This window comes from Mytilus edulis, chromosome 8, assembly GCF_963676685.1.
Source record: "Mytilus edulis chromosome 8, xbMytEdul2.2, whole genome shotgun sequence".
Lineage (NCBI taxonomy): Eukaryota > Metazoa > Mollusca > Bivalvia > Mytilida > Mytilidae > Mytilus > Mytilus edulis.
This window is the reverse complement of record NC_092351.1, coordinates 78921648-78993736: the sequence shown is the minus strand read 5'-3', so window position 1 is coordinate 78993736 and position 72089 is coordinate 78921648. Positions and strand designations below refer to the sequence as shown.

At 32.7% G+C, this 72089-nt stretch overlaps 1 protein-coding gene and 1 long non-coding RNA gene across 2 annotated transcripts; both read right to left on the bottom strand.

Annotated features, from left to right (window-relative positions):
• Nucleotides 1-27532: 27532 nt before the first annotated feature.
• LOC139486343 (uncharacterized) lies at nt 27533-31099 on the bottom strand. The gene is made up of 3 exons (XR_011655556.1): nt 30996-31099; nt 28573-28700; nt 27533-27622 (listed from the first exon to the last, which is right to left on the bottom strand). It is a non-coding gene; the product is annotated as an uncharacterized lncRNA (long non-coding RNA).
• Nucleotides 31100-32066: 967 nt separating this feature from the next.
• On the bottom strand, nt 32067-38412 carry LOC139484391 (uncharacterized). The gene is made up of 5 exons (XM_071268127.1): nt 37421-38412; nt 35947-36046; nt 35409-35582; nt 32826-32965; nt 32067-32174 (listed from the first exon to the last, which is right to left on the bottom strand). Exons 1-5 carry the CDS (start codon nt 37544-37546, stop codon nt 32067-32069), a joined length of 648 nt encoding a protein of 215 aa, XP_071124228.1. The 5' UTR covers nt 37547-38412.
• Between the last annotated feature and the right edge of the window lie 33677 nt (nt 38413-72089).

The window sequence follows — 72089 nt, the reverse complement described above, 5'->3', positions numbered from 1 at the left end:
AAAGGTACGGTGATAATGGGTCCCCCTGTCTACAGCCTCGTCCAATACCAAAGAACTCTGATAAATTTCCACCCTGAATGACTGAAGAGCTAATATTATTGTAAAGTACTTTTATCCAGTTGATTATGGAATTCCCAAAGTTGAAAAAAGTCAGAACTGCTAAAAGAAAATCCCAGGATACTGTATCAAAAGCTTTTTCAAAGTCTATCAACAGTAATAAACCAGGTATATCTTTTTCCTCGGTATACTGCAAAATATCATATATAAGTCGGATATTATCTCCCATATAACGCCCACTTATAAAGCCAGTTTGATCTAAATTGATAAGTTTATCTAAAACTTTTTTAAATCTATTTGCGATCACCCCTGACCCAATTTTATAAACTGTATTTAATAATGAAATTGGGCGCCAGTTCTTCAGAAAATGGCGTGGCTTGTTATCCTTTGGCAAACATGTGATAATACCTTGTTTTTGAGTGACTGATAATGATCCAATGTGAAATCCATAATTTAGAGATTCTACAATAAAATATTTTAAATCTTTCCAAAAAAATTTAAAAAACTCAGTCGAAAAACCATCAGATCCAGGAGATTTATTATTTTTCATTTTATGTAATGTTAAACCTGCCTCAGCTATAGTTATTTCCCCTTCTAAATTATTTTTTTCATCCTCTGTCAATTTTTCAAAATTTAAATTTTTTAAATCATTTTCTAATTGTTCTAATTTACAGCCATTTAAACTACAGTCCCTATTTTTATATAATGTTTCATAAAATACTTTTGTTTCTTTTAAAATATCACATTGCTTTGTTATAATCCTTCCATCTTCTGTTTCGACTTTTGGTATAATTTTACTAGTAAAATTTTTTGACTCAAGACCACAAAAATATTTAGTTGGCTTTTCTCCTTCCTCAATCCATTTTACCCTTGAACGTATTAATTTACCCTTCATCTTTTCTTTCCTTATATCCTCCAGTTCTTGTTTTTTTATCTTTTAATTGATTTATTAATTCTTCCTTAAAATTTGCTTCTAATAAATCAATTTCCCTTTGTAAATCTAGAACCTTTTTATCCTTTTCTTTTTTCTTATAACTTGCATATGAAATAGTCTTTCCTCTGATTTCCATCAATAAAGTCTCAAGAAATAATTGCTTGTTTATAGTAAGTTGTAAATTTTCATCATAAATTTCATCAATATGTTCCAAATCATAAACATGTGCACAATATTGTTTCTTGACATCAAATATTTTATCTTTAACAATATTTACATATTCTTGATCATATAATAAGGAATTATTGAATTTCCACAGTCCTTCTTGCCATCCACCCACCTCGGAGAGCCTACAAGGGCGATGCTGTGTTTCCGTGGCGAACCGGGATCGAGTGCTAATGCTGAAAACGAGCTCCAAATATAATGTAGCTGGTCCTCAAAATCAGCACCCAAGATCCACTGCGGAAAGCACCAGATGTTCCAAGAATAGTATACTCAAGCAGAGCGTATCCATCAAGCGAAAAAGAAAGCGTACCACTTGATTGACCCATGAGCCATCGCCTTCTTCAGTTATCCAAAATATAAATAGCTTAATTTAAAATACATGTGTATATTATGAAAATTGTTACAAGAAAGCTTATTGTTGATGATTAACTGAAGGGCTCGACATGACCAGCCGATTGATCGAACCGGGTCCATCCGACCTCCCGTTTAGATGATTTCGAAGCCAAAGCAGCTTATTGAACTATAGTCTCGTCCGTCCGGGTATTTTCTGACCGTAAGGAGTCTGGCTATAGCCCTCATCCACAAGGATCTCGTCAACCAGCGACACGGGTAGCAACCCACGGCAAACGGGTTGGAGAGCCTATTTTATTTAAAACATCGGGCATCTCACGATGTTCGGATCACTTTAGTCTGGTCTCTACCCTTCGACCTGTCCAGCATGGGTAACCCTACCAGGAGACGAAGCTCCAGCTGGCATAGCTCTTGTGGTCACTGAGACACACAAGCCCTCCGACCACGGCAAGGATAGCGATCCTAACCCTAATGATGTCTGTAATACTAACCCTAATGATATTAGTATGGCGTTCATTATCACTGGACTAGTATATATTTGTTTAGGGGCCAGCTGAAGGACGCCTCCGGTTGCGGGAATTTCTCTGTAATCCTAACCCTAATGATGTCTGTAATACTAACCCTAATGATATGTCTAACCCTTACCTTAGTGGATCATAATTTCCAAATAAGAACAAACTCTGGGTTTCTGGTCTTCTTTTTTGTACAACTATACATCAGCAGCTGTTCTATTGTTAATTTCGACTGAAAATATGAACAATCCCGAATGTTGGATCCAGACTGAATCAAGCTGACAAAAGACAACAATGAATGGGGTACAGATGCTTTTTATGGATTAAATAAGATGCCTTTATTTTAGAAAATGTTCATTATCAATATAACTAACACTATGCAAAGTTTCATGCTTTTACTATAGAGTGGTCAATCGACAAATATATTGAACTTAGCCTCTTGACTATTGGTGGCCATTTTGAATTTGGTGACCATTATGGAATTGTTCTTGTTCAAAGGTGTTTAAAAAACTCATTACTAACACTGTATAATGTTTCTGGTTGTTACATTAAAGAGATTAATTACACCAACATTGGGTTTACCTTCTTTTAAAATTATTTGTGGCCATTTTGAATTTTGTGGCCTCACGGGATTTTTTTTGTAATGGCTCCATAACCATACCCCTTTGTTAGCGTCATAACTATCACTTTGCAAAATGCATGCTGTTATTATAAAGTTATTAAGTTCACTATTATATTGGACCTGACATATTGCCTATTGGGGGCTATTTTCAATTTGGCGGCAAGTTTGGGACTATTTTCGAGAAAAGAGGGGCAAAAGAAACCAGATAGTCAAATGCATAGATACAAAAAAACTGACAACTCCATGGCTTACAAAGACAAACAGACAAACACTAGTACACATTACAATGAAAGCTCCATATCCAAAAATATGTGTTAGCGTCACAATTAGCACTGTGAAAAGTTTTTTTTATGTTTATTTTTGAGTGGTTAGGGTTCGGAAAGGTCGGGTTTTCTCGTTGCTCGAATTTGTATGCGTCTAAAAGTGTATGATAACACCTTTATAAATATTTTGATATGAGCGTCACTGATGAGTCTTATGTAGACGAAACACGCGTCTGGCGTACTAAATTATAATCCTGGTTACTTTGATAACTTGATATATTCTTTCTGGTATTTTTTTTTATAGAAAACAAAAATCTGCTTCAATGTTTTAATTACACCAGGCAGCAACAATAAAGTTTCCAGGACGTACTAAGATTGCAGCAAACTCTCTATGGACAAACTCTCTCAAAAATACAACACTATAAAGTAAGAGACGCATACAAATAACTAAATTTAAGTCAAAAATTAAGATCACAAGGTATATATAAAAAAGAAGATGTGGTATGATTGTCAATGAGACAACTCTCCACAAGAGACCAAAATGACACAGCAATTAACAACTATACGTCACCGTACGATCTTCAACAATGAGCAAAGCCCGTACCGCATAGTCAGCTATAAAAGGCCCCGAAATGACAACACAAAACAATTCAAACGAAAAAACTAACGGCCTCATTTATGTAAATATGTATAGATTAGAAAATATTTGTTAACTATAAAAAAACATATACTAGTCTTTTTTCTCTGGCACCCTTGTCGGCTGAATTTTTGACCACATAAAACTGGTATTTTTCTTACTTTCTGCTCTTTAAGTTTTCGTTTTTAAATTTGTCCTTGGTAAAGAGTTAAATTGAACAGTTTTACTGCTTCAAAATTCTCTCAAATTAGAATAGACAATTGCTGGTCCATTGTTAGTTAAAGAGAGTCCACACTGACGATTTGCCTAAATTGCATAATTTTATAATTAATATTAATCAAAATGTTAATTTGTTAAAATGTTATGAAACTAATTATTTTATTTTATTTAATGCACATTGTGGATGAAATAATCAATTATATTAGCATATATCTGTAAATCTAACCTTACCACGAACTTTTGTGACTTGACGTTGACAATTTACATTATATTTGAGAGAAGTCCAGAGCTTAAATTTAAATACAAATACTTCTTTATCAATAATTTTTTTTATGAAAATGATATCCTAAAGCAACACAAGATAAGATAGACATTCTTCAAATTGACACATAATTCACAATGAGTGATCTAAAGGAGCAATGACATTTTCGTAGACAGCTGTAAATAATCTACAAAACTCGACATTGACTATTTTAAATGTAATCGGATTAATTAAAACAGAGTATTCACAATAAGTGTTAAAATACTACTCCCCATAGAACACAGTGTTAATGTTAAGACATGTATCTTTCATTGCATGTTTTGTCTTGTGATTGTCCTACCGAAGACTTGTACTAAAATTTTCAGGATGTGTTAATTGTAGTTATATATTAATGTTTTTTTTTACGGAAATAGATTATTTCCACACATAAGCTAAATGAAGGATCATACTTACTCGTGGATACTCGCATATGTAGCGACGAGGATTTGTACATCCCTGGTTAGACCATGTTCATGCCATGCCGTCGAACTGTATTGCCACACAGTCATTAACCGTTGGATCATTAAGTGTACCTGAAATCATTTACCGTCTATTTAATTCGCATTATGTCTTTTAAATTACCACAAAAGGAAGCAAACCAATATAAAAGATAGTCTTGTTCAACCCTCCTACTAAAGTAATGAGCCAACTTCAAAATAAACGTTGCCTCGTCTTGTTGAATATATCACAAATAACTTGTTCTTAACTATTATCCCAGAGGCGCTGTTGTATTCGATTATTTTTTCAAAAAAGATGGAATAATATTCCTCTAGGCTAGTAAATATACTAAAAGTTTACAGTCCATATATATATTTGGAAAATAAAATTGAAAAAAATGCTCTGCCGCTTTCCAATTAAGCATCTTGATCCAGGCAGAAAAATACTTATACTAGTCAAACAAAATAATGTTATGGATATCCTAAACCGAAATTGCAATGTTTCCATAAAAGAAAAACCCACTCCTGTTCACAGTTTCAGTGCTGTTTTAACGTTTATGTATAATAGATAACGGTTCTGTCCCCAATAGTCATCGATATGTGTTCAAGTGTCATAAACCCGAAATGAATGACACATGCGTGTGTTTGTCGTTTGTTTGTTGTCTCATTCCAGTCATATCTATTTATGTCAATTTTCCCGATAGTATGATTTTGCTCCTCTTGAAGAATAAATTGTGTCAAAAAAAAATCGAAGGTTTATAACACTAACAAAAATTGACGTAAAAACTAAATTGCTTATCTGTATGATGTGTACATATGCTTTTCCTGAAGTATCATAAAAAAGTAAAATTTACCTGTTCCAAATGGGGGAGTAGCTACATTTAATGGACTATTTTCTATGGCAAATGTGAAGGTCCCATCCAAGGCTAAATCATTTGCACCGGTCCATACATCTGCATTTGCTGTAAAAATAAAGGAAATTTGAATGAGTTTCATCGAAAATCAGAAGATTTATTATACATGTTATAAATATGTTCCTGAAATCGTCTTCGTAGTTCATAAATAATAGACAACACTAGATTCACTCGTGAAATAAAGACTAAAGTAACAAGATTTCTGACTAAATGTCAATATAATCAGAGGTTATCTTTACATTATGGAATTAATTGGAACTTATTTCTTTCTTGAGTGAGAATTTATCAGAGCTACATGTAGAAAGTGGAAAATGCTGTTTTGTTCGCTACTGTCTATTTGTCAATATTTCTTTACTGAATGGCTCTGTGCAATATTGGTATGGATTTTCTTTAAACATAAATGTGTCATTCAAAACGGGAAAGATCTTTTATTCTGACCCGTTGTAAGTGTTACAAATGTTTAATATTTAATGTATACTGTTCTATTCAACAAGATATATCAAGTAATTGGTAGATTATGTAGAGATAATTTTATTTGAGGATGTTCGCTACTCTGTTTCAAAATAACAAGCTTTAATAACAATTGTTATAAATAAAGGAAGTAAAAAAGCAGAAAAAAATCAGTGTCCGTGTGCTTGTTTTTTGATATATAAGCCATTGAAAATTTGGCGGGATATGATTCTCTCTACATTTTTCATGTGTTTAACATTGACACCTTTTTTTTCTTTCAAAACCAAGAAAAAATAACAAGGATTTTATAAAAAAAAAAATCAAATATTACCTTTAAAACTATAAGTAATAAAATTATGAAAAGAAAAGTAAGGGTAAATGGACATTTTTTTTAATGCACTACATGGATAAAACCAGAGGATTCTGAATATATGGCAAAAATTAAAAAACGCATCATAGCGTTAGCAAAATGTCTTAAGATCTGTGATGAATTGAACTTTTATAGTTGTTAACAGCTGTTTTGTAGTGAAATGCAAAAAATTTAAAATTATTCCAAGAAAAAAGCAATGAATGAAAAATGTGTGCAAAGGAATATGCATTTTATGTAATCAATTAAAGAACTTACTATGGTTTATTTTTTCAATATGAGAAATTTTGTACGAAATGAAATACATATAGATAATCCATGAGCTACGATATGTTTATCGTTGGAAATGTTTAGGGCAAGATGTGGTTTGTGTTAGCGTGCAAACAGGGAAACACTATGATTCGGGTACTATAATTCCAGAACTTACACTGATACACAGATACATTCATTTAACAATATTAAACTCAATTTAAATTAATTTAGTTGGCTTATCTTTTGCACGTTCTATTATAATGTCAGTTCTTGTTTAAATGAAGACTGTTTGTACTGTACACCACATTTTGAGGAACATGTGATACAATGATTTGAAACAATATGACTGCAAAAATAATAAAAACTGTTGAAATGATGTTAAAATAGATGTTCCTGTATTATTTGGTTGCGACAATAACAATCTACTGCCTTATGAAATGACTGCCTAATGGTTGAGAAATGTTAGTCAGCTGTAGTGGAACTATCCCCCTTATTTGTCTATGTAATTAGATGACACAAATTCAGCATTAAGAAAATGATCAATTCAGACAAATGCTTTGAACGCAACACATGACCTTATAGAATGATTGCGTTAGGGTTTAGATAAGGGACAGTTAAGGTGGATCGAGTCGCTGTCGAGGGACTATGTTTACCTTTTGTGTTACAAAATTTGCATTGCGCTAATTGAACAATTAAATACAGAACTAATTTTGATCTTTAAATGACTGTCTTGCACATTTGTTCTTTTATTTAGAATTTTTTTTTAATGCATCCATCTTCCCCAAGCAGCTACATAACCTGTGAACTGTCTTTAGTGTTCGAACGTATTTGGGAAGAGATGACTGAATACATGAATAACTTTATTTTAATAGAAAATACAATAACATTCTCAACTTACGAAGGTTATATTTATTTCTAACAGCAGCGGCTTCTTGTTCAGTGTTTGGTCTCCACAGGTAGACACCCGGTGTGCTGGCACAATCCAACTGAAATTGAGTAAGATGATATTCGTACATTGATGTCACAAAATCTGTATGTGAATACATAGATAGTTGTTTTAAAAAAAAAAGTGTTCTTGAATTGTCAAAACTAGTTATCGTTTATCATGTTTATTCCCAGCCATTTTTTTTCAAGTTTCAGCAGTTTTTGTTTTTCATAATAAACTCCTTATTCATCTTCATATGTCTCCCATATAATGCATCTCGTGCCTTCAATTATGTCCCAGTAGACCATTCAGGTATGTGTTTCTACTATTATACTCTATTATAAAACTATTATTGTGTTGGAAAGATCTCGACTGCGTTCAACATCACAAAAAGCGTCAAATGCTCTTCAAACATAAAACAAATTATCTCTTTCGATTACCGTAATTTAACCAGATTTTCAACAAATGAACTTTATAGGTCAAATATAGGAACAACTTCAGTGACATGATCAAGAACATTGCACATACATTTTACAAAAGGGTTTGAAAGTTGTCATTCGTCGTATATACAAGCAGATAATACAGTCATTCATAACACTTCTTATGTAATGATAACGTAGGAAATTACTTAAGTCAGGTATTAAGAATTTTATAATGTCACTTGTTTAATAAAAACTTCAAATATATCTGTATTGTAATCTTATATTCTGCCTACATAATATATAATATATTAAACGGTTTTTAGTTCTTGATTGTGTTCGAAGTAACAACCTCGTCTTCCAAATAGTGAATAATTAACACACTCACCAGAGCTGCATTCCACGTTCGAGTAGTAGCACCACTATAAGAATAACAGCTTGTACTACTTGCTTGGTTTGGTAAGACCATGAATCCTGCTCGGCAAGTTTCCGGAACACATTGAGCTATTTAAATGAAGAAAAAAAAAAACATATGGGTTAATTTTTTTTCAACAAACATAATTTAAAAAAAAAATATAAAGCAATACCGTAATTTCAGAAACGTTACAAATTAATGACAATGACTAAATGAATCGGAAATACAGAAGCTACATGCATTGTTTTTGACAACGAAATGTAGTTTGATTGTCAATGATACAAGTTTCCAAAACAGACCAAATTGCTGTGCAATAAACGCATTGACATTTTTATTATACACATCAGTTGATGTTTCTACATTTTAATGTATTTGTTGACCAGCTATTGATTCAATCTTTTATTTTGTTCAGTTGATCGGATGGATGGAACTTTAAAGGTAAATAAAACCATAAGCTTCCAGAAGATTTTATAAAACTTTATCCTCATCAGCATACACAAAAAGACTGTGAACTCATGGCACGGCGTCTCTTAGAAAAATGCTGTATTTTTCAGATTTGGATTACGAGCTGTTTTTCCATTGAACATATTTGTTATGCTGTTGGGCGATGTATAATAGGATTGTCAAACTATACTTACTAGTACTTACAGCAGGGACTAAAACTGTTACGGTTTGTGGTGGCGCTACAGGTACAACCATAACCGGTACTGCAGCCGGAGCTGCCTGAGCTGCCTGAGCTGCTGTAGCAGTGGGTGTTGCTGCCGCCAATAGTAAGGGTCCAAGAAGTAACAGCGGTAAAAGAGCCGAAACTAGGGAAAAATCAGTCCCTGTACCATCTCCAAAAATATATTTCGTAAAAATCAATTAAAATCGTCATTGGGTGTTTTATCATGAGTGAGAGTAATATTTTAAATAAACTTAACAAAAATAAATCCAATCAGAAATAGCTAATGTAAATGAATGAAGTCATGTGTGTTTCTTTGAAGAAAAATACACACATAACCAATGTATCAAATTACAATTAAAATCTTCTTATCACAAACAATATATTTATTCCGACAATAAAACAGGTGAGGAAGTCTTTGATCGGACGTCCATCTGTTATCATCATCAAAGGTGTGTATAAAACATCATACTATTACAACTTTGATATGTAATGGATACGCAAATCTGTAATATTCGCTGTTCATAAGCATGTAAAAGTTTATCATTTAATTACCTCCATCCTCGAAAAATCCTTGTGCATAGCACGTATTACTTGATAGAAATATGACAATCAACAAAACAAAATATATCTGTAAATAATAAAATTACGTAAAACAGTCGTTCGCATAATTATTACTGACATATCTATTGTTATGATAAGCAAGAATCCGATGATCATGTCAACTCAACACTTAACTTTTGATATTTTTGTCTGTTTATTTTATTCACATATAGTTGTCAATATAATCGAATTTTATGTTACTGTCAAACATGTGAGAGGTTTTTCTAGCTATAAAACCAGATTCCTCCAACTATTTTCTTTATAAGAAAAATGTCTGTACCAAGTCAGAAATATGACAATCGATGTCCATTCGTTTGCCGTGTTTTAGCTTTTGATTTTGCCATTTGATTAGGGACTTTCCGCTTTGAATTTTCCATAGAATTCTGTATGATTGTAATTTTATGTAACACTTTATGTTAAAACAGGTTTGTGTCGTAGAATTAAATTAATGTTAAAAATTGTAAAAATATACTGTTATCAATTTCAATGCATTATACTTTTCATACAATTATTTGAATTATCATCATAACACTTTCATTTGATTTTTATTTCAAAACACAACGTTCACGAATTTGTAATTAATTTGCTGTTATTGTTAAGCCAAACATTAATATGTTTGTGAATAAGCATGCGCTTGAAATCATTATAGATTTACGTTTTTTAATTAAATTTGGATCTATTGTTGTTCCAATATTTTTTTCTTGTACAATGATTGAATCTACATTTACACACGTTATATGGAAAGGAAAACTAAATGCATATTCAAACTAATTTAAACATGTTAAAGTAATTTTGAAGAAAAGAACATGCAATTTTCTTAAACACTTGGTGGGGTTCGTGTTGTTTATTCTTTAGTTTTCTATGTTGTGTCGTGTGTACTATTGTTTTTCTGTTTGTCTTTTTTATTTTTAGCCATGGCGTTGTCAGTTTGTTTTAGATTTATAAGTTTGACTGTCCCTTTGGTATCTTTCGTCCCTCTTTTAATGTATAATCAAACATCCACATATTATTTCGTCTATGTTAAGATGGGAGGACTGTTTTCGAAACCATTTAACATGGAGATTTTAAACATTTTCAAATGATTTGAGATTTCAAGTTTTCAGACTGTATGCACAAGCATATGATTAGTTACTAGTAAGTTATTGTGGTGTAGATGTATGATTCTATCAAAATTCGTTTTAAGTATACAATATTTATTCCATTCAAAGTTTCTAACATTATAAGTTTGGAAATAATTACAATAATGAAATTAATAATGTATTCAAGAAATCAAAATCATTTGAAAATGTAGGGTTTGCATTAATATACGTATTTTAGCAAGCCATATTTTGTTTTCTTAAAATCGAATTAGTTTAATATGTAAACAAATTTGCATAAGGATTAAAGCTAAAATGGTTTGAATAAATTTAAAGGACATATTAAACAGAAGTTCCATGACAATGGTTATGTACTATCATCATTATTCAAAGACATGTAAAACATGCACAAAAGCAAAGGAAAAAACTACATACTACTGAATACTTTGAAATCTTACCTTGTAATGCTGAGCCATCATGCAGACTATGCCACGGTCTTTGACAACTTTGATATTTATATGTAGTATTTGAATGGTTGCACGAATATTCAAATAAGCGCCATAGGCTGTATTAGCCAATCGCATGTTGTTACAACTCTACACAAATACATCCTGTTATTGATTGATGCATTTCATTTTTTGGTAGAAATGTATCAAGGCCATTTTGGTTAGGAAAAGCGCGTGTATTAGCTATTCCGGTTTTAAGGCGAAACTTGTACATGTTGTAAATGCTATGCATGCTCTGTATTTTGAGAAACATTTTCTGCTGGATTTCTATTACTGTCACATAAAATCATTATGTTTGATTAAGTTGCTCATGTCAATATACCAGAATTGTTTACAACTGTCAATCAAGAAAGCGGTTAAGCTAGCTGTGAAACAGGGTTAATTTATCATTTATTGGATGATGCTTGCACCGAATAATTTTTTTTTTATACAGTTGTATTAGTTCTGTTGATTGATGAAATGTAATCTGTGAACTTACTTAGACGCACCGTATTTTTTGTAATACTTTTTTTTCAAGTGTCTGTAATTGAAAACGTATCTATCTGGTTTTGAAACTTTTGTAAACACTATTCTTACAACACAGCATAGGGTCCGTAGGTGGCCTGTTGCAAGGCGAAATTTCTGTCCATATCCATTGTACCCTCATTTCTAGTGCAAATTTCCCAGACCCCAGATGGCCTCTTTTGTGACAAGACCTACCTATTGTATTTATTGTGAACTTGTTCTCGTCCAGAATATGCATGAAATATTAACACTGGACGTTAAGTAACCAACAATCAATCAATCAATACAAAAAAAGTAAAATCACAAAAAAACTGAACTCAGAGGAAAATCAATTCGGAAAGTCCATAATCACATGGCAAAATCAAATAACAAAACGCATCAAAAACGAATGGACAAGAACTGTCATATTCCTGACTTGGTACAGGCATTTTAAAAAAAAGGATACTCTCACGGCTCGGGGCTCTATTTATAAATGTTTGCATATATACCTTTTTTTTAGCAAGAATGGTACTAATAGGAATGCTCGTCAAAAACTAATTTGGAAAATTCATGAACTAAAAAAACAATGCCCAATTTTTTGTTTAATATAGATAAAACGGCAGTTATGATTTTGAAAGGAGTAGAGGTTATTTCAGTTGAACAAGACATTTTAAGAGACTTAAACGTTTTTGGAAAGGACTGATCAACTGCTCAACCACAATGTCTATTTTATAAATAAAAAGATTCATCAATACCAATTAATATGTTATACTGCTTTCTTCATGTAATAATAATAAATCGAAATTGTTAATCAAAGTTTACCGAAAGTTTAAATCGAATGACATGTGTAAGCTATACAGAGTTATAAAAGTATGTTTAGTAACAAAACAAAAAATACTCAAAATATCAAGAAGATAATAACTAAAAATATGTAAAAATATGAGAAAAAAAATATGAATAACCAAACAAAACAACAATAAAGATATCATTTTAACAAAATACGTTATTGCAAATAATCGAAATTATATTATGATATATATTTTTATATACTATTTCTGAGTGTTGATTATAATTTGACAAAAGTGAATGATCACTGTCACATTATGTCATATTTGATACTTAGAGGACAGAACTGTTCGAACGTCCTTGAGTTCAATCTTTTAACAAATCGTGATCAGACAAAGGCTGACGATATCTCGCGGGTAGACATAGGAAGAAAATATATCATAAATATTACAAGTGTTTACCAGACAAACTGTCCGAGATTCAATTTCGGGTAGTTCATAAACAAGACAAATTAATACTCCACGATATCAATTAAAGAGGGGAGAACGATACCAGAGGAACATTCAAACTCATTTTGTTAAATTTTATGTTACAGTAACATAATTTTACTTCAGTGAACATTTGCTGTCGAATTAAAAATGTAAAATTGTGTGTAAATTTCCGTGGTTTATTTAGCTACCAGGAGCTTTAGAATTATTCCAAAAATACCAAAGGGACATACAAACTGATGCATCAAAAATAAACTGAAAACGCCGTGGTTAAATAAGAAAAAAAAACACAACCAGACAGATAACAGTACATAAAACACAACATAGAACACTGAAGCAACACGAACCCCATCAAATTTGTGGGGTAAAAGCAAGTGCTCGGAAACATTCAATGAACTATATCCACCAGTATCTGGTAAATCGGGTTTAAAGTCTTTCTCATATTTCCATAACTGGATCTTTTTAGGAATATAACGGTTCAATTTAAAAAAGAAATAAAGATCAAAGACCGGCAGACAAAACTATTAAGAAAAGGGAGGGAAGTATTGAAAAAGTGCATTAATTTCCATCATTATAAAAGAGGACACAAATGAAACTTGTTAGTTTTGTAATTGATCAAGTGGTTAAAAGAAATAATTATTTATATTTCCGAAACAATGCAAGATTTGGCCGTTTTTTATGAAAAAGACGATGGCCGACTTTCATTAACAAGACTCCGTTGGATATAGGTCCATGATAGTTATGAGAAAATTAATCAATCATATGGTGTCATGTTAATTTTTCTATATACATGATGCAGTGACCATAATTACATCTATGACAGTGTATTTATCCGTTTTTATGGGAAAGACTATCTGCTGTGCGGTTATTTAAGTGGCATCTGATTTTGTTCTCTTCCTACATAGTTTTTACATGTCGTCCCGGACGATGTCGACAACCTTCTTCAGATCACGATTTGAAAATACATTGAACTCGGGGAAGTTTGAACAGTGTCGTCTTGTACCATATAGTGTACTCCCCTACATATGTACCAAATACAACATAATTGTGAGTGTTTATTTCCGTCTGGTAATTTTCAATCTACTTTCAAACATAAAGTCTGATAAATAAATATCATAATATAATTTTCTGATGATTATGCTTACCCTAACCCTAACCCTAACCCATATATATATATATATATATACAACTCGTCTAAACATCAACCCAACAATGTTAGATCTGTAAATTTGCTTTCGCAAATTTTTGGTTCTTCCGTCGCCGGGATTCGAACCCATGCTACTGTGATATCGTGACACCAAATCGCCTGCACTGCAGCCGTCCCGCTAGACCACACGACCACCTGGGCTCTCAAAAAAAGAGCTTTCGGTGGGCATGTGTTACCTTTCCACGTCAGTTTTAATCTAGCGGCGTACTACAGTACATGATATATAAGGCATGAAAATGTTATTGTTACAGATCAGCTAAATTATCTATAGTAAAGGATCCTACAAATTAATGTAATATACAGTCACAGAAAATAATTATATTCATAAGTACGTCTGAGTCAGTGACAACTCTACAACAGATGTATCCATCGGATCGCCATCAATGATGATGATACATGGCTGTGTACATAATGTATATACAACTCGTCTAAACATCAACCCAACAATGTTAGATCTGTAAATTTGCTTTCGCAAATTTTTGGTTCTTCCCTCGCCGGGATTCGAACCCATGCTACTGTGATATCGTGACACCAAATCGCCTGCACTGCAGCCGTCCCGCTAGACCACACGACCACCTGGGCTCTCAAAAAAAGAGCTTTCGGTGGGCATGTGTTACCTTTCCACGTCAGTTTTAATCTAGCGGCGTACTACAGTACATGATATATAAGGCATGAAGATGTTATTGTTACAGATCAGCTAAATTATCTATAGTAAAGGATTATACAAATTAATGTAATATACAGTCACAGAAAATAATTATATTCATAAGTACGTCTGAGTCAGTGACAACTCTACAACAGATGTATCCATCGGATCGCCATCAATGATGATGATACATGGCTGTGTACATAATGTATATACAACTCGTCTAAACATCAACCCAACAATGTTAGATCTGTAAATTTGCTTTCGCACATTTTTGGTTCTTCCCTCGCCGGGATTCGAACCCATGCTACTGTGATATCGTGACACCAAATCGCCTGCACTGCAGCCGTCCCGCTAGACCACACGACCACCTGGGCTCTCAAAAAAGAGCTTTCGGTGGGCATGTGTTACCTTTCCACGTCAGTTTTAATCTAGCGGCGTACTACAGTACATGATATATAAGGCATGAAGATGTTATTGTTACAGATCAGCTAAAGATAATTTAGTTACTATAGATACTGTAGTTACTATAGATAATTTAGCTGATCTATTTTGGCCACGAGCATCACTGAAGAGACATATAATGTCGAAATGTGCATCTGGTGCAAGAAAATTGATATTTTATTATAGGCGGTCAAATCTCTCATAGAATTTCAGTAACATTTTACTTAGTTTCCTCATGATCAATACTTTTTATATATGCTATGTTTTTGTATTTTCTAATTCTACAAATTATTCTGTTGATTTTTTTCTATAGAAGTGTATAAACGGTATAAAATCATATTAAGTATTCAGTGGGTAGTGTGTGACTAACATGAAATGTCGATTGGTGTGCGATGCCTATAAATCTCCCAATGTTAGTGTACTTGTTTCTTTCAAAAATGTCGGTTAAAGAAGCTATTCTCACTAGTTCAGTGGAAAGTACTTCTGTGTTGACACCCACTAGTAACCCGAATTTAGCTTAAACGGACAAAAACGTGTTAACGCTATTTAAATGAGATTAATCGTCATTTGATAAAGATTGACAAAAATTAAAAATAATTTTAAGTTCATTTCAATTCATATCGATTCATTTTAACGCCAGTCAAATAGATTTCTTTGCGGTCAATCAATTGAAATCAAGTTGGTGGTAATATACGTTAAACTAATAGGCCACGCCCCCGTTAAACTATTTCAAACTGGCATCAATTTGTTTTAAACATCGTTGAGACACGAGCATTGTATAGGTAAATCACTCAAGCAAAAAAACCTTGATTTATGTATCGTTTATTTTTTCAAATTTTATCGAATTAAGTTAAATGCGTGTATTCTTAGTAAAGTCACATGCTTTACAATTTAAGGAATTTAAATAAAAAACATTAAAATATTGATGCACGGTTTAAAGAATGTGAATCTGTTGAAAATAAAATAGTAAGATGTATAAATGCATAACATAATTTGAATTTGCCAGATTACAGTTGATATTATCTCACATATTCGTTTCAAAAATTGCTAAGTGCTATGAAAACTCGTGGATGTAAGTAACGTGTGGTCCCTTGCAATTACTTACGAAACTTTAGGTGTTCCTGTGTATTAACGTTTATCTTTTTCTGTTTTACTATATTGTACTCGTAAATTAAATATGTCACGGAAATAAAAGTAGTTTTACAGAAATTATTCATTGCGTATATAACATGTATAATTTATAATTTTATATTTTCGGTAGACAACAAATATGCACTAGCTGTATATTAATATATGAAATAGCTTGTAATGAAAAACAATCTTTTGTTAAATAATGAAATTGGTGAAGATAATGTTGACATTTGTTGAATTTAATAAACAGTTTAGTCTTGCTCAAAATTGTAAATGAAGTAACAGATCAATGAACTTTCAAAACTGTTAAATTGTAATACCGGTCACTGGAGCAAAACAGGCGTAAATTGTGGAAGAGCAGCAAAATCAAACGAGCATATTGAAGCGTTATTACGATTCTGGAAAAGGTATATTATCGTGCTATCATGCACCGTGACGTACACAAATTCTTGTAATAAAAGAACATGTATCCTGTATATATGAGATAAATTTTAGTCTGCGAAAACGACGGGTAGGTTTAAGTTAAACGATCTTGACTGGCTATTAGTCGGCATTCTCTTACGCCTTTTTTAATGCATTTCAAAAAACTGATATTAACGTTTGGAGCATCTAATTCTACCTTATAAATTAAAATGACCATGCACATTGTAAAAAAACAAAAATGGAAAAAAAAACAATTCTGCGATGTGGCTCTCATATTATTTTATTAGCTATATTTTAGCGGTCATTTCTTAATACAAATTAATATTTCATCTAGGTGCTCTCGTTGAAGTTCGCGTTACATATTAAAATGAATTTCATTGGTCGGAAAGATTGCAAACTTTCAATCCAGGTGTCCTCATCGAGGTCCGCGTTCATGTTTCAATTCGATACACAATATGAAGTCCAATATTCATCATTCTAAATCATGTTAATTACCACATGATAAAAAATAAATTGCTTAATACCCAAAAATGCGTAAGACAGGGCCGACTGTGCAAGAACTGTATAGCCAGTCAAGGTCGTTAAAATCTTCCATTTGTTGTTGTCCAATATGGTTAACATGTTTAGACTCTACGATGTCCGAGTTAACAAATAGAATTTAGAAAAATAACACTTTTACGATTCTTCCAACACAACAAATTAAAGTAACTATCTTTTTCAGTAATGAAAATGATTACTAATTATATCCGAACAAGCTAAGAATTATATTCCTCGAGAAAATTAATTCTATTTATTCACTTAAATCAATAATTGATTAACATAAACTTTGAAACAGTTACATTAATATATTTTTTCGCACCCTTTAATATAAGGTCATTAAATCTAAATAACTTGCGTTTTGCTCTTTGTTTAATGCTGTATGGTGATCTTATTATATAAATGTCTAAGAATACAATTAAAGACGATAAATAATACATTATAAAAGTTCTAATAGATTTTAAATAGAAATACGCATTATTTCGCTAAACAAATAAGCTTCATCAGGCGTGTGCATCACTCAAGGTGAAATCATATATATATGCAATTATTTATAACTTATCTTTTTATATATCTGTTCTAAGACAGACAAGATTTTACGACTTAATGTAACATATATATATATAAGTCCACATTACATATGCTATAGATGTAATAGTATTACGTCTATGCACATTTAAATGTCTCTCAAACGACAAAAGATTATCGTTAATTATGTCGTATACGTATTTATATTTAAAAAAAAAACTTTTTAAGGGTTTTTTTGTGTATGTAAAACAAACTATGAATATCTACCACCAATGTTGCCAGCTTTAGAGATCGGCTAACACCGACTGTTCTCTCGAGCTTTGAATAAACAAATTCAAACCAAAACTAATATACATAAAATGCATATTTTTTTTTATCACAATCTGTATATACCAACACTTAAATTATTATTACATATTTTTATGGATTTGATCAAGGATTTGTAAAGTTAACTATACAAAATCTTTATTTGATTAAATCTTTGTCAATCACACATGCGAAGCAACATGTATTCTTCTATAGTGTGACCTTATTTGACCTTAAAGAAAAAAGAAGAAGAAGTCTGAGATCCTGGCTAACTGTATGACGGTCTAAAGATTATAGTGTGTTTTCTTTCGAGGTGTTCTCGTTGAGGTCCGCGTTCAAAATTCAAAGCATTTCATTGGTCGGTAGATTTGCAATCTTTCAATCCTGGTGTTCTCAAAGGGGTCCGCGTTCATATTTCAATATGATGAACTATATTGTAAAAGTATTCTATCCGAGTCAACTAAATAAAATTTGAGCTGTTTTATATTTATGTAATAGCTTGGACTTGTATAATAGTCCAAGATAATAATGTCTCATAAGTTTTTATAAGGCTGGGTGCTGAATTTTTTTTCAGCGATTGTAACTTTAATACGGGAGAAAGGAAGAAAGACCAATCACAATTTGTCCTATATTTGTTTTTCTCTTTTTTAATTACATAAAAAAATAACCGTTTCAAATATAGAGTTTATAAGATACAAATATTCCCTGTGGACCCCCCCCCCCCCCTTTATTTGTGCTCTCTATTTTCAACCCTCGAATTAAGCTTTCGAATCTAATTAAAATTAAAATCTTGCTTTCTAACCAATCTATTCATGTACCGGACCGGCAACTTTATTTATTTAATACGAAAATCTACAGTGCCGTTATACACATGCATGTTGTTTGCTTGGAGTCTCCGCCCGAAAAGAAAGAAATAGTATAACTCCAAGATATTATATTCTTGCATCACGTGATTTTTACCATGTGGAGCTTACATTTGAATAAATATCGAATATGGAAAGTGAAACTACAATTCAAAACATAAAGTCGGAAGGCACACATAAGAAAAAGAAAGGTTTTTTTGGGCAAAAGATGCAGGTAAATTATCTCCGTGTTCAAATATACATGACATATTTGCCACTGCCCCTTTTCTGTTCTATGAATTCTAACCCTGAGTTTTCTATCTGTTACCCCATGCCAAGAAATCCTCGCTAAAAATTCCGGTCGACCCTCTACGGCAGCCATTAGTAGCTAAAGATTTGATTTCATTGAAAGAATTAATTTATGACCTTCATGTACGTGTCGCTAAGAACACAGCCATATGCCAAATGGTCAATATTAATCATCCATGTAATTTGCTCTATAGGGTGTTTGCAGAATTTCAACGGAGGCAATTTCTTGGCATGATAAATTTATTTATGTATCAATATACATTTTTTGTTAAAATACACTATTTCACTTTTTTTGTCTTCTGGAAAATGTACTTTCTATATATATTGATATTTTGGGAGGCGACTTTCCTGATATGGAACTTGCGCCCTATTTACACTTATCGTGATTGTTTTTTATAAAAACAAAAAAATCAAAAAAATCTTAGTGTTTCATGTCTTGTTTACTACACGTGAGTTCTTAAGTTGTGAGTTTTTTTTCCAAAGTCTTTAATGTGTTGTGGTTTTACTTTTGTAAAAAAAAGTGTTTATTTTCTCGTTCTTGCTTTTGTTTCGTTGCATTACTAATTACATAGATGATTGCTTTGATGTGTAAGATAGTAGTAGCTAAGAAATATACACAAGTGTATAAATTAATCTTAATGTCCATCGCTGAAGATAGAGATTAGATACTGCTTCCCGATAGCCCGGTTTTAATTATTTAATGAAAAATTGCCAAAAATTATGTATGCGCCAGAAAAAAAGACTGTCACATACTTCTGTAACCTACATTGGGATTATTAAAAGAAACAAAATATTATATATGAAATTCCCACAGATACCAAGAGACCAGTTTGAGTCATGGTCATGTGTATTGACCCCGACTGCCCTCACTGACCATGAGACCACCGAAAAATCAATCTGGTAATCAAATTCTTAACTGTATCCCATTATTGACACCGTGACTTCGGGAACTACTTATACCATACGTTTTGGACCCAGAGATTGGCGTCCTGAAGCAAATGAGGCATATTATGTTTAACTTTGTAGTATAATGAAAGAAACATGTGCAACCAGCAGTATTATTTTCATTTATCTTGCTGCATTTTATTTTTTAAAATCTAAAATAAGTTTAACAAACATTTTATCTTAAACTGTCAAATAAAATAGATCGGTCTGCGTTATATAATTTGCAGTGTAGTAAGAAATGTTCTACTGTTTCTTCAACACGACACTCCTCACACAATTGAGTGTCAGATATGCCTATTTTATGCAGATGTTTGTTCAATGATAAATAACCAGTTCTTAATTTAAAAATCAGTCTTTCTTTGTATCTGGACATTTTTGGTATTTTTATGTCAAAATTAATTTTTGGACTTATTTGATACAATGCTCTATCTTTCTCTTTATCCCATTCTTCTTGCCACATATTTTTCATTAAATTTTTACACAATGTTTTAAAATCATCTTTGAACAACGGTACAAAGATATTAATATTTTGAAAACTTAATGCCTGTTTAGCATGAAAATCAGCCAACTCATTGCCTTATATTCCTACATGACTCGGTATCCATTCAAAAGTTATATTTGTACCTGACTGATACAATGATCTTAGTAAAAAATGAATGTATAGTAAGAATTGGTTTCTTATCTTGTTTAAAGGTATCTTCAGTGCTTGAAGCGCTGATAGAGAGTCTACAAAAATCACAACGTTAAAAGGTAAAAAGTCTTGTAACCATGATATACATAAATAAATTGCTGTCAATTCACACATAAAAATAGAAAGGTGATTGTACAACTTAAATCCCTTATTGATTTGTAACTCTGGAATGACAAAGGCACAACTAGCATTGCTATTTGGATCTTTTGACCCGTCAGTGAATACTTTTAAATGGTGTTTATATTGAGTTTCTATCATAATATTGGCTTCACTTTTAATTAGATGTGGTAAATCCTTTTTATAAATGTAATCTTTTAAATACATGTTTACTATAGGTACTGTAAAATGCCATGGGGGATTTGACTTTCTCTATATATAACTACGTTATTTTCTGAGAAATTATTTCCTTTTAAAGTCTCTTTTGCAATTAATGTAAATGGTTTACGTTTAATATCTTTACTATAAAATTCAAAAGTAGCTGTATCTTGAATTGATTTTTTAGCTGGATGGTTGTTTTCGAATGTAGAAATATTTAAATATGATTTTGCGATTAACGCTTTTCTTCTGATTTCGTAAGGAGGGTCTCCCATTTCCACCTGAAGGGCTTTTAACGATGCTGACTTTATGGAGCCTGTACATAAACGTAAAGATTGTGTTTGTATCTTATCTAGTATTTTTTTAATAGATGCAGAGGCTGTATTGTATACCTCACAACCATAGTCTATTTTTGATCTGATTAAAGCAATATAAATTTTTCTTAGAGTATAACTTGTTGCTCCCCATTTCGTTCCCGTTTCATACAGTTTAAAATTTTTGTACATCTTGTATTAATATACTGAACATGACTATTCCAAGTAAGATATCTATCAAAAATAATTCCAAGAAATTTAACTTCTTTAACAACTTCTAAAATGTGATTTCCTATTTTTAATACAATATTATTACAATTAGATTTCCTAGCAAAAATAACTGTAACTGTTTTTTAAGGTGAAAGTAAAAAGCCCCAATTTGAGCACCATTTGCTTATATTATTCAAGTCTTCTTCGAATTTTATTCTGTAAGAATTTCAATGATGATCCTGATTTCCAAATTGCCCCATCATCTGCAAATTGTGACATTTCACAATTTTTTAAACAATCTGATATGTCATTAACCATAATATTAAAAGGCGTCGGACTAATACAACTTCCCTGGGGGGTACCATTTTCTAAAACAAAAATATCTGAAAAAGTGTTGTTTATCTTAACCTGTAGTACTCTATCTGAGAGAAAATTATTAACATAAGCAAGCATGTTGCCTTTAAGACTCATTTTTTTTCATTTTTTTAATAAACCATGTTTCCATAGCATGTCAAAAGCTTTTTGGAAATCAAATAATATTCCAACTGGTATGTGTTTTTTAGCAAAAGATTTCTGTATTGCATTTTCTAGACGTATACATTGCTGTATCGTACTTTTATTTTTTCTATAACCGTTTTGATTCGGGTTAAATATATTATTTTTCCCAGAAACCACGTTAATCTCTTGTTAACCATTTTTCCATTATCTTATTAAAATTAGAAGTTAATGCAATAGGTCTATATGATAATGGATCACTGGAATCTTTACCATGTTTAAAACTAGGAATAATTGTTGAATGTTTCGATTCCTTTGGAAGCTCTTGCAACATCCAAATTTTATTAATAAATAGTAAAAATGTGCTTAAGGTTTTATAAGATAAATGGCGAAACATACTATAAGTTGTTCTATCTTTTCCCGGAGAGCTATCATTAGTATCAGCTATTGCATCTTTAAATTCTTGTAATGTAAATTTTTCATTAAAACAATCTTAATTGATTTGTAATATTCAATAAAATCATTTATCTCTTCTTTTTCTGTTTTAGTCTTAAATTCTTTGAAGTCGTTATTGTAATTTGATGTACTACTGACTTTGCAGTAATTTTCTGCAAATACGTTTGCTTTTTCTTTCGTATCTGTAACAAATCTATTAAAATATTTCAATATAGGAATGTTTGTCCTAGTACTTATCTGAAATGTTATTATTACAATTAAGACTAGTACTAACAGTAATGTGACCAATGGTTGTCCTGTATATCTTTTAATACTTTTTTTACAAAATCTTTCTTTATCTTTATAAATTTTAATCCTCAACTATTACTCTTCTATTTCAGATGGGAGGCATTTGAAAAAAATGTCTAACTTCCGGTAAAATCCAAAATGGCGGACTTCATACTTAAATCAGCCCAACATAGAAGGCTAGTATTTGAAAAGGTGTTATTATCATGCTACTATTTTAGTATTTGGTACAAACCTATGTTTTTTACTACTTTTAGATATATTATATAGATAATATGTCTTCAAAAACCCTTATTCCGGTAAAATCCAACATGGCGGACATTGTACTAAAATAAGCTTATTTTTTAGGGAGGGTAATTGAAATGTGTTTTAACGTATTGCTACTATCATTACATTGTGCAGTAACATTTCTTTGGTGCTTCTCATGGAAACAATGTATAAGAAATCTGTTTTTAAAACCCCTACTTCCGGTAATATCCAAAATGGCGGACATAGAAATATCAATTCATTATTTAAATATTCAACTTTTTTTCAAAATGTAAAGAAAATGTTGTTTTTTGTGCCGGTCATTAAACTTTTGGCTTTACGTTATCCTCGAAACCTTAATTCTATTCTGTTGTAAATGTTTAAATACAAAATTGACACTTCCGGTAAAAAATCTGGCGTAAATTTCAAAGATGAGTCCTCAATCCATATCTTCGATGTAGAGTTTTGGATAGATTGATTAAAACAATATAAAATCACTATAGTACTAAAACATTTTTAAAATCACTACTTTTTGGCCAAAAATACATGTTTATTCACAGTCACCACCACATGTACACAAAGCAGTGCACGGGTGACCCGATTTTCCGCATTAACAACGACCACGACATCCTTTCTTACATCCACAATGTACACGCTTCTGACAAAATGATGAGGAATCAGAAAGAGTTTTTAAAAAGGATCCTCTTTGTCCAATCGCCATCCATTAGCGCCTGGACTGGGTAGCATAAGAGTCAATTCAAGCTCGTTCCCCTAAACACCTGCCCTAGTATATTGCACGTTTTACATGCGAGAAAAATACTAGACCAAGTTGAGGAAATAGCCTAAATAAGCCTTCCCTTTTGTGCAAATATTTATTTTCTTGCTTCGTTCGTTAACTATGTTAGCCCCATCTGATAAGTTTGTGCGATCTTACAGTAAAATCCAGATGATGTGATTTCGGTTGATCAAACATCATTCTTTATGTTAAAGTCACATCTTCAAATGCAATCAATGTCTCCTACGCAGTCTTGTTTTCTTTTCAAGCAAAGAGAGAACCGTATCACAACCGGTAAAGGCATTGATCACAATTAGTGTGTGTGATCACTCATTGTCTAGTACATTTGAAAGGCCATTGATAGATATTAATCCAAACACAATCCAAAGTTCGTCTATCCCTATGTCACGGAATAGCGAAACAGTAATGACAGCATCATCAGTAACGACTGTTCGAATCATGACTCGTTTAAGTTCGTGTTTTACTGCACCAGACACATGCACCATAATTCTAGTGTCAGCCTCTTAATGTGAACTTAGTGCTAAACTTGAAATACATCACGTGGTGGATAAGATAGAATATCCTGAGCATTTGTTGCTACAACTACCATACGCATCCGATGATTCATTCAATCGTGCTACAGTTTCAAGGTATTTTATTGAGGTAAGGACATAATACCCAATCAGCATACTCGTTAAGCCGCATATACAGGTTTATTCACAATCGGAGAGACGGGTGATTTGCTCAACTCTCCGGTTTAAAAGTATTACAAAATAGTTTCAGATTGGTCAAATGTTTGAAAAGAAAACCCTCGAACATCCTATGAAAAATGTTGGATAAACAATATGCAGGTTCCATGAAATGAATCTTTTGATCTACTGAATTATCTACAGCAGACAAAGTGAAAACATTATGCGATAGTTTGGTAGTGCATACAATGCCTTCTTGGATATAACGACAACAGGCACTATTGGCCATCGAAGTAGACATGAATAACACTCTGTCATAAAAAACAAGTACAAGAAGTCAATGAGAAAGTGTCTACTAGATCTTGTTTTATAGTTTTACAGTGGATCATATTATTTCCAAATAAGAACAAACTATGGGTTTCTGGTCTTCGTCGTTGTACAACTATACATCAGCAGCTGTTCTATTGTTAATTTCGACTGAAAATATGAACAATCCCGAATGTTGGATCCAGACTGAATCAAGCTGACAAAAGACAACAATGAATGGGGTACAGATGCTTTTTATTGATTCAATAAGATGCCTTTATTTTAGAAGATGTTCATTATCAATATAACTAACACTATGCAAAGTTTCATGCTTTTACTATAGAGTGGTCAATCGACACATATATTGAACTTAGCCTCTTGACTATTGGTGGCCATTTTGAATTTGGTGGCCATATTTGAATTGTTCATGTTCAAAAGTGTTTAAAAAACTCATTTCTAACACTGTATAATGTTTCTGGTTGTTACATTAAAGAGATTAATTACACCAACATTGGGTTTACCTTCTTTTAAAATCATTTGTGGCCATTTTGAATTTGGTGGCCTCACGGGATTTATTTTGTAATGGCTCCATAACCATACCCCTTTGTTAGCGTTATAACTATCACTTTGCAAAATGCATGCTGTTACTATAAAGTTATTAAGTTCACCATTATATTGGACCTGACATATTGCCTATAGGGGGCTATTTTCAATTTGGCGGCAAGTTTGGGATTATTTTCGAGAAAAGAGGGGCAAAAGAAACCAGATAGTCAAATGCATAGATAAAGAAGAGGCTTTCAAGAGCCTGAATCGCTCACCTTAATTCTTTTGGTTAAATCTCTCATCAATGATTATTTTGGCTTTTCAATTTATTTAAATGTTTTTTGGATCGTCCTATTTTCTTCAAAAGCCAAAAAAAAATAATCATTTTCTCCTATGTTCTATTTTAGCCATAGGAGCTATGTTTCTTGACATACAAGGAAATAAAATATAAAATGTATACTAGATACTCTGAAACTCATTTAGCCTAAGTTTGGCTGAAATTGATACAGCAGTTTCAAAGGAGAAGATTTTTTAAAGTAAGTCAACATGATGAACAAATTGTGAAAAAAGCCTTTAAAGGGCAATAACTCCTTAAGGGGTCAATTGACAATTTTGGTCAAATTGACTAATTGAAGATCTTACTTTGCTGAACATTATTGCTGTTTACAGTTTATTTCTATCTATAATTATATTCAAGATAATAAACAAAAACAGCAAAATTTCCTTAAAATTATCAATTCAGGGGCAGCAACCCAACAACAGGTTGTCTGATTCATCTGAAAATTTCAGGGCAGATAGAAATTGACCTGATAAACAATATTACACAACGTCAGATTTGCTCTAAATGCTTTGGTTTTTGAGTTATAAGCCAAAAACTGCATTTGACCCCTATGTTCTATTTTTAGCAATGGCGACCATGTTTGTTGATAGATCATAACTTCGGATACACTTTACAAACTAGATACCCTAAGGAACATTCAGTTAAAGTTTGGAAGTATTTGGCGCAGTAGTTTCAGAGGAGAAGATTTTTGTAAAAGATTACTAAGATTTACGAAAAATGGTTAAAAATTGACTATAAAGGGCAATAACTCCTAAAGGGGTCAACTGACCATTTCCGTCATGTTGACTTATTTGTAAATCTTACTTTGCTGAACATTATTCCTGTTTACAGTTTATCTCTATCTATAATAATATTCAAGATAATAACCAAAAACAGCAAAATTTCCTTAAAATTACCAATTCAGGGGCAGCAACCCAACAACGGGTTGTCTGATTCATCTGAAAATTTCAGGGCAGATAGATCTTGACCTGATAAACAATATTACCCCGTGTCAGATTTGCTCTAAATGCTTTGGTTTTTGAGTTATAAGCCAAAAACTGCATTTGACCCCGATGTTCTATTTTTAGCAATGGCGACCATGTTTGTTGATAGATCAAAACGTCGGACACAATTTATAAATTAGATACCCTAAGGAACATTCAGTTAAAGTTTGAAAGTATTTGGCCCAGTAGTTTCAGAGGAGAAGATTCTTGAAATAGTTTACGACGACAGACGACGACAGACGACGGACGACGACGGACGCCAAGTGATGGCATAAGCTCACTTGTCCCTTCGGGTCAGGTGAGCTAAAAAAACTAACAACTCCATGGCTTACAAAGACAAACAGACAAACACTAGTACACATTAAAATGAAAGCTCTATATCCAAAAATATGTGTTAGCGTCACAATTAGCACTGTGAAAAGTTTTTTTTTATGTTGGCCTTTTAGAGTGGTTAGGGTTCGGAAAGGTCGGGTTTTCTCGTTGCTCGAATTTTTCTGCGTCTAAAAGTGTATGATAACACCTTTATAAATATTTTGATATGAGCGTCACTGATGAGTCTTACGTAGACGAAACGCGCGTCTGGCGTACTAAATTATAATCCTGGTTACTTTGATAACTTGATATATTCTTTCTGTTTTTTTTTTTTAAAGAAAACTAAAATCTGCTTCAATGTTTTTATTACACCAGGCAGCAACAATAAAGTTTCCAGGACGTACTACGATTGCAGCAAACTCTCTATGGACAAACTCTCTGAAAAATAAAACACTATAAAGTCAGCTATAAAAGGCCCCCAAATGACAACACAAAACAATTCAAACGAAAAAACTAACGGCCTCATTTATGTAAATATGTATAGATTAGAAAATATTTGTTAACTATAAAGAACATATACTAGTTTTTTTCTCTGGCACCCTTGTCGGCTGAATTTGTGACCACATAAAACTGGTATTTTTCTTACTTTCTGCTCTTTAAGTTTTCGTTTTTAAATTCGCCTAGGTAAAGAGTTAAATTGAACAGTTTAACTGCTTCAAAATTCTCTCAAATTAGAAAAGACAATTGCTGGTCCATTGTTAGTTTAAGAGAGTCCACACTGACGATTTGCCTAAATTGCATAATTTTATAATTAATATTAATCAAAATGTTAATTTGTTAAAATGTTATGATACTAATTATTCTATTTCATCTAATGCACATTGTGGATAAAATAATCAGTTATATAAGCATATATCTGTAAATCTAACTTTACCACGAACTTTTGTGACTTGACATTAATAATTTACATTATATTGGACAGAAGTACATAGCTTAGATTTAAATCAAAATACTCCTTATCAATATTTTTTTAGGAAACTGATATCCTACAGCAACACAAGATAAGAAAGATATTCTTCAAATTGGCACACGATTCACGATGAGTGACCCAAAGCAGCAAGACACCTATAAAATCTACAAAACTCGACATTGACTATTTTAAATGTAAATGGATTATTTAAAACAGAGTTATCACAAAACGTGTTAAAATACTAGTCATAATAAAACACGGTGTTTTTTTAAGACATGTATCTTTTATTGCATGCTTTGTCTTGTGATTGCCCTACATGAGACATGTACAGAAATCTTCGTGATGTGTTAATTGTAGTTCTATATTAATGTTTTTACGTAAATAGATTGTTTCCACACAATTGAATGATTATACTTACTCGTGGATACTCGCATATGTAGCGACGAGCAGTGTTACACACATGGTCTTTCCATTCCCCCTCGCCGCCATCGAACCTTAGTCCCACACAGTCAGTATCTGGTGCAATATCAGGTGCGCCTGACGCGACTGAAATAATTAATCGTCCATTTATTTCGCATTACGTCTTAAATACCACAAAAGGGGCAAAACCAATATAAAAGACAGTCTTGTTCAACCGTCCTACTAAATTAATGAACTTCAAAGTATACTTTGCCTCGTCTTGTTGAAGATATATACGATATTAATTTCATATTATCACAAATAACTTGTTCTTAACAGTTATCCCAGAGGCACTGTTGTGTTCGAATATTTGTTTTTTGAAATAGATGGAATGGTATACCTTTAGTAAATCTACTCAATAGTCCATATTTACATGATTTAGAAAATAAAATTGAAAACATTGCTCAGCTTCTATCTAATTTAGCATCTTGTTTTAGGCAGAAACATACTTATTCTAGTCATAACAAAATGATGTTATGAATATCCTAAACTGAAATTGTAATGTTCCCTCAAAAGAAAAAAAACACCTCCTGTTCAAAGTTTCAGTGTTTTTAATAGATATAGGAAGATGTGGTATAAGTGCAATGAGACAACTGTCCATCCAAGTGACAATTTATAAAAGTAAACCATTATAGGTTCGACCTACAACACGAAGCCTTGGCTCACGCCTAACAGCAAGCTAAAAATGGCCCCCAAAAAATACTAGTGTAAAACCATTCAAACGGGAAACCCGACGATCTAATTCATATAAAAATGAGAAACACTTATGAACTACATAGACAGACGACAACTACTGTATTTCAGATTCCTTATATAACTAGATACCGGTTATGCCCTCAATAGTCATCGATATGTGTTCAAGTGGCATAAACCCCATTGTCTGCTCTGATAACAATCTCCAGATTTGTAAAAACAATCTAATGATTTTTTTAAATGGTAGTTCATACCAGTGACAATTTAATTTGCGTCTGGGGTATTAAATTATAATCCTGGTGCCTCTGACAACCAAAGTCAGTCTAAATCGATATGTCAAATTCAAAACAAAAGTATTTCTTATTCATTTTTACAACGCTCCGTTTGCCATCTGGTGCATCCATCTTTACTGCTGAAGCAGAAGCAATAATTTTGGCTTTGAAATTTATTGCTTCTTCAGATAAGTCCAAATTTATTATATGTTCTTATTCACTTTCATTCTTACAAGCAATATAAAATATTAAAATTTAAAACCCAACAATTCTCAAAATTTTATGTGTAATAAGGAATTTAAAAATTTTTCTGAAAGAAATCATATTTCTATGGGTGCCGAGTCATGTTGGAATCTTTGGAAACACAGCTGTAGACCTTGAGGCAAAGAATGCCCTGGTTGACCCTTTATCTAACTGTGATATACCATATACTTATTTTAAATCTAATATTAGAGAATATGTTTTTAATATATTGAAAAATGAATGGAGTAAAAAAGATGATAATAAATTACATAAAATTAAACCTAATTTAGGTAAACTTTTCAATAATTTTATGTGCAGAAAAGATGAATGTGTTATTTCTAGATGTCGTATTGGTCATACTAGAATAACACACGAGTATCTTTTAAGAAATGAAGATGAACCACAATGTGTACCTTGCAACTGCAAGTACACTATTAAACATGTTTTAATTAATTGTATTGACTTTGCTGATATTCGTAAGAAGCATTTCAATGTCAATAATATGTATGATCTATTTACTAATGTTCCATTTACAAATATTGTTACATTTTTAAAAGAAATTGGAATTTATTATAGAATATAAAAATGTTATTATATTTAAATCGTTTTTAATTTTTATCACGTTTTCTTACTGTTGATTTTTATTGGTAAATAATCAATTTGCTTTAGTCTACAGTTTTAGTATATTGAAAGTCTTTTTGTCTTATTTTAAAAATATGCTTTAAATTGTAAAAATATTCGAATTAGTTCTCGCCGCGATTTAGCCTTTCTGTGCTAATGCGCCAAGCAAACAACAATCAATCAATATTTATTTTTAAGCCTTTTGTTGACCGGATGAAAAATTATTGATGGCTAATCCTGGTTATTTTATAAAATTGTTAACGACCTTTTTCATGCATATGTATCTATTGTTCAATACAATGTGATGTCATATGAATGATACTTGTGTGTGTTTGTCGTGTATCTGTTGTCGTATTTACATACATCAATCATAACTACTTATGTCTATTTTTCCGAAAGTATGACTTTGCATCTCTTTAAAAATAAATTGTGTCAAAATAAAGTCGAAGGTTAATAACACCAACAGAAATTGATGTAAAAACTAAATTGCTTTTCTGAATGGTGTGTTCATATTACATAAACGGCTGCTTTTATCATAAAAAAGTAAATTTACCTGCTCCAAATGGGAGGTCTGTAAAATCTAATAGACCATTTTCTATGGCAAATCTGAAGGTCCCATCCGCGTTTAAATTTACACCGGTCCACACAAATTCATCATCGGCTGTAAAAACAAGAAAATTTAAATGAGCTTCATCAAAAGTCAGAAGATTTATTACATATATGTTCTTCGTAGTTCATAAATAATAGACAACACTATATACACTCGTGAAATAAAGATTTAAGTTTTCAAGATTTCTGACTTAATGTCAATATAATCAGAGGTTATCTTTACATTATGGAATTAATTGGAACATTTCTTTTTTGAGTGATAATTTATCAGAGCTACATGTAGAACGTGGTATATAAGCCATTGAAATTTTGGCGGGAAATGATTCTCTCTACATTTTTCATGCATTTAACATTGACAACTTTTTTTCTTTCAAAATAATAAAAACTGTTGAAATGATGTTAAAATAGATGTTCCTGTATTATTTGGTTGCGACAATAACAATCTACTGCCTTATGAAATGACTGCCTAATGGTTGAGAAATGATACAGTTAGCTGTAGTGGAACTATCCCCCTTATTTGTCTATGTAATTAGATGACACAAATTCAACATTAAGGAAATGATCAATTCAGAAAAATGCTTTGAACGCAGCACATGACCTTATACAATGATTGCGTTAGGGTTTAAATAAGGGACAGTTAAATTAGATCGAGCCGCTGTCGAGGGACTATGTTTACCTTTATGTTTTACAAAATTTGCATTGCGCTAATTGAACAATTAAATACAGAACTAATTTTGATCTTTAAATGACTGTCTTACACATTTGTTCTTTTATTTAGAAAAAATAAATAATGCACCCATCTTCCCCCAGCAGCTACATAACCTGTGAACTGTCTTTAGTGTTCGAACGTCTTTGGGAAGAGATAATTGTATCGTAATACAGATTAATGTATTAGTTCAAACATCTTGCTAACGGATTAGATTTGCTATCACATGTTTTGTTATCTTTGTTATCACATTTATTTCGTAATTCGAGATGACTGAATACATGAATAACTTTATTTTAATAGAAAATACTATAAAATTCTCAACTTACGCAAGGTATATTTATTTCTAACAGCATCGGCTTCTTGTTCAGTGTTTGGTCTCCACAGGTAGGCACCCGGTGTCATGGTACAATCCGTCTGAAATTTAGTAAGATGATATTCGTACATTGATGTCTTTTTGTTTTTGTTTTTTATAATAAACTCCTTATTCATCTTCATATGTCTCCCATATAATGCATCTCGTGACTCCAATTATGTCCCAGTATTACGTCGAAGACCATTCAGGTATTTGTTTCTACTATCATACTCTATTATCAAACTATTATTGTGTTGAAAAGCGACTGCGATCAACATCATACAGAGCGTCAAATGCACTTCAAACATAAAACAAATGAACACTTTCTATAACCATAAATTAACCAGACTTTCAACAAATGAACTTTAGTCAGGTATTAAGAATTTTATATGTAATGAGGAATTTAAAAATTCTTCTGAAATAATATTTCTATGGGTTCCGAGTCATGTTGGAATCCTTTTTTAATTTTTATCACATTATTTTACTCATATTGATTTTTATTTGTAAATAATCAATTTGCTTTATTCTATAATTTTAGTATATTGAAGGACTTTTTGTCTTATTTTAAATTGTAAAAATATTCAAATTAGCTCTCGCCGCGATACAGCCTTTTTGTGCTAACGCGGCGTAAAGCAACCAACAATCAATCAATCAATGATTGTGTTTGAAGTAACAACCTCGTCTTCCAAATAGTGAATAATTAACACACTCACCAGAGCTGCATTCCACGATCTATCATTAGCATCAGCAACGGCTGCACCAGTATCAGAATCAGAATAACAGCTTGTACTAATTCCTTGGTTTGGTAAGAGCATGAATCCAGGTGGGCAAGTTTCCGAAACACATGGCGGCGCTATTTAAATGAAAAAAAAAAACATATGGGTTAATTTTTTTTCAACAGACATGATTTATAATAAAAAAATATAAAGCAATACCGTAATTTCAGAAACGTTACAAATTAATGACAATAACTAAATGAATCGGAAATACAGAAGCTACATGCATTGCTTTTGACAACGAAATGTAGTTTGATTGTCAATGATACAAGTTTCCACAACAGACCAAATTGCTGTTAACCAGACTTTCAACAAATGAACTTTATAGGTCAAATATAGGAACAACTTCAGTGACATGATCAAGAACATTGCACATACACTGTTACAAAAGGATTAGAAACATCAACTATATCTGTATTGTAATCTTATATTCTGCCTACAGAATAATATAATATAATATATATATATATATATATATATATTAAACTGTTTTTGGTTCTTGATTGTGTTTGAAGTAACAACCTCGTCTTCCAAATAGTAAATAATTAACACACACACCAGAGCTGCATTCCACGATCTATCATTGTTTTTATCTGCACCACTATCAGAATAACTCCATTGAACATATTTGTTATGCTGTTGGGCGATGTATAATAGGATTGTCAAACTATACTTACTAGGCGCTACAGGGACAGATACAACCATAACCGGTACTGCAGGCGGAGCTGCCTGAGCTGCCTGAGCTGCCTGAGCTGCCTGAGCTGCCTGAGCTGCTGTAGCAGTGGGTGTTGTTGCCGCTAATAGTCCAAGAAGTAACAGCGGTAAAAGAGCCGAAACTAGGGAAAAACCAGTCCCTGAACCACCTCCAAAAATATATTTAGTAAAAATCAATTAAAATCGTCATTTGGTGTTTTATCATGAGTGAGAGTAATATTTTAAATAAACTTAACAAAAATAATTCCAATCAGAAATATCTAATGTAGATGAATGAAGTCATGTGTGTTTGTTTGAAGAAAAATACACACATAACCAATGTATCAAATTACAATTAAAATCTTCTTATCACAAACAATATATTTATTCCGACAATAAAACAGGTGAGGAAGCCTTTGATCGGACGTCCATCTGTTATCATCATCAAAGGTGTGTATAAAACATCATACTATTACAACTTTGATATGTAATGGATATGCAAATCTTTAATATTCGATGTTCATATAAACCAGGCAAATATTTATCATTTAATTACCTCCATCCTCGAACAATCCTTGTGCATAGCACGTATTACTTGATAGAAATATGACAATCAACAAAACAAAATATATCTGTAAATAATAAAATTACGTAAAACATATTATGTGAATTCAATTATATTCCAGTCGTTCGCATATTTATTACTGACATATCTATTGTTATATACAATCGATGTCCATACGTTTACCGTGTTTTAGCTTTTGATTTTGCCATTTGATTAGGGACTTTCCGCTTTGAATTTTCCATAGAATTCTGTATGATTGTAATTTTATGTAACACTTTATGTTAAAACAGGTTTGTGTCGTAGAATTAAATTAATGTTAAAAAATTGTAAAAATATACTGTTATCAATTTCAATGAAAGTTGCCATTCGTCGTATATACAAGCAGATAATACAGTCATTCATAACACGTACTTAAGTCAGGTATTAAGAATTTTGTAATGTCACTTGTTTAATAAAAACATCAAATATATCTATATCGTAATCTTATATTCTGCCTACAGAATATATAATATATTAAACTGTTTTTGGTTCTTGATTGTGTTTGAAGTAACAACCTCGTCTTCCAAATAGTGAATAATTAACACACTCACCAGAGCTGCATTCCACGATCTATCATTAGTATTGGCTGAACCACTATTAGAATAAGAGGTTGTACTAATTCCTTGGTTTGGTAAGAGCATGAATCCATTTGGGCAATTTTCCGAAACACATGGCGGCGCTATTTAAATGGGAAAAAAACATATGGGTTAATTTTTTTTTAACAAACATGATTTATAATAAAAAATATAAAGCAATACCGTAATTTCAGAAACGTTACAAATTAATGACAATGACTAAATGAATCGGAAATACAGAAGCTACATGCATTGTTTTGACAACGAAATGTAGTTTGATTGTCAATGATACAAGTTTCCACAACAGACCAAATTGGTGTGCAATAAACAAATTGACATTTTTATTATACACATCAATTGACGTTCCTACGTTTACATGTATTTGTTTACCAGCTATTGATTAAATCTTTTATTTTGTGCAGTTGATGGGATGGATGGAACTTTAAAGGTAAATAAAACCATAAGCTTCCAGAAGATTTTATAAAACTTTATCCTCATCAGCATACAAAAAAAGACTGTGAACTCATGCCATGGCTTCTCTTAGAACAATGCTGTATTTTTCAGATTTGGATTACGAGCTGTTTTTCCATTGAACATATTTGTTATGCTGTTGGGCGATGTATAATAGGATTGTCAAACTATACTTACTAGGCGCTACAGGAACAGATACAACCATAACCGGTACTGCAGCCGGAGCTGCCGGAGCTGCCGGAGCTGCCTGAGCTGCTGTAGCAGTGGGTGTTGCTGCCGCCAATAGTAAGGGTCCAAGAAGTAACAGCGGTAAAAGAGCCGAAACTAGGGAAAAACCAGTCCCTGTACCACCTCAAAAAATATATTTAGAAAAAATCAATTAAAATCGTCATTTGGTGGTTTATCATGAGTGAGAGTAATATTTTAAATAAACTTAACAAAAATAAATCCAATCAGAAATAGCTAATGTACATGAATGAAGTCATGTGTGTTTTTTTAAGAATGTATCAGATTACAATTAAAATCTTCTTATCACAAACAATATATTTATTCCGACAATAAAACAGGTGAGCAAGTCTTTGATCGGACGTCCATCTGTTATCATCATCAAAGGTGTGTATAAAACATCATACTATTACAACTTTGATATGTAATGGATATGCAAATCTGTAATATTCGATGTTCATAACCATGTAAAAATTTATCATTTAATTACCTCCATCCTCGAAAAGTGCTTGTGTGTCGCCCTCTAATATGGCCTGTGCATAGCACGTATTACTTGATAGAAATATGACAATCAACAAAACAAAATATATCTGTAAATAATAAAATTACGTAAAACATATTATGTGAATACAATTATATTCCAGTCGTTCGCATAATTATTACTGACATATCTATTGTTATGATAAGTAAGAATCAGATGATCATGTCAACTCAACACTTAACTTTTGATAGTATTGTCTGTTTATTTTATTCACATATAGTTGTCAATATAATCGAATTTTATGTTATTGTCAAACATGCGAGAGGTTTATCTAGCTATAAAACCAGATTCATTCAACTATTTTCTACATAAGAAAAATGTCTGTACCAAGTCAGGAATATGACAATCGATGTCCATTCGTTTGCCGTGTTTTAGCTTTTTATTTTGCCATTTGATTAGGGACTTTCCGCTTTGAATTTTCCATAGAATTCTGTATGATTGTAATTTTAACACTTGATGTTAAAACAGGTTTGTGTCGTAGAGTTAAATTAATGTTCAAAAATTGTAAAAATATACTGTTATTAATTTCAATGCATTATACTTTTCATACAATTATTTGAATTATCATCATACCACTTTCTTTGATTTTTATTTCAAAACACAACCTTCACGAATTTGTTATTAATTTGCTATTATTGTTAAGCCAAACATTAATATGTTTGTGAATAAGCATGCGCTTGAAATCATTATAGATTTACGTTTTTTAATTAAATTTGGATCTATTGTTGTTCCAATATTTGTATTCTTGTACAATGATTGAATCTACATCTACACACGTTATATGGAAAGGAAAACTATATGCATATTCAAACTAATTTAAACATGTTAAAGTAATTTTGAACAAAAAAACATGCAATTTTCTTAAATACTTAATGTATAATCAAACATCCACATATTATTTCGTCTATATTAAGATGGGAGGACTGTTTTCGAAACCATATAACATGGAGATTTTAAACATTTTCAAATGATTTGAAATTTCAAGTTTTCAGACTGTATGCACAAGCATATGATTAGTTACTAGTAAGTTATTGTGGTGTAGATGTATGATTCTATCAAAATTCGTATTAAGTATACAATATTTATTCCATTCAAAGTTTCTAACATTATAAGTTTGGAAATAATTACAATAATGAAATCAATAATGTATTCAAGAAATCAAAATCATTTGAAAATGTAGGGTTTGCATTAATATACGTATTTTAGCAAGCCATATTTTGTTTTCTTAAAATCGAATTAGTTTAACATGTAAATAAATTTGCATAAGGATTAAAGCTAAAATGGTTTGAATAAATTTAAAGGACATATTGAACAGAAGTTCCATGACAATGGTTAGGTACTATCATCATTATTCAAAGACATGTAAAACATGCACAAAAGCAAAGGAAAAAACTACATACTACTGAATACTTTGAAATCTTACCTTGTAATGCTGAGCCATCATGCAGACTATGCCACGGTCTTGGAGAACTTTGATATTTATATGTAGTATTTGAATGGTTGAACGAATATTCAAATAAGCGCCATAGGCTGTATTAACCAATCGCATGTTGTTACAACTCTACACAAATACATCCTGTTATTGATTGATGCATTCATTTTTTGGTAGAAATGTATCAAGGCCATTTTGGTTAGGTAAAGCGCTTGTATTAGCTATTCCGGTTTTAAGGCGAAACTTGTACATGTTGTAAATGCTATGCATGCTCTGTATTGCAAGAAACATTTTCTGCTGGATTTCTATTACTGTCACATAAAATCAGTATGTTTGATTAAGTTGCTCATGTCAATATACCAGAATTGTTTACAACTGTCAATCAAGAAGGCGGTTAAGCTAGCTGTGAAACAGGGTTAATTTATCATTAATTGGGTGATGCTTGGACCGAATAAAAAAAAATTATACAGTTGTATTAGTTCTGTTGATTGATGAAATGTAGTCTGTGAACTTACTTAGACGTACCGTATTTTTTGTAATACTTTTTTTTTTAAATTTCGTGTCTGTAATTGAAAACTTATCTATCTGGTTTTGAAACTTTTGTTAACACTATTCTTACAACACAGCATAGGGTTCGTAGGTGGCATGTTGCAAGGCAAAATTTCTGTCCATATCAATTATACCCTCATTTCTAGTGCAAATTTCCACGACCCCAGATGGCCTCTTTTGTGACAAGACCTACCTATTGTATTTATTGTGAACTTGTTCTCGTCCTGAAATTGCATGAAATATTAACACTGGACGTTAAGCAACCAACAATCAATCAATCAATACAACACAGCATATACGAAAAAGGACAAAAAGGATACTCTCACGGCTCGGGGCTCTATTTATAAATGTTTGCATATATACTTTTTTTTTAGCAAGAATGGAACTAATAGGAATGCTCGTCAAAAACTAATTTTGAAAATTCATGAACTAAAAAAGCAATGCCCAATTATTTGTTTAATATAGATAAAACGGCAGTTATGATTTTGAAAGGAGTAGAGGTTATTTCAGTTAAACAAGACATTTTAAGAGACTTAAACGTTTTTGGAAAGGACTGATCAACTGCTCAACCACAATGTCTGTTTTATAAATAAAAAGATTCATCAATACCAATTAATATGTTATACTGCTTTCTTCATGTAATAATAATAAATCGAAATTGTTAATCAAAGTTTACCGAAAGTTTAAGTCGAATGACATGTGTAAGCTATACAGAATTATAAAAGTATGTTTAGTAACAAAAACAAAAAATACTCAAAATATCAAAAAGATAATAACTAAAAATATGTAAAAATACGAGAAAAAAAATATGAATAACCAAACAAAACAACAATAAAGATATCATTTTAACAAAATACGTTATTGCAAATAATCGAAATTATATTATGATATATATTTTTATTTACTATTTCTGAGTGTTGATTATAATTTGACAAAATTGAATGATCACTGTCACATTGTGTCATATTTAATACTTAGAGAACAGAACTGTTCAAACGTCCTTGAGTTCAATCTCTTAACAAATCGTGATCAGACGAAGGCTGACGATATCTCGCGGGTAGACATAGGAAGAAAATATATCATAAATATTACAAGTGTTTACCAGACAAACTGTCCGAGATTCAATTTTGGGTAGTTCATAAACAAAACAAATTAATACTCCACGATATCAATTAAAGAGGGGAGAACGATACCAGAGGAACATTCAAACTCATTTTGTTAAATGTTAAGTTACAGTAACAGATTTTTACTTCAGTGAACATTTGCTGTCGAATTAAAAATGTAAAATTGTGTATAAATTTCTTTGGTTTATTTAGCTACCAGGAGCTTTAGAATTCAAAAATAAACTGAAAACGCCGAGGTTAAATAAGAAAAAAAACACAACCAGAAAGATAACAGTACATAAAACACAACATAGAACACTGAAGCAACACGAACCCCATCAAAGTTGTGGGGTGAAAGCAAGTGCTCGGAAACATTCAATAAACTATATCCACCAGTATCTGGTAAATCGAGTTTAAAGTCTTTCTCATATTTCCATAACTGGATCTTTTTAGGAATATAACGGTTCAATTTAAAAAAAAATAAAGATCAAAGACCAGCAGACAAAACTATTAAGAAAAGGGAGGGAGGTCAGCCAAACTACAAAGTATAGAAAAAGTGCATTAATTTCCATCATTATAAAAGAGGACACAAATGAAACTTGTTAGTTTTGTAATTGATCAAGTGGTTAAAAGAAATAATTATTTATATTTCCGAAACAATGCAAGATTTGGCCGTTTTTTTATGAAAAAGACGATGGCCGACTTTCATTAACAAGACTCCGTTGGATATAGGTCCATGATAGTTATGAGAAAATTAATCAATCATATGGTGTCATGTTAATTTTTCTATATACATGATGCAGTGACCATAATTACATCTATGACAGTGTATTTGTCCGTTTTTATGGGAAAGACTATCTGCTGTGCGGTTATTTAAGTGGCATCTGATCTTGTTCTCTTCCTACATAGTTTTTACATGTCTTCCCGGACGATGTCGACAACCTTCACGATTTGGAAATACATTGAACTCGGGGAAGTTTGAACAGTGTCGTCTTGTACCATATAGTGTACTCCCCTACACATGTACCAAATACAACATAATTGTGAGTGTTTATTTCCGTCTGGTAATTTTCAATCTACTTTCAAACATAACGTCTGATAAATAAATATCATAATATAATTTTCTGATGATTATGCTTACCCTAACCCTAATCCTAACCCATATATATATATATAACTCGTCTAAACATCAACCCAACAATGTTAGATCTTTAAATCTTCTTTCGCAAATGTTTTGTTCTTCCCTCGCCGGAACTCGAACTCATGCAGTCGGGGCACTTAGCGAACTCCATAATATTATGGAATTGGCTAAATTTGACTGCTTTATGAAAATCCATAATATTATGAGATTGAATAATATTTCCAGTTATATTATGCGTATCCATAATTTTGAATATTATTGAATTTCATAATTATGCATGAAAAAATTAAATTTGATGTGTCCGAAAAACAATATTTTGGGTACTGCTAACAAGTTCCGTAATTTATTAATCTTAAAATGCTATTTTTATGATCATCTATTGATTATATTCATCCGACAATCGTCGCCTTTCTCGCGTCATATTTAAAATGCTTTCGTCTTCAATGTCTTTTATCTAGGACAGTATTTTGTACAAGGGAGACAAATCGTGTCGTCTTATAAGCCATATTTTTCTTAAATGTATTATCGTTCCTTAAACAATGAATAAATCGTGTTTTAGAAAATAAATGTAGAAAATAAGTGTGTCAGTTGGCCTCGTTTTCAATACATTAGTTTTATCAAGGGGAAATGTTACAAAAAAATAGTACACATCCTTCAGACGTCTTTATAAATTATAAATGACTATGTACACAATAGGTATAGAAACACATTACTTTCACGTGTTTATATGTCTTGATTTGACGAAATTTAATTAATGGTCAGATCCACAAAAACTCATTACATGCAATTGTTATTGTTTCAAATTCAGTTTATGTTGCAGACCGTTTTAATGTTGCTTATGTGTATTTGTGTATATTGGGTAAGGTGGGTACATTAATTCGAATACACATGCATACAACGTATTTTTTCTGTCACCATCAAATTTGAAATGTTTCTTTTCAAATCCTTTAAAATTAAAATTGTGTCTGTAAAAGAAAAGTCTCTTGTGTTGTCTAACATGTAAATAAAAATTACATCTTAGAATAAAAGGCAGGTAGAAATTAGATATTCATTTTGATGTATTACCAATACATATTTATTTCGACGTCGGTCAATATTTGATGATAGATACACCTGAGTATTTAAAACAGCACTATGACATGTATGATTGTTATTTTCCTACATAACACGTTGCATATCAAAATTCAGTTATTGTCCATTTGACTTCTATATATCTGCAGAAAAAAATTCTTAAAAAATTAAGATAACATATTGGTTCTTGAGAACCACAAAATTAATTTATATACAAGTATAAAAACAGCAGAAGAAATAAATTGTAAATATTAAACTATTTCAAAGCGAAGCAAGGTCATGTAATACAATATTATTTAGTTCAGCAGTATGATTAATTGGTAAGAAACAGATGACATAATTTACGTTTGATATGAAAATTTATTCACAACATACTAATGGGAGTGCAACCTGTCAAAATAATCTTTTGGAAATAAATATATAAGTACTGTATGAAATGTGGATGATGACTTATGCATGACGACATTTATAATAGACTTTTATTTTTGTTTGTTAATATATAATATTAAAATCGAAAAAAAAATTCTATTTCTATTTATCCAAATTTATTCGTTGACTTCTTTGCACATTATACTAGTCAAAACACGAAGTTTGTTAGTCAAAATATAATATAGAATAATATAAATAAATATATTAAATATTTATAATATAGAGATTTGAACACTCCAAACAAATATCAATCACTACGTGTTAATCGCAATTCATTGAATGGTAAATCAGTTGATTCAAACAATAAAATATAATATAAAAGCTACGAGAAATGTTGTATAAAGGTTTAAAAATTGTTCTATTATCTCGGCTAATATTCTAAAACTATAACACCTGTATTCCTTAATTTCCGAATTAAGTAGTATTTTTTTATTGAGAGTAATGACTTATTGCTCCGGATTCACAATAATATGTCCGAGTAGGACGTCATGTCTAATTACATAAAATTGAGATCGAAATAGGGAATATATGTAAAAGAGACAACACTCCAGCCAGAGAGCAGACAACAGACTGACACTTTGTGAACTAGCAAGACTTGAATCCTGGTCAACATTTAAGACTAATAAAAAGCCGGGTTGATATGGTATTATCGTGATTTGTCGTAAGGAAGCTGTTTTTATCCAATTTAAGTTTAGACGAGTAAATTCATATAAGATATATGACGTCCCATTGAATTGCTTTAAACTTATACAATAATATATTACATATATGAATGTTACTTCCTATTAAGTTTACAAAAATGTCGCGCTTACAAAATGCTAAAACAATATAACCACTCTCTGTGAAAGATGGGCGACAGATTCCAGAGGGACAGTCAAACTTATAGATCGAAAATAAACTGACAAGGCTATGGCTAAAAAAGAAAAGACAAACATTCAAATAATAGAACCCAATACACAACACAGAAAGGTAAAAACTGAGCAACACGAACCCCAACGAAAACTGTGGATGATATCAGGTGCTCCGGAAGGGTATGCTGATCCTGATCCACATGTGGCACCCGTCGTGTTGCTCATGTTATTACAAACCCGGTAAATACTTTAATTCGATATGTCATATACGTGAAAAGGAAAGGGGATTTTAGTTATGAAATAAGGAACATATCCGATATCATCTGTAAAACGGTTAATCCATAACTATCATTTATCATCTACAAAATACCACATTTAATAAACATACTCTATCGACACCATTCAAACTCTCGTCATCTTTGAAAAACTAAAGCTAATGATTGAAGAGTTTTGAAGAAGGCTTATTTTCTTTGGTAAAGTGCTAGTTACATTACACCATAACGAATATTATGGTACGCCATAATTTAAGATATATTATAAAACTCAATAATATTATAAGATAGCATAATGTGTGGATTAATATTATGAAATCAAATAATTTTGGAAATGATTATAATGCATCAAGATATTAAAAAATCGATCATATTGTGATAACGATTTTATTGGAATATGTTTTTGTTTCGGTAGACATGTCCAACATTTGGTGCTTTCATAAGATAAACACTGGCAATGTTTTGAATTTGACATAGGTAACAATTTATTTAAAAATAAACCATTTATCCGCTATTTCATTTACTTTAAAAAAAATCTTAACTAAAAAACAGGCAAAGGATACCCAGAGGACATAAAAACCCACAAGTCGAAAATAAACTGACTAAGCCATGGCTAAAAAAGAAAACAAAAAAACACTCTGAAAACAGTAAACATTACAGAAGAATAAAAAAACGTAGACAATTTCATCTAACCTTTACAACATACCCAATTTAATAACCATTCTATCGATGTACTCTTCGATTCTATTATATAAGTGCATTAATTTTAAAGCAATGTACTGATTCGTTCATTCAAATAAAGCAGTCAATATAAAAGTTTCGACACCATTCAAACTCTGGTTCATGGACATTTTTATAAAACTTAAGCTTATGATCGAAGAGATTTGCAGAAGGCTTATTCTCTTTGGTAAAGTGCTACCCAAAGTATTTTTTCGTGAAAGCAGCATACCATCCGTATATACATTGGACATCCGTTCTGTCCGGACATCTTTTTTTTCATCCGTTAGGCGTCCGTTCGTGCTATCCGGTAAGGTGTGACCGAAGCACGAACGGACGTCTAACGAATGAAAATAAAAGTTGTCCGTTGACAGAATTGTTATCCATTGGGAGTCCGTTGATGTACTGACCGAATACAGCGGACGTGTAACAGATGCCTTACGGACACATACCGGATATGCAAAGTACGAGAAACGGAAACTTACCGGACAGAACGGATGTCGAACGTACATCCAACGGAAGAGTACCGCATAAAACGCACACCTAACGGAAGCGTACCGGATAAAACGGATGGACAATATATACGGAAAAATAAAAGGCAACAATAATAATACATGTACATCGCATAAATATTCAAAATGTTTAGGTGTAACTGTTTTTGGTTTATTCTTCAAAATACCGCATAAGGTCAGCGTCTGAAATAAGAGCTGCTTGATTGTGAAGAATCGCCCTTACTTTAAGGTTGATTATGAATAATAAGAATTCATGAACCTTAAGAAATCTGACATACCAATAATTGGCATTTCTGACGAAAATTTCAATTGGCATATATCCGTTTCAGATCCGTTGATCATCCGTTTTATCCGTTATACGTCCGGTAGAAGTCCGATCTCATTCGTTCAACATCTGTTTTATCCGTTATACGTCCGGTAGAAGTCCGTTGGTGAGTTTATCATCCAGACCACCAACAGATGTATAACGGACACGTAACGTATACAAAATGGAAACGAAACGGACGAGTACCGTACAAAATGGACGCCTAACGGACGTTCAACGGACGTTCAACGGACATTTTATCCGTTGGACGTCCGTTCAACGTTTTGAATATGCTAAAAATTTTCGACCGGACAGAACGGACGTCGACGGATAAAACGTACGCTTAAGGTGGCTCGGCCCTTTACCAATGCGCATATTTTAACGCATGTTTCTTACGACGAGTGCCTTGGAAACGGTCGCTTTAAGGGGTCTTCTCAAAAATAGCTTTGACGACCTTGGAACGCGGGCGTGTATGAAAGCACCCTTGACGATGTAAACAAGTGAGGCTAAACGTTCTTCAAAACAGGAAATACGAACGGTCAGAAATTCACAGTGCTTTCTTCATTTTTCGCATAAAAGTTTAAAAGGAGAAAAATATACATGATTAAAGCATAACATTAAAAAAAAGAATATATAAATACTGACAAAGTCACATGTATGACGTCGCTTCGCTCCCAAAACGCATTCTCATCTTACACGGTCGCCTCTTCGGTCCGTTCGTACCATATTTTGAATTCACTTAAATACCAGTTGAATGTAAATGATGTCGTGGATATTTATTTTTGAAAATGTTTTGCCAATGACGTAATGATTAACTGTAAACAAATGATAGCGATGTAAACAACTTCATGTCATCGTACAGCTTTCAAAAACAGGTAAACTTGTGACCCGTATCAGAGACATATATGTGTATATTATGTCTCTGTCCGTATAGTATGGTTTAAAACATCGGGGCGGGTTTGTTATCATATATAATCCGTTTGGCGTTTTATAACAGTTTGTTTCTGTCATAAATATATTTAAAACTTGAAATATCTTTATTTCCAAGTATTTTTAGGAGTTTATTCCCGAGTATGCGATTTATTTTTCCACTGCAAAATTTTGATAATTATAGTTATACCAAAACAAATTTGAAAATGCCAATTTTCTAACAGACTTTATACTTAACATTTTCATTTAAAGATATGTTTACCTGCACGAAAATCATCTGATAATTTTTCTCGTATCACAATTCCATGATTTCCGGAACACTAGACTTAGTCCTATAATCTAAGACATCGGGACCAATGTTTTCTATTTTTATGATACTTTTCTATTACTTATTTTATGAATTGTTATTTTGTTGATTTGCAATTTTCTGTTGTATCTATCAATATGTCAACCGAGTTCATATTAAAAAAAAAAAGAAATATCAGCATTAAAACTAAAATAATTGAATCAGAGCACTGAATGTTATTAAAATAGACTAATAGATCCAGCAACGATCAATCGGGCGGATCCAGCCATTTTAAAAGGGGATTCCCAACCCAGGACAAAAAGGGGGTGTTCCAACTATATTTCCCCATTCAAAGGCATTGATCGTCCAAAAAAAGGGGGAACCTGGAACCCTCCCCCTGGATCCATCACTGTCAAAAGTAACCGGGACTGGCCTAGTATTCCGACCTTATATATCGGTCTATGATATAAGTCCTAAATACTGCATGCTTTGCGGAGAACCGCAAATTTTTTGGTTTCACCATGTCGGGATTTTGCTAGGGCATACACCTGCAGCGTGCCGGGCAGTCTCAAACACTACTAAAGACTTTATATATAAAAAAAAATCTATACTACTACTAGGTTCAGGAAAAGTTGGGATTATAATTTAAAAGCTACGCCCTGAAGAACGCTATATTAGCCGGTGATGTTGGCAAACTTTAACTTTAATCTTAATTTTTGAAATGCTTTTTTAAAAGGTAAGCTAATAAGGAAAGTTTTTGATTAAAACAAATGATCACATATATAGTTGAGTGATGTCAATGCGGCAAAAAAATGTAAATGACAATTTTGTTTGTGAACACTGATTTGATCTTACCGTGGCAAAGAAATGCTTAACTAATCATCGATCTGTGCGTGATGATAAAAGGAGATAATGTTTTTTTTATTTATAATATTGAATTTTAAATATGAACTTTGGTGGATAGTTGTTTCATTGGCAATCATACCACATCTGCTTATTTTCATATCGTATGGTTAACATAGAAATATGACTAATCTGACAGATGACCCCTTGAATATACAGGGTGTTCAAACAGCTGGATGTATACATACGAAGCCTCGTAGGGTAAAAAGGGGGAATTTCGCCTACACTTGCACCAAGCGTAATTGTCCATTCATTTTTGTCGAGCCTTCGACTAAAGTCGAAAAAGCGAGACTAAGCGATCCTACATTCCGTCGTCGTCGGCGGCGTCCACAAATATTCACTCTGTGGTTAAAGTTTTTGAAATTTTAATAACTTTCTTAAACTATACTGAATTTCTACCAAACTTGGACAGAATCTTGTTTATGATCATAAGAAAGTATCCAAAAGTAAATTTTGTAAAAATAAAATTCCATTTTTTCCGTACTTTACTTATAAATGGACTTAGTTTTTCTGCGAGGAAACATTACATTCACTCTGTGGTTAAAGTTTTTAAAATTTTAATAACTTTCATAAACTATCCTTGATTTGTACCAAACTTGGACAGAAGCTTGTTTATGATCATAAGATAGTATCAAGAAGAAAATTTTGTAAAAATAAATTTCCACTTTTCCGTATTTTACTTATAAATGGACTTCGTTTTTTTTTGCCAGAAACAAAACATTCACTCTGTGGTTTAAGTTTTTAAAATTTTTATAATGCTTAAACTATCCTGGATTTCTACCAAACTTAGACAAAAGCTTGTTTCTGATCATAAGATATTATTCAGAAGTAAATTTTGTAAAAAAAAAATTAACTTTTTCCGTATTTTACTTATAAATGAACTTAGTTTTTCTTCCAGTTAACATTACATACAGTCTGCAGTTAAAGTTTATAAAACATTTATTAGATTCATAAACTATTCTGGATTTTTTACCAAACTTGGAAGCTTCTTTCAATCAAAAGACAGTATCGAGAGGGAAATTTTTATTGATGTTTTTCCTCATTTTTGTTGAGTCTGCGATTAACAGCAAAAGTAGGCGAGACACTGGGTTCCGTGGAACCCTTACGAATTTTTTTTTACGGCAGTCCATATATCTAGCTCCCGTCTTACTTTGCATAACTTTCATAATTGATACTTATCTGCATGTTCTCATCCGTATTATGCTTGAAATACTTGCCAGTGATCATTCAGTATGCACAACTTTAATTTTCATTATGTGCAGTCATATAAAAAAAAAACGTAATTTCTGGGACTTTTATTTGTTTGACTATGTGGTATATCAGTTTATAGTAATTGTTGAAGTCCGTACGGGGACATAATTGTTATCTTCTATGTAAATTGGTCTCTGGTGAAGAGTTGCCTCATAAACAATGACACCCCATCTTCCTATTTTTATACCCTACGCAAGGAAGTGGCGCAGGGTATAACATTTTTGACCCGTCCATCCGTCCATCAGCCAGTCTATCAGTCCTGTTTCTTGTCATCACAACTCCTCTCAAACCGCCCAACAAAAGTTCAGGAAACCTTTTTAGATAATAAGGACATACTATGCAGATGTACATATCGACAGGAAATTATGATTCAAACTTTTTCTAGGACTTATGCCCCTTTGAACTTATTTGCCTCAATTTACTACTGCAAGTTTGTCATCGCATCTCCTCTCAAACCGCACAATAGAATTTTAAGAAACCTTTTTATATAAGGACATACTATTTAGATATACATATTTTTTTTCTAGGAGTTATGCCCCTTTGAACCTATTTGCTTCAATATACTACTGCAACAGTTTGTCACTGCATCTCCTCTCAAACCGCACAACAGAATTTCATAAAACCTTTTTAGATAATAAGGACATACCATGTAGATGTGCATATCGACAGGAAATTACGAATTATTTTTCTAGGAGTTATGCCCCTTTGAACTTATTTGCTGCAGTATACAACTGCAAACAGCTTGTCATCGAAACTCCTCTGAAACCACACAACAGAATTTCATGAAACTTTGTAGATAATAAGGACATACTATGTAGATGTGCATATCGACAGGAAATTATCGTGATTTAATTTTTTTTTCTTAGTTATTTTATTTCTCTAGTGGCAATGTGGGGACTGACTGCCAAAGCGGGGCTGGCTTCAGTTATTTGCAATATAATCCACAAATGAGCCCCCACCCTATGTCGGACTCTGTAACAATCATCCCATCAACCAAATATTTTGAAACATATTTAGAATTCAAGAAACAGACCAGTCCATGAAAATTAGGTTAAGTTCAGATAAATCCTGCAAGACAGACATATTTGATATTCATTTCTTATTTTGTACATAAATCACCCATTAGTTTTCTCATTTTAAATGTTTTAAATTGTTCATTTGTCATTTCGAGACCTTTAAAACCAACTATGCAGAATATGTTTTACTCATTGTTGAAGTCCATATGGTGACCTACAGGTATAGTTATTTCTGTGTTATTTGGTCTCTTGTGTCTCATTTACAATCATATCACATCCTCTTATTTGATATTTTAATTTGTGATAAGACATTTAATAATCATTTCATACACCAAATATACATGAAGATGACCTATTGATTACACAATATTGACTACTACATGTACCTATTAGTATTTATTATTTTTGAGTATATGTCCGACATGCTGACGACGGACAGTCAATGGTATACCATAATATGTCATGAAAACTGGTGTTAAAAAAAAAGGCTCAACTAAATCAAATTTTTGAAACGTGATTGATTTTATTCCTCTAATATCTATGAGATCAAATTTATAAAACATCTATTAATATAATTAATTTCGATGTACTAGTATACATGTAAGAATTGTTGCCATTTATACATCATGTACATGTACAATCATTAGCTGATCAGCTCTATATTTTCTTTATTTTTATTCTCCTTCACTGTTTTATTTATAAGAGTAGACTCATATATATGATCTGTATTCAACATTGGGACAGGTAGCTATATATATAGGTGAAGTAGGTCCTTTTGATTTGATTTTTTTAAAGGATTTTGACAGCACTAAAGCATATACATGTAGTTCCAATTTATAGTTGATCTTAGCTCCTTAAGTGGATTGTGGCAACATATATTGCATATATACATGTAGAATGTTGTTCTTAAGTTTCAGCACTTTACGCATAGTTTCCGGTTGCAAGACTAGAATATGATACTGGCTTCTCATGAAATTCTGTCAGTACTTTGCCAATAGTTTCCAAGTAAAGTTGAACATTCCAAGCTCACTCCTTCCATTTGCAATGTACATGTACAAATGTACTTGCAGCCTGAAATTAAATATCAGAGTAATTCTGTCAGAAAATCAACAATTATTGACATTCAAAAGCATATAGATGTAGACTAGTTCATAATGGTAATGTGTCCATGGGACACAGATGAGCAGCCGCTTGCATATAAAGGATGAAAAGGGTGACACCACCCAAATTTGTACTTGATCTGAGTGTTGTTGTAGTAAGCATTGCATATAAGTTTCAGAACATTTGGATGAAGCAAACTTGTGTTAAAGAAAGGAACAAAATTTCAGCATTTTTTTAATTTGTAAAGGGGCATAACTCTAGAAAAGTAAAAGCGACCCCATCAAAAATTCAAACTTCATGTGTGTTTGTTGGTACAATGTAGTAAGCATATATATATGCATTAATTGTGTATTAGTTTCATAACATTGGTAGAGGCAAACTGAAGTTGGAGAACATAAACCAAATTTGGGAGGTACATGCAAGTTTGATAAGACTGACAATGCAAGGGTAACCTTAAAAGAACTAAAATAATATGTGTTTATTTGATAATACTAGGTTCGTTTTCATTTATTTTGTTTTCCCTTGAGAAAACATAAAATATTTTTTTATAATTTAATTTGGTTGAATATACATGTATATCGAATTTCTGAACAGAAAATAATGAAAATGAGACACAAAAAAAATATAACCAAAAAATAAACCTGTGATAATACTGCTTCTATTGGTACAAGGATGCTTAAAATCAATCCAAAATATATTTTTTTTTAAATGTATACACCTATAGTTGTTAATGTCTGTGTCATTTTGGTCTTTTGTGGATAGTTGTCTCATTGGCAATCGTACCACATCTTCTTTTTTATATTATATACAATATATATGAACAGCTAAAAATCTCAAGTGACAAATACTTATGGCCGCATTCTGTACATGTTTAACCCTGATACTTCTATTACTAGACCTAATAAGACATTTTTGTATACCTAACAGAATTAGGGGGGGGGGGGGGTTATGGTAAACAAATTGTGACTGATAAAGATGAATCCTTCGTTTGCCTCCTACTGTAGGGTTTATCATTTACAAATTAGGCCAATTATATCATATTCTCAAGAAAATAAAGAAGTCAATCAAACCCCAGACCTTAATAGAGGGGTGGACAGGGAATGAGGGATCAGGGAAAAGGGGGTATCTTTGAAATATATTTTGTCTTGGGGCAAGGAGATGGAAGAATTGAAGTAAAAAGGGGGGATTTTTAGAGTAAAATGGGAAGGGAAATATAGTTGGGGTCAAGGAGTAGAATCTGTCCCGATGGAAGTTATGGGGTACCCCACATACATATGACCCTAGTCCGAGATTTCTCTGACGTCCAACGGCTGTTTTGCCAGACAAGCTGGGGCTAATCTCGGACTAATATGAACCTAACTTGGCTACGAAATAAGTTATTAAAAATGATGATTAAAAAAGACTAATTCATTGACACTAAGGCAGCAACCATTTGATTTTCTGGGGGGGGCTATGGTTTTTTTTTCTGTACAAACTTTTTTTTTCGCCTGCGGCGAAAAACAATCTATTTTTTTCGCAACAAGTCAAAAACAATTTTTTTCTTTCAATTTTAGCATTACATATAGTGGCAGCTGAGGGTGAAACAAACAATTTTTTTCCCTCAGAATCAAAAACAAATTATTTTTTTCTCCAAAAACTGGAAACAAACTTTTTTTTCCAAAAAAAACCATAGCCCCCCCCCCCCCCCAGAAAATCAAATGGTCGCTGCCTAACCATTGCTAACGGTAGCGTAAAAATGACAGTACGGATATTTTGCAAAACTGGCCAGACATGTTTACAACTTGTCTGTAAAAGGTAAAATAAACACATAAATAAGATACCAGCTATAACGATCTATAATATTAAACATGGAACAGAAATTGAGCCCGTGCAAGGTTTCAGCCGCAGTGATTTTCAACAGTAGCGAGTATTTTGAGACAACCCCCAAGTTTGTATTTTTCGATATAAAGATAACATTTGGCTGCCTAATATATCGAAATCTATGTTTTCTTAAGTAATAACTCTACCTTCATCGTTGTATATTCGCCACAATGTCTGTTATGCATGTACATGGTCGTATTCATCAATATAGTATGCTGCTCGGCAATGGCGACCTTGAAATTCCTCTGGTCCGATAATGGCGCCAAATTAGAGGGAAGCAACTCGCGCCAGACAAAATTACCGTATTTCACCAAAATAATCAAAATTTCACTTTTTCATAACAAACAGTAATACGATAACCACATTTATATTCAGCAATCGTTTATTGATATAATTACAAACATTATTTTATCAAAGCCATCAATAAAGAATTCACAATTAAGTAATTAATGGAGTGCAATGAAATTAGACCTTATGGGGTAGAGGGGTTAAACAAAAGCTCGTAACTTTTTTAAAAGCCTGGTGACCCCCATTTTATTTTACCTTAAAATGTTCGAAAAGTTTGTAGCTTTGACATATCTGTTTTTAAAAAAAATCTACCGGGGAAATTTTACGAAGAATCGATTAAACCAATATTTTTTGCCTTAAACTAAAATTAGAAAATGCAAAATTTAGACATTAATCTGAAAATAAAAGGATTTTTCAGTCAAAAACAACCAAGGGAAAGGTTTACATTTCAAATTCTAATGTTTTTTCACATAAAAATCATACTGACTTGGTTTTAAAAGTCTTTGAATTTGATGTAACGGTTATTGTTGGAAGGGTGGGCATGTTTGGAAATAGGGTCAAAATCGCACTTTTCGCTTCAATTTGAGGAGAAAACGAGCCTGGTGACCCCCTTTTTTCTTTGCATTTTTGGATTCAGCATAAAAAAATCTACAGAATATGTGAAAATAAAAAAATTCTACCGGGGGTCACTATTGGGGTGAGCCACCTTAACGGACATGCAACGGATATGGACGGACGTCTTACGAATAAGAACGGACGTCTAACGGACATGAACGGATGGAAAAAAGGTTTTCAGTTAGGCGTGCGTTCGAGATATCCGGTAAGATGTGACCGAGGCTTTTCTTGCATCCTTATTTGCAACACACTATAAAACACGATTTTACATTTCTAGCGATAGACTTTACATCTACAGCGCTTGAATTTACATCTTCAGTGCTACACTTTATACGGATTTGGCTATACTTTTTGGACCTTTTGTATTATAGCTCTTCATCTTTTTTTTATAAGCTTTGGATTTCAAATATTTTGGCCACGAGCATCACTGAAGAGACATGTATTGTCGAATTGCGCATCTGGTGCAAGAAAATTGATACCGTTAATTTTATTACTACCACTGGGTCGATGCCTCTGGTGATGGACTATTAGTCCACGAGGGTATCACTAGCCCAATAGCCAGTACTTCGGTACTGGCATGAAAATACGGATTTTTTATGTGTTATTAAAATTTGCTATTACAAAATGATAGAAATTGTTATAAATTAAGGAATGTATCTCCCTCATGCAAAGCTCTGATTCCTTTCACAGATTTGGCTATAATTTTTGGACCTTTTGGGTTATAGCTCTTCATCTTTTTTATAAGCTTTGGATTTCAAATATTTTGGCCACGAGCATCACTGAAGAGACATGTATTTTCGAAATGTGCATCTGGTGCAAGAAAATTGATACCGTTAATTTTATTATATCTTCAGCGCTGGACTTTACATTTCCAGCGCTTGACTTTACATCTCAAGCGCTAGACTTTATATCTCCAGCGCTTGACTTTACATCTAGATCTCCAGCGCTTAACTTTACATCTCCAGCGCTTGATTTTACATCTTGAGCGCCAGACTTTACATCTCCAGCACTTGATTTTACATCTCCAGCGCTTAACTTTACATCTTGAGCGCTAGACTTTGCATATCTCTAGCGCTAGATATTACACATCTCCAGCGCTAGACTTTACATCCCCAACGCTAGACTTTACATCTACAGCACTTGACTTTACATATCCAGCTCTAGCCTTTAGATCTCCAGCGCTGGACTTTACATCTCCAGCGCTGGAGTCTACATTTCCAGCGCTTGACTTTACATCTCCAGCGCTATACTTTATATCTCCAGCGCTTGACTTTACATCTAGATCTCCAGCGCTTAACTTTACATCTCAAGCGCTTGATAGTACATCTTCAGCGCTAGACTTTACATCTCCAACGCTTGGTTTTACATCTGCAGCGCTTGACTTTACATCTCCAGCGCTAGACTTTGCATATCTCCAGCGCTAGATTTTACACATCTCCAGTGCTAGACTTTACATCCCCAGCGCTAGACTTTACATCTTCAGCGCTTGACTTTACATATTCAGCGCTAGACTTTAGATCTCCAGCGCTGGACTTTACATCTCCAGCGCTAGACATTACATCTTCAGCGCTGAACTTTACATATCCAGCGCTAGACTTTACATCTCTATCGCTAGACTCTATATCTCCAGCGCTAGACTTTACACATCATCAGCGCAGGACTTTAAAAGACACTTTATAATCTGTGCGAGACCAACAGGGCTTCGTACTTTAGAGCCTCTAGTTATTTATTATAAAGAAATCGCATGTATAGGCGCACCTGTATTCTGGTTGATATTCGCATGTGTTACGGAGAATATATCTCCCAATTGAAACTATATTCCGCGCTTGTATGACAGTTATGAATATTTTTATATTTTTCTCATAGTATTTGTTATATGATATATTTTATAACAATTGCATTAGGATTTTTTGTAATTTCACATTTAAATTTGCAAAAGTATGACCGGACTATTTGGACAGTGCAATGAAATTAGTTTTTAAACAACATTTTAGTATTTCAATTGTTTTAATGTATATTTAGGTTTTGCATTTGTTTTATTATTCTAGACTTTGTCGTAAATTTAGGCATAAGTGTTTTACACGGATTATGTGTCATAATCTTGGACAAAGATCTTAAATGCATTTACTCTATTTATTTCATTATTTATTCTCTGTGACAGTTTAGACTATAATTTACAAATTCGTGTCGGACACTAATCACTCTTGTAATCTATTGTTATTTCTAATTTGTCATCTGTTAATCTGCTCAGTTAATCCTTTAATTGATTGTGCTTATATATATTGTTATTGTTTGTATGTTACATTACATTTAGTTTGGAGTTTGTTGTTCGGTCTTGCCGGACTGCTAAAATAAAAGTTTAAGGAGCGAATCTTCCTTCTTGATTTACATTTAGTCGAATAGCCATTTAACCAGGCTATATTTGGTGTTAGGACATCCGGGCAACGCATCTATCGGATACCTTGTTCTACCTGTGAAGCTGACCCCCAGCAAACAGAAAAATGGATACGCAGAGAACCAGAAATTTTGGCCGAAACTGGAGATACCAGATGTCTGATAATGGAGCTACCTTTCAGACCAGAAATTCAACACAACATATGGACAACTGCCTATGTAAGTTTTGTGGAAAGACTGTGAACAATCAATTTCATTTTAGACAATGTATAGCAAAAACGTCATTTTGTTATAAGTGCAGAAATTTTGGACATTTCGCCAGAATGTGTAACTTTCATAGAAAACCGGACGTGAAACTTGTTAAAGTTAAATCAAAATCAAAGTTACGCCGCGACGCAGAAAGGATGAGGATATTCAAAGAAAACAAAGCTATGTCAATTTTTCCTTGTGCGGAACTTACCACTATTGAACTGATGGATTTCTTTCCCGCCTTTAATTATGATAGAGAATTCATTGATAGCGTTACACTCAGGCACGACCGAGTGCATTCAGAGAGAGTGAAGTTTGAAATCAAAAGTGTTCATTACGAAAAGAGATTCAAAGAGCTGAAACAAGAGCATAACAGTGTGGTTCGCAATTTAGAAAAATTTCAAAAACAAGGTGCAGATGATAAAAAAGAAATGGAAATATTACGAAAAAGCATTACTAATCTTAAAGAGGCTAATCTTCGGATTTACAATCAAAGAATTGAGGCAATCGACCAGCAATATCAATTACAGCGCGACAAAGAACGTATTTTGAATCGAATCACAACACTAGAAGACGAACTGGACAATATTCGGAAAAATACAAGAGAAGATAATTATCCAAACCAAAACTATCGTTACAGAGGACGCTAAAATCACAGAAGAAACTTTAGGAACAATTTCAGTTGAATATGATATTAAGACCCGGGACGTGTCTTCAGAGGCCGCGGGAATATATGACCGGACTATTTGGACAGTGCAATGAAATTAGTTTTTAAACAACATTTTAGTATTTCAATTGTTTTAATGTATATTTAGGTTTTGCATTTGTTTTATTATTCTAGACTTTGTCGTAAATTTAGGCATAAGTGTTTTACACGGATTATGTGTCATAATCTTGGACAAAGATCTTAAATGCATTTACTCTATTTATTTCATTATTTATTCTCTGTGACAGTTTAGACTATAATTTACAAATTCGTGTCGGACACTAATCACTCTTGTAATCTATTGTTATTTCTAATTTGTCATCTGTTAATCTGCTCAGTTAATCCTTTAATTGATTGTGCTTATATATATTGTTATTGTTTGTATGTTACATTACATTTAGTTTGGAGTTTGTTGTTCGGTCTTGCCGGACTGCTAAAATAAAAGTTTAAGGAGCGAATCTTCCTTCTTGATTTACATTTAGTCGAATAGCCATTTAACCAGGCTATAAAAGTATCATCTCCTCTAAAGCAGTGACATCGAATGTTTTCTTATAACTAATTTTTTTTATCCAATATTTACAACATTTATTATAATTTCACAACATTGTTTTCGCTGTAATAAAAGCGAACTGTTTACGTCTGCAACATTAGACAGAAAATTTCACACTAAGTTAACCTGATTCCCAGAGATGATAAAAACAATGTAATTAAATATCCACCAGCTGCATTTGCAGACGACTATTATTTGAACTCTTAATGACTAGACTGACCTACTGGAGGTGTCATAACATTTAGGAATCCCGTAAAGTGTAACGTTCAACTTTCTACACTGTAATAAACTATTTAAAAAATACTGTTATTTTTAAAAGAAATTGTAACTTTGTTTCAACATAATTCATATTGTACTGAAAAATAACGATTAGATTAATTTAACTTGCAAAATTATAAGTAAAACTATAAAAACGAGTTCTACTCTACCTAAATTCAATCATACTCCTTAAAACTATTTAAAACTATTAACTATTGTTTTTCAATAATTTAAAACTATTTAAGTTAAGATATCTAATCGGGTCCTACTAAAAAGCGTCGGGAGCGCCCGGATGAAAAAAAAGCGCCCGTGGAAAAAAAATTAGCGCCCGGGGAAAATATATAGAGATGAATGTTTCAATTTTAACAATAATATATGAATACTATTTCGAAAAGCTAATAATGGATCACAGTTTATGCTGAAGATTTATAAATCGTTAAACACCGACAGATACGTTTCTCAAATTTCCCAGATAAATATTAATTTTATAAAATTAAAAGAGTTGCACATTATTTAAGAACGGTAAAAGTAATTGAACAATGTTCACCATGCAGTTGCGAATATTAGACCTCGGGAACTGATTTTTTTTAAACTAAGTAAACTAAATATACGTTTTGATCGAGGACAATATCGTTCATGATTCTTCTATATACTTATATTTACCAACTTATATACAATTTTTAAATCTAAAATGTAAAAGTGCAACAACACTATCTAAACACTTTAGATTTAGCATCGTTAATATCCCCATTTATACGGGTGAAACACGCAATGTTTTTTTTTCATTCGGGAAATCACTTATTCTCCGGGGCCTTTTTTTCTTCCTCGGGCGCTTTTTCTTTTCTCGGGCGCTATCGGGCGTTCCCAAGCGCTTTTTAGTAGGACAGATCTTATCGTATTATTTATTTATCGTAGGACATGTAGAAAAAAATCCGTCCTTTCGGATAGGTAGTTTTATACATATCACCCCAAGGTTATCCTAGTAACGTGTCGAGTAACGAGTAGCAGCATGAAAACAAATAAATGGTGGTGTCAAACTGTCAAATCCAATGTATCTGTGTTTTCCCCCCAAAATGTTTTTATACGGAGCACTCAGGGGAGGACAAGATAACTTCTTTAACACCGAAAAATATATTAGAAAAAAAAATGAATAAATGATATGTTTTAGAAATTGTAATCACAATGACTGACATGCTTGAAATCCTAAATTGGATGCGCAGTTGCTTATTATTTTCTTTTCTTCAATTTTACCCCACCCCCCTTTTTTTTAAGAAATGAATATATTTCATAGATTAGACTACATCCATTTTTTGGGGGTAAAATATGGTTCTTTAACTCCCAACATTGGTAGAGCCTTCAAACACCAAACCCTGGATCAGTGCATTTAGTCTGTTATGATTATGGCAGAAGACATGCAGAGAAATGACTAATGACCAGTGCATTATAGGATTTACATTTTTCCTTTTGGTCAATCATCTTGCAGGGTCCAAACGAGTTCACCTGTATGTGTGCCATTTGTTTTCTTAATTTCTTTATCAGCTATTGACTTGGTATCTTCTTATCAAATAATGTGTGTGAAATTTAAATCTCATTTAGATATACATGTTAGTTTCTTACCCTTTTTACTTAAAAAAAAAAGCCATTTGCCAATGTAATAAAAAGAATAACGAATCAAAGAATTCAAATAGGCTGCGCGCATTAGCAAATTCATGTGTTGTTCGGTCACTCGTTGAATATTTTTCTTTTTGGATTCTTCGATAATTTATTCTATAAATCTCATTTTAATTTCAATTGTACGTACACATACTTATGTATATATGTTTGTTAACTGGAAAATATTTCTCGGTCTTAAAATCAATTATACGTCGTATACTTTTCTATGTTAAACTTATATAGTTAGGCACTTTTGTTGTATGTTTATATCATTCGGTTTTTTTAGAAATTTATTTCTTCCATTAGTTCACTGTTCAATCAAATTAGTATTATCACAACTGCATGTGACCATGATGACTTTGTGTACTTTTGAAAATATTACAATTACTGTTACACAGTAGCATATCAGATTCCTAACCATATATATAATTATCTATAGATGAAGGCTATTCATTGGGGAACCGTCGTGTAATGCATTAAATTTTTGCTCGCGTAATTAACATAATTTAAAGAAAGGTGTGATATTGTAATCAATGAGTCAATTTTTCACAACAGACCAAGTGACACAAAAATTACCAACTTAAGGTCACCGTACGACCTTCACTAATAAAAAAAAATACCAAACTGCAAAATCAGTTACAAAGACTCGAAATGATAGGTAAAACAATACAAACAAGTTAACAAACAGCCTGACTTATGGTTTAATTGGTGAACGACAAAAAATGAATTATACTTCATATGAAAATGCAATATTTTGATGGCTGATACGAGGGTGTTAATTTACTCTATCACATGGCCGAGAGAGTGACAATTTTTTTTTAATGTTACCTTTTCGTCTAGAAAATCGATAGTTTAAAGGACAATGGGTTGACTATACATCAAGTATATAAAAACACGGCTAAAGTTCCGCTACGTTTTGACTCAGATTTTATCATTTGACTGTCAATCCCCCCCACCCACCCCAAAAAAAAAACAAGACCGTTCCTGTTTGTATATGGTTTAACACTAGTAATTTTTAAGACACTTTATAGCTTGTTGTCCGGTGTTAGCTAAGGCTCCGTGTTGAAGGTCGTACCTTGACCTATAATGGTTTACTTTTATAAATTGATACTTGGATAGAGAGTTGTCTCATTGGCACTAGCACATGCCACATCTTCCTATATATATGTATACTATATAAATAGAAAAACTGATTACCAAAAACAAGATGAATAAAAAATATCAAACAAGAATTACAAATACATCATTTAGTGAAATATTCCATGTGGAACACCTAATAAAATTATTATTTAGCGAAACAATATTGGGAGGAACATATATAAATTTGCATATAGGAAAACACATCAACTTAACATTGAATACAATGTTTCTTTGAGGATTTTATATTAAATGGTCTTCAAGTGAAATATGCCAATTTTCACCATTGAAGTGTTCTGTTAGGGGAACATAGAAATATTACACTAAGAACACATTTACATTGTACAAGTTACAGTTTGGTAAATAATTATCTAGGGAACCCACACACCTTTTAAAAGACACATATTTATGGTAAACACATACATGTATCACTTAAAAATGAAGCGATCCCACATAACCCGTTATTTCCTGAGAGACGGACAGAGATAAAGGAACATGGGAAGGGAAGCGGGGCTTAGCGGGCGGGCAGTTGGGGTCAAGGGATTAGGAACTGGATGAAGAGAAGAGGTAAAAGATGTGATGTTCTGGTGAAAATGATTTGACGGATTTTCGTATAGGGGTTAAGAAAATTGAAAGTAGGAATCATCCCTCTTTTCTGTAACGCCAAACGTATTTTTTTATAAATAATTTAACTACCGAAAATAGCAGATTTTATATAAACATGTACATACATGTATGTTATAAACATAAACATGTTTACCCCCGCCACATTTTTGCGCCTGTCCCAAGTCAGCTGCCTCTGGCCTTTGTTAGTCTTTTTTAATAATTTTAATTTTAGTTTCTTGTGTACAATTTGGAGTTTAGTATGGTGTTCATTATCACTGAACTAGTATATATTTATTTAATAGGGACCAGGACCAGGACCAGGACCAGGTGCGGGAATTTCTCGCTACGTTGAAGACATGTTGGTGACCTTCTGCTGTTGTCTTTTCTATGGTCGGGTAGTTGTCTCTTTGACAAATTCCCCATTTCCTTTCTCAATTTTATGACTTCCTCAAGTTTTATAATCAAAATGGAAAACAATTTTCATGCAAGTAACTTTTGTAGATTTGTAAATAAAATTTTACTACAGTTTGGGGATTCCGGAGTGGAGGTGGGTGAGGTTCTAGGGGTTGAACCCCCCTTTTTTTTTCTTAACTATTATTGCATTTGAATTGGGACATATGTTGGACCCCCCTTTTTTTAAATGGCTGGATCCGCCTCTCAAGTATACGTTATGTTAGGTTTCATTGCAAATTTATTGTGTAGCATTTTAAAACAACATATTTTATACAACCTTGAAAATATATATCAAAGTTCACCAATATTTACCGCAGATAGAAAAAGGCGCGTTGTTGAAACAATCAAATGTGATTATCAAACAAGATAGGAATGTTAAAGTTAGGCTTGTTGCTAATTAGAATAAACAGGCTGGGAGTTCCGATAATAAATCTCAGACAAACGCTCCAACTAAACTGTCAACAATTGAGATTTCCTGTCGAAATAATTATCCGCTATATAAAGAAGAAATGCATGTGTTGGACGTTATAAAATGCGAGTTTCATTTTAGTATTATAATACTAGTGTAGCCAGGTGTAGGGTGAGGCTGTATAAAGAACTAGCTTTATACATTTTTTTCTAAAACATTATTATATTACTACATATTACTTTTAACTGATTCGCTGTAATTGATTGTTATTTTCTTTACGTCCAGTCACAAATATTTCGAACATGTTCAAGACAAGAACAGATAAATCATAAGTACAACATGTAGGTCCTTTATGCAACTGTATGGAGTTTAAACATCACGATTTTAATTGTTGTGAAATAATTCTGACTCTGACCATTTAGATATTGACAAATATAATGTCTATCAATATTAGAATAGTATAAAGCATGACATTATTCTCATTGGAAACTTTAGAACTTAAAATTGGGAATGAAAATTGGGAATGTGTCAAAGAGACAGTAACCCGTCCAAAGAGCAGAAAACAGCACAGGGCCACCAATTGTTCGACACAGTGAGGAAATCCCACAAGTGAGGTTTTGCTTGCATCTAAACAGTATGTTTGTATCCAAGTTCAGCAAATATGAAATTTAATAAAAAAAAAATCTCCGAAACATATAAAGGAACCAAAATAAGTAGTAAAAAAAACCCATACTAAACTAACATATAGGCCAGAGAATCCCGACTTAGAATGGCCGCACAAATGCGGCATGTATATATATAATGGCAGTCAGCAGGGTTAAAGAACATCAGTTGTTCGACCTGTTAGTCAAATGCGTTTTGTTTAAATATACTTTTTCACTATTTTGGTCTTTTGGAAAATGTTGTTTGTGCTGTTTTTAGACCCTTCTACAACGAAATTTGGTTTACATGCACGAGTATAATAATTGCGGTTTTTATCCAACGCAATCATAGGTTTGAACGTAGTTTTCAATTTAGACTCGTATAAATATATATAATTATATATATAAAACTCGTCTTAACATCAACCCAACAATGTTAGATCTGTAAACTTGCTTTCGCAAATTTTTTGTTCTTCCGTCGGCGGGACACCCAATCGCCTGCACTGTTGCCGTCCTGCTAGACCTCAATTTATATATAACTTGTTTAGTGAAATCTTACCCCCCCCCCCCATGTATACATCTATCCTATGTGGAATCAACAAACACACAGCAATATGCAAAGTAAAAAGAAGTCCGGAACCGATCTTAGAATAGGTAACACAAGAATATTTTAAGACACGTTCGAAAGGCGGCTATTGTGATTGTGTCAGCTCGACAGGGACACATTCAAATGTCTGAATGTTGCAAAACTGCACGAAAAACGTATCGCATGTAACACACCCACGAAGAGGCTGCCCAACGGAATTAAACCCTAGTACTGAAATGTTGCAAAACTACAAAAAGACAAAGAGTACACAAAACAACATTAAATACTGAGTAACAAAACACCTACAAAACAAACAACAGAAAAGTAAACAGATGAATGCATCTCTCACAAAAAATTAATTGTTTAGCTCTACCATGATTTATTCTGAAAGTTATAGATTTTTTTGGGGGAAAAAGATCGTGGATTAAGACTTGTGCCTGATCAAACATATAAATTTAAAATCATTATTTGCTGCTTGGCAGGTGTAAAAGAAAATCTTGTCTGCCAGGAGTCAGAATAATGTATTCGAGTAGAAACTCTGCAATTTCGAACTTTATTCGATCGTCACTGATGAGCCTTTTGTAGACGAAACGCGCGTCTGGCTCAAATACAAAATTTAAATCCTTGTATCTACGATGAGTTTATTAGGCTTACTGTGAGTACTCTCATATTTGTACTTAGTGTCTATTTGGTTTTGTTTGGGATGTACAAGTACCCGGACACGTCCACGTGTAATTTCATGTAGTATTTGAATCTTAAATCATCTGTCGAGTTAAGACTTTCAACTGATTTTTATAGATCGTTCTTATGTTGTACTATTACACCACTGTTTCATGTAAGGGAGTGGGTTGCGATCACGCAAACATGTTTGACCCCGCCACATCCAGTATGTATGTGTCTCTCCCAAATCTGGAGCCTGTAATTCAGTGGCTGTCGTTTGTTTCTGTTACATATTTATTTTTCGTTCATTTTTTGGTGCATAAATTAGGCCGTTATTTTTCTCGTTTAAATTGTTTTATATTATCATTTTGGGGTCTTTTATAGCTGACTTTGCGGTATGTTGACCTATAGTTATTAATTTCTGTGACATTTTTGGTCGTTTGTGAAGAGTTGATGCATTGGCAATCATACCATTTCTTCTTTTTTCTATATTTGCCTTGTGAACTAGCACGCTTAATAAACTGACCCAGTGCGTCATTGTAGTACAAAGTTTTGAAAATTTTCAAACCTCATATATCAATTGCCGTCATAAGACGGCATGCTGGACTCAGTCGTATCTTGGACTGTTCGCATTCGGGATGCAATCTGGACTCAATCGGCAAAAAACAGCAATCATGGTAAATCTTTTTAGATCATGCCCGTTCCACATGACACTGTCCAGAAAATAGTTATCAAAGACACAAGGATTATAGTTTTTTAAGGCAGACGCGCGTTTCGTCTACATAAGACTGATCAGTGACGTTAAGTTCCAAAATAGTTATTAAGCCAAACAAGTACAAAGAAGAAGAGCATTGAGGACCAACAATTCCAAAAAGTTGTGCCAAATACGGCTAAGGTGATCAATTCCTGGGATAATGAAATTCTTAGTCACAGATCAATGTTACGATTTTGATCATCGCGATACTAGAGAATTTGTCACGACATAATAACGATTGTAATTCGACTAGACAAAATTGATTGAGACTTCCCGAATGTTAAGGGACGCACCTTACTGTCGGGGTGCTTGTCCAAACTCTCCGATCCGTAGGAGTCCGAGTGTTACGAACGTATACTTCAGCGTTCAGGCAATTACAGGACATTCCATATCATTGAGGATAGTAATCCGACTTTTTAACTTTTCGAGTCTAAGCGCAGTCTAATCTCAAACGGGAGCAATAATCGTCCTGTGTAAACCCCGCTTTAAAGATCATAGAACGATTCTAGCACGCTCACGCCGTCCTAATCACGCACGTCTTACGACCTTACTACGTTCATATTACCACCATTTTTAATTATAGCCATGCTCGGGCTCATTCTCATTGTCAAATAAAGCATGTAAAAGCTCTCCAGGTTTTATTCGTCTGTATATAATATGGACCTAATGTCGCTAGTCTCCAACAGCTCAGCCATGCTTGACACATTTGTATCATCCCACTATTAATTGTTCAATAAAATATCTTCATTTGATCTTGATAGATCAGCAATATACGTTGTGATAGGTTAATCCGACATCTCATCTGGATCAGGATTCGTATCAGAGGCCCCACTGACTCTACCTCTATCCATAGCATGCACAAATACAAAACATTGTAGATTTTGGTGGCCTGTCTGTGTTGTTATCGAGAATTTTACGTATAAATGAAAATAAGGAGGAATGGAACAGTATTTATATTGACTCCGACAACATGATATTGACGTTATTATATTACCGAGAGCGTAGTAAAATCGCCATATGAACATGGTGAGATCGTAGAATGATCGTGATAAAATCGTTCTTTAATCGCAGAAGAAACGTGCTAAGATCGTTTTTTAATCGGATAAAGTGTGATATAATCGTAGTAAGAACGTGATGAGCGTAGCAAGATCGTGATTATCGTAGTGAGGTCGCAGAACAAGCGTGGTGAAAACGGGGTATATTCTTGGCGGAATCGTTGTAGAAAAGTAATGAGGTCGTAGTAGCATCGTGAACTCATCCAAAATTTACATTTTCATGCCGCCCATACCGCGACCTCAACACGATCTGAATACTTTTTAGATCGTGCTGAGCGTGGTGCGATCGTGGTCTAGTGTGACTTGTTCATAAAATAACAGCGGGCAAGCTGAAGAGATGCCGTGCATTTACATTGATACATGTATACATTGTATATTTAGTATTGACCATTTACTGAAATAACTATCTATTCTGTCTTTTTGGAACATTACCATTGAACTTTCATTGTAATTCTTTTGCACTATTGAGGAAGTTATATAATATAAAACATCGTAAAGCTTAACTTATAGCTGTTTTGATTTTAGCCAGTGGCTTTATCTCCGAAATCTAAAAATAACAGGAAAGACGAAAACACCTGTTATATTTACCTGAATGTGTGATCTTGGATTGGGTTTTAAATAAAAAGACACTTTTCTATTATTACTGTTACTATTACAAAATAGAAAAGAAATGAATTTCATCTTCAAATTGGTTGCAGTTAATCTTTCTTCTATATATATTGGCATTCTACATTTCTAAGATATCTTCCTTTTTCTATTAATAAATTATGATCTCTTATTCCAGTTTTGTTATTAGTTTTCTAAATTAAAATTTTGAGTAAGTTAAATATTTTTCATTTGTATTATTTAGTCTTACAAGATTATAAATAGTGAGTTTGCTGTTATCCTTCATATCTTATCATTTACTCTCTTTTCATAAAAATCCTTCAATTTTAATTTTATTTGTTCTCTAATAGTTTTATTTATCTTATGAGAGGAATATTACTTGAAAGTGTCTAAATCCATACCAGTTTCTTCTGATACATTTTTTACAAATGAGAACCAACTGAAGAATAAATTCGCACAGAGTCTAAGCTTTGAGACAAAAAAAATGATTCCTTTACAAGAGGATAAATGGCATGAGAATATAAACGTATACCATACAATATAGATTGAAATTTAATATGTAGTTCCAGGGGAAGTCTCTCAAGACCAGCTCTTAGATATAGGAAGATGTGGTGTGCAGTGCCAATGAGACAACTCTCCATCCAAATAACAATTTAAAAAAAAGTAAACCATTATAGGTCAATGTACGGCCTTCAACACGGAGCCTTGGCTCACACCGATCAACAAGCTATAAAGGGCTCAAAATTACTAGTGTAAAACCATTCAAACGGGAAAACCAACGGTATAAATTTGATGAAACTATGCTTAAGCCACGTGTATATTTACAAAATTGTAAGTGTGACTTTTTAAAAGGTGGTTTGACATGAAGTGAATCAAATTATCAAAGGGTATCAAATAGTTGCAGGGGCGGATCCAGCCATTTTAAAAAAGGGGGAGGGGGTCCTAACCCAGAACAAAGGGGGGGTCCAATTACATGTCCCCATTCAAATGCATTGTTCGTCCAACAAACCCCCGGACCCCCTCCCCCCTCTGGATCCGCACCTGAGTTGCCACTGACACATTGAGTCTTTTTAGTTTCATGCTCTCTTAATCAACTCAAGATCCAGAAAACTAGTAAATGGTACATATAAGACTGTACTTTGACCTTCAATGGTTTATCTTTAAAAATTATGACTTTAATGGAGAGTTGTCTCATTGGCAATCATATGTTATCTCCTTATATCTATAAAGGTCATGATACGACTTTCAACTATGAGTAAAATTCGTGCAGCATAGTCTGCTATATGAAAGGCCCCGAAATTACAAATGATAAAACAATTCAAACGAGATGCATTATGATTAGTTTGGTTTTTTTTCAATCCAAGAAAATATGTATAACTCTGTATATAAAATGTACAAATTGCCAATATCTCCTTTTAAGCTCACCAGGCCAAAAGTGACAAAGTGCGATTATTTATTAAACTTTTCTCATCAATTGTCGACCTTCGTCCGTCGTTGTCGTCTGATAGCTTTTACAAAGATATTCCACTCTGAATCTGCTGGGCCAAATAAAACCAATTTCGGCCTAAATCATTATTAGGGTATGTAGATAAAAAATTCATTCCGATGCATATGACCATGCTTGTGCACCGAGATGGCAGTCATCGCTAAAAACAGAACATCGGGGTAAAATGCAGTTTTTGGCGTATAAATCTCTGAAACTAAAGCATTTATAGCAAATCTTATGTTCGTTCAGTCAAAAGTTATCTGCCAATGCAGTAGACAACCCGTTGTTGTGTTGTTTCCCCTTGAACTGATAGTTGAAAGAAAATTTTGCAGTTTTTGGCTATCATCCTGAATATTACCATGCATGAAGAAAAACTGTTGACAGCAAACTTTTTCAGCAAAACAAGGTCTACAAAAAGTAGTTATTGCCTTTTACAGTTAATTTCGGTAATCCTTTGCCAAAAAATTCTCCTCTGAAACTACTTGTCCAAATTAAAACAAACTTTGCATAAACAATCCCTAGGGTATCTAGTTCAAAAAAATGTACCCATTGACCAAACATCAACCAAGATGGCAGAATGGCTAAATAGTAAATAAGCGGGGATGCAGTGTTTGATTTATATCTCTGAAACTTAAGCATTTAGTCCTAAATAAGATATAAATGAGAGAAACTGAACAGACTTAAATGACCGCCAATATAAGATAAAAAAAAAAACATATCTGTTTTTGTCATTTAATAATACTTTTCTCGTCTACAATGTTGAAGTGTGTCTTTATCTAATATGATATAGACCAAGATGAGCAACACAGGCTATTTTGAGCCTCCTGTTATTATTAAACTGGCGTTTTTTTGTGTTGTTTTAACTCGCACAATATTCCGGGACAGTAGTGAAAATAAGGGTAATTCGAATCTTTCATTACAGTGCAGACAATGAATGAATAAATAAAATTGAAAGACTTTGTCTAGCTGCAATATTCCTTTTTTCCTCTTTCAGTATGCAATGCTAAAAACTCGACATGAAATATTAGTTAGGACTTCGATATGGGGAAAATATCACTCACCTCAAGTTCAAGAAAAACAATTTTCACTGTGTAAGTGATTCTTGATGTTGAAAGATTTCAGAAATCATGAACTAAACTTTATCTTATAAAAAATATGTTGTATGATTGCCAATGAGACAACTCTCCACAAGAGACCAAATGACATAGAAACTAACAATTATAGGTCACCGTACGGTCTTTAACAATGAGCAAAACCCATACCACATAGTCAGCTATAATAGGTTCCGAAATGACAAATATAAAACAATGCAAACCTAAATTACGTACAAAAATGAACGAAAAACAAATATGTAATACATCAACAAACGACAACCACTGAATTACATGATCCCTACTTGGGACAGCTTGTTTGTAGTTCTTTTGTGTGATGAATGCAATAATATTGAAGGTCGACTTGTTACTCATTTTTTTCCTGCAGGAAATAATAATTCTCTACCGTATTATTAGAATAAAATTAAGCAAAAACTCCTAGAAAAGTTTAATAAATAAATTGAACATATGAACAATACTGCTTATGTTACAAGAAAGATTACAATACATGTATTGCAATATAATTAAATGTGTCATGTCATGTTCAAACCGACCCGTCAGTTTCGTGCTGGCATAGACATCTTTCGTATGAGTGATATTTTTCGAGGCAATTAATAAGAACTATTTCATTAGCGGACCCAGGGGGAGGGGGTCCGAGTGTTTGAACCCTCCTCTTTTTGGCCGATCAATGCATTTGAATGGGAACATATAGTTGGACCCCCCCCCCCCCTTTTGTCCTGATTTGGGACCCCCCCTCCCCCTTAAAGCTTTTAATATGGCTAGATCCGCCCCTGTATTATATGTCAGAGGAAAGACTGTGGTGCTCGCGGAGTCATATTAAGTTTTGTTGACTATTTAAATCTACATGTACATTAGCACGTAAACAAAATACAGCGCTGCTTCCCAGTTTAGTTGAATATGCCATAACATTAGTCATATAATTCAAACAAACGCGATAAGAAAAGAGTTCTAGTATTTCACAAGCTTTTAGCATTGATTATAAATTTAATTTAAATTCCAGCAACCTTTCACGTTGAAGTCCGTGAAAGTTAGAACATACGAAAAAAAAAATCAAACGAATTTAACATTCAAACAAACTCATAAATTTGTTGCGAGTGTTTTTCTATTATATAGACTTTTTCAAATGATTAATTTAGTTTTATTTTATTTTGTGTCGTCGATTAGTTTGTTTTCCTTCAGAAGCATATTAACAATTAAAGTTAAAACAAAAATAATAATTTATAACTAATATCTACGCTTGTGTATTATGATGCGTTGTCTGTTTTCAAAGTTGGCGATTATAAATCTCTAAACTTTTATCACAAAATATTATATATTAAAGTGGCAAGTGCAATTTGAGGGATCAGCGTACCAATGTGACTCTAGCTTAAGAGAAATGTCTAATCGTTGAACTATCATTAGTTATAATGAGGTTTCCTGATGCACTTGAGCCATTAAAAATCAAATACCTTGTTACTGTACCTTACAGTACACAGATGTATTAGTATCGTATTTCACTTCATTGATAAAACACAATATTTTGTAGCTTAGACGATTTATAATTACACAGTTTATATATCTCTGCAGATTATAATGTATTTATAGCACACATATGGAAACAGATACGCATACGTCAATGTGATTGCATCAACAATTTGTCAATAGTTGTATTTATGTCCTGCAATTATACTATCTAATATGTTTCGATAATTAAAATACGAATCGAATATTTCCGCTTAGCTCTCATTTAAAATTCTCCCAAACAGAGGTATGCCATGAACAAGATCAGTTTTCAAAATCTTACACTTTAAGCTAATCTAAGTCATTCCCTCTCCATTTATACCGTCAGAGCATATATGTTCATCAGCAGGACTGTTAGTTACAAATAAAGTTGAGAATTAGCCTCATCCCAGGCACAGTTGTCAAGATACTACTTTTAGATCAGACAAATTCAATGCACCTTATGTCGATCCTCAGAAAATTATTAAAGTCATCAGTGATCATCAGTTAGTTCAAACATCACCCCTTTGTTGATTATTTTAAAAATGTGTTTTTTACGGTCCCTTAATACTGTTGTTTGAGTAATAATTTTTTCTATAGATATCACTTTATTACTGGATTAGATAATTGTCAGTTTACATAATAAAATAAGAACATGTATGTCATGTATTAAATAAGTTTTTAATTATGATTTATATGGTAAATAATTCATATTATCTAGTCCATTGTTATAATGTTGAGGGTTTTACGTTTATAAGTCCTTAAATTCTTTATTGAAACGCACTTTACGCCCATATGAGCCCTCAGTATGAGCCAATGGCTTAAAACATTATACATAATATACAGTTTACATATATATAAAACAATGAAAAGACAACGACCCACAATACATAAAATGGATTTAATTTTGTGTTTCCATTTTGTAAATGTTTTATCGAGCGAGTACTCTTCACCGAGGTAACTTCCCTTCATGTTATTATATATTTTTTTCCATTGTAGTTAAGAAAACAATAAATAGATTTCATTTGTCTCCCTTGTTTTTTTTAGAGAATCAGTTTCAAAATATAGTTATCTCCCATCTTAAATTTAGCCTGTTAGTCAAAGGGAGACAACTTTAATTTTCCACAAAAATTACGGAATTCCATAATATTATGGAGTTCGCTAAGTGCCCCGACTGTCATGCTGGGCTTCATAAAAATGATGCTTTGGGTGGCCTGGTGTTACCTTTCCGTGTCAGTTTCAATCTAGCGTCGTACTACATTACATGATATATAAGACATGGAGATGTTATTTGTACTGATCAGCTAAATTATCTTTAGTAAAGGATCCTACAAATTACTGTAAGATACAGTCAGAGAAAATAATTATATTTATAAGTACGTCTGAGCCAGTGACAACTCTACAACAGATTTATTCATCGGATCACCAGCAGTGATGGGGATACATGTCTGTTTACATCATGTATATACAACTCGTCTAAACATCAACCCAACAATGTTAGATCTGTAAATTTGCTTTCGCAAATTTGTTGTTCTTCCCTCGCCGGGATTCGAACCATATCCCTGTCTGTATAAAAATAAATCAAAACATATCTACCGGACCATCATTTAAAAATATCTTTGAATGGTCGAGGGTATCACCAGCCCATAATCAGTACTTCGGTACTGGCATGAACATACGGATTTTTTTGTGTTATTAAAATTTGCTGTTACAAAATGATAGAAATTATTATAAATTAAGGAATGTATCTCCCTCATGCAAAGCTCTGATTCCTATCACGGATTTGGCTATACTTTTTGGACCTTTTGGATTATAGCTCTTCATCTTTTATATAAGCTTTGGATTTCAAATATTTTGGCCACGAGCATCACTGAAGAGACATGTAATGTCGAAATGCGCATCTGATGAAAGAAAATTGATACCGTTAATTGTATTACTATCACTGGGTCGATGCCTCTGCTGGTGGACTATTAGTCCCCGAGGGTATCACCAGCCCAGTAGCCAGTACTTCGGTACTGGCATGAAAATACGGATTTTTTTTTGTGTTATTAAAATTTGCTGTTACAAAATGATAGAAATTATTATAAATTAAGGAATTTATCTCCCTCATGCAAAGCTCTGATTCCTTTCACGGATTTGGCTATACTTTTTGGACCTTTTGGATTATAGCTCTTCATCTTTTATATAAGCTTTGGATTTCAAATATTTTGGCCACGAGCATGTAATGTCGAAATGCGCATCTGGTGCAAGAAAATTGATACCGTTAATTTTATTATAGGTGGTCAAATCTCTCATAGAATTTCAGTAACATTTTACTTAGTTTCCTCATGACCAATACTTTTTATGTATGCTATGTTTTTGTATTTTCTAATTCTACAAATTATTCTGTTGATTTTTTTTCTATAGAAATGTATAAACGGTATAAAATCATATTAAGTATTCAGTGGGTAGTGTGGGACTAACATGAAATGTCGATTGGTATGCGATGCCTATAAATCTCCCAATGTTAGTGTACTTGTTTCTTTCAAAATTTTCGGTTAAAGAAGCTATTCTCACTAGTGCAATGGAAAGTACTTCTGTGTTGACACCCACTAGTAACCCGAATTTAGCTTGAACGGACAAAAACGTGTTAACGCTATTTAAATAAGATTAATCGTCATTTGATAA

What these genes read in the sequence shown, in the direction of transcription:
- LOC139484391 (XM_071268127.1), bottom strand. Translation starts at nt 37,546, where the DNA reads ATGCGATTGGTTAATACAGCCTATGGCGCTTATTTGAATATTCGTTCA. An exon ending in AGCACTTTTCGAGGATGGAG is followed by an intron (nt 35,583 to 35,946) that starts GTAATTAAATGA and finishes ATATTTTTTGAG; the next exon opens with GTGGTACAGGGACTGGTTTT. An exon ending in GATCGTGGAATGCAGCTCTG is followed by an intron (nt 32,175 to 32,825) that starts GTGAGTGTGTTA and finishes ACTAAATTTCAG; the next exon opens with ACGGATTGTACCATGACACC.